Source organism: Henckelia pumila, chromosome 3 (genome assembly GCF_033568475.1).
Source record: "Henckelia pumila isolate YLH828 chromosome 3, ASM3356847v2, whole genome shotgun sequence".
NCBI lineage: Eukaryota > Viridiplantae > Streptophyta > Magnoliopsida > Lamiales > Gesneriaceae > Henckelia > Henckelia pumila.
Window position 1 is genome coordinate 109,221,264 of NC_133122.1, and position 72,089 is coordinate 109,293,352.

The window sequence follows — 72,089 nt, forward strand, 5'->3', positions numbered from 1 at the left end:
ATGCCTATATCTCATACGAGCAGTGTGAACATGGCGATTGCCATTATGTTGTATGCCTTGAGTTTGGAGTGGCCGATCAATGTCGGTCGGCTTATTCATAGTGAAATTCGTCGCTCCATCTATACGTCATCTCCCTTGGTCCTTTTCTTTCCCAGCATTATTTCAGAGTTATGCATTCAGGCTGGGGTCCAGGTTCGAGCTGACGAGGAATAACAGCAGCCACGACAGCCCATTGATGCCACACTTGTTACGAAGAAGAAAGCGAAGAGGAAGAAGGACTTTCCTCAGGCAGGACGAGCCAGTTCTAGTTCTGTTCCTGCACCTTGATAAGTGCATTTTGTGCACGTAATTTGTGTTGATATTATTGGATAATTGCTTGGTTTCGAGCTGTATTATGTGGAAGATGTTGTTGTTTTTGTGGATGTCAGGAATTACAGGAAATAATGAAAGTATGATAGAAGAAATCATAGAAGTCAAGTAAAGAGCGAAGTAAGCGAAGATGGTTCGTAGTTTGAAGAAATTTGGACAGACGACTATGCGCGCCCGCGCCTGTCATATAGCGCCCGCGCGTCAACAGAAGTGACTCAACAATTTATCCACAGGAGGCTATGCGCGCCCGCGCCTGTCGTGGTGCGCCCGCGCGTCGGAGTCTGTATTACGAAGTGCTGTGTTTAATTTTGGGAAATTTTGGATACTTTTGGAAGGTGTTTGGACGAATCTTAAGGGTATATTTAAGGATTTTTTCAGACCTAATGAGGGAGGAGGCGGCTACTACACAAAAAGTATCTTGAGAGAAAAGTTGTAAAAGTTTCGATCGAGATTTGGAGTTGCTTGGAACGAAGACGAAGACTTTTCAACCGGATACGGAAGAAAGACTTCGGATTTGTTATCTTTACTTTATTTTTTTTCTTTTGAGATTGAATTATGTTTGAATTTTTTAATATGATTTATATTTTTATGAATTTTATTATGAACTAAACTTTTTAAGTCTAGAGGTCGATGTAGCCTGGTCAAGACATATTTATGAATGGTTGATTTTTATGAATGAATTCTTCTAAATTAATTGTAATTTTAGGTTTGATAGTCTTTTCAATTTACTGGCCATAAATTGATTTGTCATATTTATTCAGAATCCGGCACTCGGGAGAGGGGATTTAGAATAGGATCAATAGAATTCACACTGTTAATTGTTTATTTGACTCGGGAGAGCTTATAACTTTAATAGAACTTAAAAAGAACATTGTTTCACACATATCATTACAAGTAGATTTTGTATAGGGATATTGAAATCGATATGTAATTGATACATTCTATTTGATACTCGGGAGAGGGAAATAGTATAATCTATGTGTTCTTGGTTATTAATTTACATGAATTCATGAAAATAGATTGATTGAGATTAAATATAGTTGAGACCAGGTGAAATCAAACCTCTAGACTATTTTCCTTAGATTGATAATCTTTACAGGATAGTGTTTGTGTGCGCTTTTCAATTTTCTATATTTATTTACTTTGTCATTAAACCTCTAAAGTGTAATTTTCTAAATAAAATTAAGACTATTATAATTGCAAGTATTGAATATTTTCAAATTATTCCCTGTGGGATCGACACTCTATTTTCACTTTACTAAAACTTGACACTCGTACGCTTGCGAGTAATTTTTCACAACACACCTCCACCACGGCATCCCCATCGTAGGCCATTTACTGAGGCCATTCGTGAACGCACTGCTTTTGCTCATGTTCATAATGATTTTATGGTAGCTGCGACCGCAAATTTTCAGCGGATGGATGCTCTTCTCTATGGCATTACTACACATTTGAGGCTCGACACCTCGTCTATTCCTGATGTTGTGCCATACCCACCTCCGTTCCATTTTTAGTACGCTTCTCCAGCCCCATAATTTCATGATCAACCATTCCAGTACCCACATGCAACTCAGGATTATTATGTTTCACAGCCTCCTCCAGAACATGAGGAGGATCACGACGCTTTTGCACCGCAGTAGACAAGGGGAGTTCCTTTTTATGTTTTGTGCATTATGTTTTCAATTTTGTACTTTGAATTTGTTTGTGTGTTTGTTCTATGTTTCTGAAGCATTGAGGGCAATGCTTTAGATAAGTATGGGGGGTGTTTAGTTATCGTGTTTTGTGTTCATTCTGTTTGCATTCATTTTGTTTCGTTAGTTGCATCGAGTTCATATTCATAGCATGTCATTGTGTTGCTTTTGTGTTGAGTCAAGAAAGAATTGGATAGCATGACCAATGATGAGACTTTCTTTGCTTTGTTTTGAAACGGTAGTCCATGACCGTCTGCCTGTCTGACCAATTTTAACTGGTGAAACCAATTAGATGAATGATCTCTGATATACTCTGTGATTTGTGCTAGAATCTGAGTTTGAAAAGTGCAAACATAGAGATGATTGAGGCGTTGTTTGGAATTTTTGGGCCTATTTTTTTTTTGAATTAATTATCTCTAGATGTCCTTTTTGAGCTTACACTTATATGAGTACATGAGGTACATATTCTGAAATTAGTTGATAATCATCGTTCACTGTTGATGATTGTTTGTTTCTGCAATGATTTAATTTGTATGATTTGATTGTGAATTTAAACTTGTCTAGAACTAGTTCAAACACTCTTCGAGGCGCAATACGGGCATAACTGTGATTAGGAATGATTTAGGCAATTTTTCTGTGAATCGTTTGAGCCTTTCAAGCTACCCATTGATACATTCTATCCCTAGTACCTTGTTTGAGCTTTAATGAAATCGAATGGCATGCGTGAAAACGTGTGATAAACCCCCATTCGGCATCTTTTCAAGGTCCTACACTCACTACCTAATAATAGCTTAAACACTAATTCCCATCTTAAAAGGAGTAAGTTGATTATGTGAATTGTATATCCTCCTAAATTTGAATTTGAAGAGTGGAATGGTGTGAAAAAAGAAAAAAAAAATAGAGAAAAAAGTAGTGGTGAAAAAGAAAAAAGAAAATTGATAGAATGGGTTGAAAAGGAAAATTTAAAAAACAAAGTGAATCAATGGTTTGATGAGGTGAATAATAATTGTTAGTCATCATTTACTCCTTTCTTTGAACTGTTATCTTTCATTTGTAGCCATAAGCCAGGCCTAACATTACAAGCTTATTAAGAATTCTTGACCGAGTCACAGTTGCCCAATATACTAGTGGAGAAGAGTTGTGAGAATTTAACATATGGACTGTTGATAGACACTATTGATGAGTATGATTTTTTAATCGAAACACGCACGCACTATTTTTATTTGTATTAAACTGATTGTGAGTGTTTGATCCTATGTTACCTTGAAAACTCCTCCTGATCTATGAATGTATGGATTGAACTTGGATGAAGGTACTTTGAAGCATGAGTTGACGAGGTTGTAAGTTTATGCGGGGAACCAGTTTCTTTTTTTAAACTTTCAAGTGTTGGTAGGTTTGATGTGATTGGTTTTGAATTTTTTGAAAAAATTTAATGCTGAGGCCATTGCTCCATAGTATTTCTTGATTCTTGTTTGTGTGTTTGTTTAGTCTTGCTCGAGGGTGAGCAAGGCCTAAGTATGGGGGAGTTGTTAACTGTGTTTCATATGCATATTTTTGGTGTTAGTTTTGCATGCATTCGTATGTTTTTGTTGTTGTTTTATTTAGTTTTATCATGTTTAATTCATTTATTTGAATAATACTCTTCCTGGTCCGTTTTGTAGGGAAACTTGGCAAAATTTTGGTTTTTGGACAGAGCTTCACTCGCTCGAGCGAAGGGTTATTCTCGCTCGAGCGAGATTGAGATAGCAAGTTTTTTCCAAAAGATTTCTCGCTCGAGCGAGAGGCAATGCCCGATCGAGCGAGCTAGAGGTGCCACAAAAGTTATCAAGACAGAATATTGCTCGCTCGAGCGAGAGGCTATGCCCGCTCGAGCGAGCGAGGTGTGGAAATCTACCTTCAGGGCAGAAGATGGCTCGCTCGAGCGAGACCCTATGCTCGCTCGAGCGAGCTACGCGCACAGAGTTTTTTAAAAAAGAAATTCTTGCTCGGGAAGGATACTATCTTTTGAAGACCCTTGAGAATATAAATAGGAATTTATTCATCAGAATAAGGGTTACACACATCTTTGAAGGCAAGAAGGAGGCCAACATCATCTACCATTCTTCTCTTCTTGTTTTTATTTTTTTTGTGATTTTTGATTGATGTTTTGGAGTAAAAATTTTTGTTCTTGAATTATGTTGAACTTTGAGTAGTTTTTCTCTTTCGATCAAGGCAACGTGATTGTGCCAGACAATTTATGTAGAAACGCGTTTTTTTATTTATGATTTTCAGACTTTATTTGATTATATTGTTTATCGAATTTATATTTGTCTTGTGAATTTCCTGGCCAGTTATTTTCTTGCATGTTAATTGATTCCAATTCGACAGAGGACGTTTCGATTTTGATCACTTCGATATTCGACATAGTTTAAAACTGACTAGAAATAGAATTCGGTTTCATTATGCGGTTTGGGTGTAAACTAAATTTTCACAGTTATTCATGCATTCAAATTTGATTAGAATTACGAAAAATTAGTTAATCAATATTTGAATAGGTTTGATTGTTCTAGAAATAGTCCTTCGAACAAATTAGGAAAATTCCCGTGAATTAAGATTAAGTCTGATGTCTTAGATCGACTGCTTGTTACATGAATGGTCTGGTACCTACGTGAGTCCTTGATCGAACTTTTTCTATATTTGAATTAATCCAAATTTTCCAGCTGTGTTTTACTTAATTTAATTTTAATTTCAATTTTAATTATTAGTTTAAAAATCTGAATCACTTCTATTCATTAGTCTAGATTAAGTAGGAATAAATATATTTTGGTATTAATATTTATACAGTCCTTGTGGGTTCGACATTCGAATTTTATTCACTATATTATAACTTGACCTGGTACGCTTTCCAGTTGATTTTTTATCATACCGATTTAGTCGGTCACTCACATCAAGTACTCTTCAATATTCGGTTTATCACCCTCTGAAGCAGATATCAATAACAAAAGTTACATAAACTTGAAAAACAAAGTCTGCCAGTTATAATTTTCCCATTTACTCAAAGATCCAATGCCTGTACCAGGACAATTAACGAATCCATTAGTGAGTTCTTTCTCTCCCTCATAATGGGTAGACATACATGTAAGGAAGAGGCAAACTACCTGCATATTCGAAGTCCACAAAGTGAGGTTGTCCTGGAGAAGCTGCATTATCAAAGTTCTATCCGTGTATGACTCCCTCCAAGTGTGATCAACTCACTCACCAATAGCATCATCAAACCCCTTCAAGAAACAAGCAAGAATCACACAATACCACAGTCATCATAGAAACACGCAAAATGAGACTCTTTAGATGTGGAGATTTACAAATGTAAACTGATATTAATCATTTGTGCTTACATTTATGCTAACAAATCTTTTGTTTCGTTGTTACTAAATAGTTCATTAAATGCATATGGAATGAACTACTGGCATACCTGTTTTGCAAGAGCACAAGCTTTTTCAGGAGAATTCAAAATCTCATAGTAAAAGACAGAGAAGTTGAGCGCCAGCCCGAGCCTGATAGGATGAGTTGGGGCAAGTTCAGCGGTAGCAATCTCCAGCAAAAAAACATGAAACAAATAGAAGTAGTAGATAAAGAAATGAAACTGAAGCTCGTCCAAAAAGAGTTTACACACGTCATTGAACAAATCAGGAAACGTGAAACATGGTGCAACATATGCATGAGATTCAATAGCTCAATCACACTCAAGTGATTTAATTGCTAAAATCAACCAGATAGATAGAGTTTCACTCCCAAACCTCAAACCCTCCTCTAACATAAAAAAAAAACAAGCAAAACGAACATAATTCCCCCTCAAGGTTAATACTGTTTTCTCAAATGCACAAAAATATAAACACTAACAGAGAGAAACGAAAGAGTCAGATTATCATTAGGAAGCAGCGGGAGCACAAGAAAACAATGGAATACAAAATAAAAAATCCCATCTGACCTTTTGATTTGAGTTTAACTAAAATAGTTTCCTTTTTCTACCAAATAGGATCTTACTTATACATAACAGCTCAGAGGTAATTGTTTATGGCATAATTTCTAACCCCCAAACTTCTTCGCAAGATAGCATGGATTAATCTTCATCGTCTTCATCATCATCCTAGAAATTTGGAAGAATTTTACCTGAATGAACTGATAAATCCCAATAAAATTCTTGATAATTGAAAATTAGGGGGAGGGAAAGAATCAGAAAACAACTCATCGTACCTCTGGGCTGCTGTCATCTTCGTCGTCGTGCACTTCAGACTTCGACTTGTCGCTCTCTTCTTCAGCATCAGTTCCTTCAGCCTGCTGAGCGATGATTTTGAAACACTTTAGTGGATGCAAACATAGATGCAATCGATAGCTAAATTGAGGTTAAAAATCAATAAATTATGATTTTTTAGTTGTAGGATTGGATGGGCTTTTCGTATTCAGCTTCCTCTTCTCAGCCTTGGAGACAAAGGGATCTTTATCCTGGAACAATTACAAATAATGATGATACATACTACTAAGCAAAAGCAGATGAAACCACTGAAATTTTTAGATTTGAAGCGTAAGCATACCTCATCGGACATCGACTTCCACTTGTCGCCACCAGCTTTACCAACCTACGCAAATTTCCCATAACATAGAACAATCAAATATTGTTGTGGGTCCTCGTGTTGCTAATTTCATTTCTAGGGCAATTAGTAATTTGCCCCCCCCCCCAACCCAACTCTCGGGTTGGGGAAAAATGGGATGCGCTCGGTCTGCTAAAAAGAGCAGACCGAGCACAACTCTGGGCAGTCTTTTGCACTTTTTTTTGAAAGAAAAATTTGATACTTTCAACCCCTCCAATCCAACATAATGATTTCCCAAAACATGTAGAAATACATAGAACAAGATCTAAACATGTTTATAACAATTTGATACATCGATCTATAAGTTTGGAATCTCACAAAACCATAAACTTATACAAGTGTACAACAACATCTCAAGAACAACATTCTTAAGTACTTTCTAACTTGCTTGCTAGTCTTCTAAATTCATCAGCTACACAACCCGAGTCCACATATATATACTCTCTAATGAGCTACCCTCGGCGACTTTGGCCAGCTCCTGCCCTATCTGTTGTCATGCATACATACAAAACAAGACAACAGCTCATAACGTTCGGTGAGAATACAATCTCAGTATAATCAACATATATGCGCGTTAAATAAAAACATATCAACTATAAAAATTTCAACTCGAGAATAGAGTAAACGCATATATAAAGCATTGATTCCTATTACACTCTTTGCCATTAAGATTCGTATATGATATTGACATGGATGTCCATCTATCGTTGTCTCATCAGACTCGAAAATAAGGTCACGTCAGACCTTGGCATAAGAATCAACTCATATCTCATATCGTATCATAATCATATAGAAACAATGATCCACTACCTAATATTGATCGACAACATCATAACAAAATCAAAACAATAAACAAGTATGTGACTTTGGCGGGACAACTCAAGACGCTTCATTCTCGAGTTTCAAATTCCTGACTTGATGTAGTAGCCCGTACCCTAATTGAGTAATTAAAGGATTAATGCTAATTAATTGAATTGGGTATTGGACGGATCGGAAGCTCCGAAGGCACGATCGGAAGCTCCGAACAGGATCGGAAGCTCCGATGAGCGATCGGAGGCACCGATGTTATTACGTCAAGCATGACGTGTGGTTGGATCGGAAGCTCCGATCAGGACCGGAGGCTCCGATCACCCCTATCCGGATTCAACAAGTGATATTTTGACACGTGGCAGATCAGGATATTCGAAAGCTCCGATGGCAGGATCGGACGTTCCGATCGAGGTTCGGACGTTCCGATCAAGGATCGGAAGTTCCGATCATTGTCTATAAATAGAAGGCCGAGACTTCACTTTCATTTGCCAATTCCGAGTTCTCCTTTCCTTTCTAGTCCTTTTGGAACTGTTCTAGTCTTCTTAGGCTTGGTCCGGAGGTCGGCGAGGCGTTCGGTAGTCGTAGCAGAGTTGTGCCCAAGTTCTGGAGACATCGACATCAAAGGGATAACGACGGACGAAGGTATAGCTTTTGCTTCCTATAAATATTTAGGAGTATGCAATAGCTTAGTTAAGGCTTTTAGAGCACTTTAATGATAGTAGTATCATTTGGCAGTGTAGAGCAGACTATAGGCGTGGACCTAGAGTTGGTAGAGCTTGCACTGTTTTGAGGTACGAAAGTACTGTTCGAGATATCCTGACTGAGTATACATGTATTATGTGACCGCATGATTTATATGCCATGATATTATGCTGCATTCATTTGCATCTTGCTGTATCTCCTTCGAGATGTCTGTTAGTAGGGTTGTACCCTATCCTGTTAGTGGATGGACTTCCATCGATTTGGGTCCGGCGTTTCCACGGTTATCTCGGTATGGGAGCCACCTCCTGAACCGACGGCACAGCGTGCTACATACCAGGGCCCGGTCTGTCTCTGTTATCTGATCCTTGACCTCGAGTCTATAGGGAGTTCACTTTGTATGCATGTATACTCATACTCTCGCACTGAGCGTTTTATGCTCACGTCTCGTACTCTGTATTTTCTAGACACCTTATTCCATGGGGCATGTTTGAGATTGGACGAGGAGGGTGGATCCAGGAGGGGCTAGTCAGTGGTTGGCCAGCTGGAGCTTCGCTTAGGTTTTATTACTGTTGTTTGGGTTTATACAGCTATTCGATTTGGTTGTATATTATTGGATGAATTACAGATTCCTTTACTTGGGATTGTATAATGTTTATGGTTTCCGCAGTTTTATTCTGATATCTGTTTTATTAAGTTAATTTCATGCCTAAGTTCTGTTTAGTAGGTGATCCGGGTATGGGTCACTACATTTATGGTATCAGAGCATGCAAAAGATTTCTTGGGATTTAGTCTCAACTTGAGGTATTTTTGTAGATGTCAAATCGTGACGACCAGAGTTCTCATGGCAGTGTTGGTGGGCGTTGGGGAGATGCCGACCGGGAGCCTCGTCGAGAACGGCGTCATCGTCACCATGACGACGAGCGTTTCACTGTGCGTCGATTCTTAGCTATGGGTCCTAAGCCCTTAGTTGGAGGTGAGTCTCCGGAGGATGCGGAGAACTGGTTAGACCGCATGGAGATGACTTTTCAGACTTTCCAATGCACCGATGAGCAGAAGGTGGAGACCCTTGGCTATCTTCTAGATGGGCGTTCGCGCAGGTGGTGGAGGTTTACTTCTGCACCTTTTGTTACGGCGAGAGGAGTGGCCACCTAGGCCGAGTTCCGCACAGCTTTCCAAAAGCGGTATTTTCCTCCTACACTCCGTCAGTCGAAGGAAGGCGAGCTACTGAGTCTGCGACAGGGAGCCATGTCTATCGATGAGTATCAGCAGAGGTTCTTTGATCTGTTATCCTATTGTCCCGAGATTGCTGATAGCTCAGAGATGAAGTATAATCTGTTCCTTCAGGGCCTTAACCCTGAGATCCATGACCGTGTGGCGGTTGGCGACGACATGTCCTACGAGAGTTTGGTGAGCCGTTGTCACCAGGCGGAGGACAGCATTCGGCGGAACAGGTCTTTCCCTCAGTCGAGGCCTGCTAGTTCTTTGGGTCCCCGTGCCCAAACTTTCAAGAAGTCTGGATCTTCTTCTTCCTCTGGTTCTGGAGGTGTTGTTCGTTTCGGTAATAAGGACAAGTGTGATCACTGTGGGAAGAACCATCCATCCGACAAGTGCCGCAGAGCTTCTGGAGCTTGTTTCCGTTGTGGAGAGACTGGTCATATCCGGAGGGATTGTCCACTGTCTGGGGGAGGCGGTTCTGGATCTGGTTCTGGATCGGGTTCTCAGGCCACCGTTCAGCAGAGGTCGCAGGGACAGTCTGCTGGGAGTTCTCATTTGAGGCCACGAGCTTATGGCCAGGTGTTTGCCCTTAGACATGATCAGGCTGTGGAGGAGAATGAGAAAGTCATCGCAGGTACATTTCTGCTTTATGGTATACCTGATCTTGTACTTATTGACACTGGTGCATCTCATTCCTTCATTTCTGCACGTTTTGTTAAGAGGCATAAGTTACCATGCATTGCACTAGACGTAGTGATGTCTGTTTCTACTCCGACGGGCCAATCTGCTTTGGCTAAGCGTCTAGTGATGGGTTGCCCTTTAGAGTTCGAAGGGAACATTCTGTTAGCGAATCTCATGGTCCTGGCGATGGACGACTTTGATTGCATTCTGGGAATAGATGTGTTGACTACCTATCGAGCTTCAGTGGACTGCTATCAGAGATTAGTACGCTTTCATCCAGAAGGGAGTGAGAGTTGGTTTTTCTATGGTGAGGGAGCGCGACCCCCGATGCCTTTGGTATCAGCTTTGAGAGCCTGTCGAGCTCTAGAGTCTGGCGGGGAAGGCTACCTTATCTATGCAGTTGATTTGTCCGCTGAGAGTATTGGGATAGAGAGCATTCCTGTTGTGGATGAATTTCCAGATGTATTTCCTGATGAGATTCCGGGTTTTCCTCCTGCTAGGGACGTCGAGTTTGGCATAGAGTTGATGCCGAGTACTTCGCCTATTTCTAGAGCACCGTATCGTCTGGCTCCGTCAGAGATGCGTGAGTTGAAGAATCAGCTACAGGATCTTTTGGACAAGGGGTAAATTCGTCCTAGTGTGTCTCCTTGGGGAGCTCCTGTTCTCTTCGTAAAGAAGAAGGATGGGTCGATGCGGCTGTGCATTGACTATCGACAGCTGAATCGAGTCACTATGAAGAACAAGTATCCGTTGCCTCGTATTGATGACTTGTTCGATCAGCTGCAGGGCACGTCAGTTTACTCCAAGATTGACTTGAGATCTGGGTATCATCAGTTGAGAGTCCGTGATCAGGATGTAGCCAAGACTGCATTCCGTACTCGCTATGGGCATTACGAGTTTCTAGTGATGCCATTTGGTTTGACTAATGCGTCGGCTATATCCATGGATTTGATGAACCGTGTCTTCAGGGAGTATTTGGACAAGTTTGTCGTGGTCTTCATTGACGACATCTTGGTGTATTCGCGTAATACGGAAGAGCATGTTTCTCACTTACGGTTGGTATTATAGACTGTTCGAGATGAGCAGTTGTACGCCAAGCTGAGCAAGTGTGAGTTCTGGATGGATAGAGTGGTCTTTCTTGGCCATATCATATCCAGGGAAGGGATTTCTGTTGATCCAAGCAAGATTGAAGCGGTACTTAATTGGTCGCGTCCGACGACAGTTTCTGAGATCCGTAGTTTTCTGGGTCTAGCAGGGTATTATCGTCGCTTCATTCTGAACTTCTCTCAGTTAGCTCGACCGTTGACGCAGCTTACCCGCAAGGGTGTGGATTTTGAGTGGTCCTCCGAGTGCGAGGAGAATTTCCGTGAGCTTCGACGGCGGTTAACTTCTGCGCCGGTGTTGGCATTACTGTCAGGATCTGGAGGGTATGTAGTTTACACGGATGCTTCTCTTCAGGGGTTAGGTTGTGTCCTGACTCATAATGGGCATGTGATCGCATACGCTTCTAGACAGCTGAAGCTTCACGAGGACAACTACCCAGTCCATGATTTGGAGTTAGCAGCTGTAGTGACCCTTACCCGGATCACCTACTAAACAGAACTTATGCATGCAAATAACTTAATTAAACAGATATCAAAATAAAACTGCGGAATCCAATAACATTATACAATCCCAAGTAAAGGAATCTATAATTATCCAATAATATACAACCAAATCGAATAGCTGTATAAAACCCAAACAACAGTAATAAAACCTAGACGAAGCTCCAGCTGGCCAACCACTGACTAGCCCCTCCTGGATCCACCCTCCTCGTCCAATCGCAAACCTGCCCCATGGAATAGGGTGTCCAGAAAATACAGAGTACGAGACGTGAGCATAAAACGCTCAGTGCGAGAGTATGAGTAAACATGCATGCAAAGTGAACTCCCTATAGACTCGAGGTCAAGGATCAGATAACAGAGACAGACCGGGCCCTGGTATGTAGCACGCTGTGCCGTCGCTTCAGGAGGTGGCTCCCATACCGAGATAATCGTGGATACGCCGGACCCAAATCGATGGAAGTCCATCCACTAACAGGATAGGGTACAACCCTACTACAGACATCTCGAAGGAGATACAGCAAGATGTAAATGAATGCAGCATAATATCATGGCATATAAATCATGCAGTCATATAATACATGCATACTCAGTCAGGATATCTCGAACAGTACTTCCGTACCTCAAAACAGTGCAAGCTCTACCAACTCTAGGTCCACGCCTATAGTCTGCTCTACACTGCCAAATGATACTACTATCATTAAAGTGCTCTAAAAGCCTTAACTAAGCTATTGCATACTCCTAAATATTTATAGGAAGCAAAAGCTATACCTTCGTCCATCGTTAGCCCTTTGATGTCGATGCCTCCAGAACTTGGGCACAACTTCGCTACGACTACCGAACGCATCTCCGACCTCCGGACCAAGCCTAAGAAGACTAGAACAGCTCCAAAAGGACTAGAAAGGAAAGGAGAACTCGGAATTGGCAAATGAAAGTGAAGTCTCGGCCTTCTATTTATAGACAATGATCGGAACTTCCGATCCTTGATCGGAACGTCCGAACCTCGATCGGAACGTCCGATCCTGTCATCGGAGCTTCCGAAGATCCTGATCTGCCACGTGTCAAAATATCACTTGATGACTCCGGATAGGGGTGATCGGAGCTTCCGGTCCCGATCGGAGCTTCCGATCTAACCACACGTCATGCCTGACGTAATATGATCGGAGCTTCCGATCCTGCATCGGAGCTTCCGATCCTGTTCGGAACTTCCGAACCTACCTTCGGAGCTTCCGAACTCTACCCAAGTAATTATGATTAATTCCTTAATTACTCAATTCGGGTACGGGCTACTACATTCTCCCCCACTTAAGATATTTCGTCCTCGAAATAAGATCTTAAGTACCGAATGCAAATACAGAAATCAAAAACATTCTTTATTCAAATCAAACGTTTACAAAGTTTGCAACTGAATACAACTATAAAGAATGAAATCAAAACAACTCAGGATGGTCTTTACGCATCCTGTCCTCAAGCTCCCAAGTAGCTTCCTCAGTGCCTCGGCGCTGCCACTGAACTAAAACCAAAGGAATGACTTTGTTCCGTAAAACCTTATCCTTATAATCAAGGTTGCGAAGAGGTTTCTCAACATAAGTCAAATCCTTGTCTACCTGAACCTCAGATCGCTGCAGAATATGAGATTCATCCGCCACATATCGTCGCAACAGAGATACGTGGAACACGTCGTGAATGCTGGATAGATGCGGTGGCAATGCTAGTCGATAAGCCAAATCGCCAATACTCTCCAAGATCTCAAACGGACCGATTAATCTGGGAGATAACTTGCCCTTAAGGCCAAATCTGAGAATCTTGCGGAAAGGTGACACTCTCAGAAACACTTTCTCCCCGACCTCGAACTGCAAAGGCCTACGCTTGATATTAGCATAACTGGCCTGACGATCCTGTGCAGTCTTAATCCGTTTCTTGATCTGATCAACAATGTCTATCGCTTGCTGGATAAACTCCGGTCCCTCAGCTTGTCTCTCCCCCACTTCTTCCCAGAAGAGTGGAGTACGACAACGTCGCCCAAAAAATGCCTCAAAAGGTGCCATCCCAATACTAGTGTGATAGTTGTTGTTGTAAGCGAACTCGATCAACGGCAAATGATCCTGCCAGGCTGAACCAAAATCCATGACGCACGCTCTAAGCATATCCTCTAACGTACGGATAGTGCGCTCTGACTGACCATCAGTCTCCGGATGATAGGCTGTACTCAAACTGAGAGTAGTACCCATCGCACGCTGAACACTCCCCCAGAATCTAGAAGTAAACCTGGGGTCCCGATCGCTGACAATGCTCACAGGCACTCCATGAAGTCGGACGATCTCCTGAATGTACATCCGTGCCATGCGATCCACAGAGTACTCTCGGCTATAGGCAATGAAATGCGCTGACTTGGTGAGTCGGTCCACCACCACCCAGATAGCATCACAGTTCCTCGGGGATACCGGCAAATGGGTCACAAAGTCCATAGTGATAAACTCCCATTTTCATTCAGGAATAGGCAGACATCTGGATACTCTGCATACCTTTCTGCTTTGAAGATCTGACGTCATTATCTGTATGGCGAGAAATTTGAGATCTTCACCGACCATAAGAGTCTCAAGTATTTGTTCACTCAGGCAGAATTGAACATGAGGCAGAGACGTTGGATGGACTTGCTTAAGGATTATGATTGCGAGATTAAGTACCATCCGGGAGCTGCTAATCTCACCGCTGATGCTTTGAGTCGCAAGGTGCGATTATCCACACTTCAGACTTGTTCGATGTCTAGTGCGATCAGTGACTGTTGTACTTCAGGTTATACCTTCAAGCATAAGAAAGGTATGCAGAGTATCCAGATGTTTGCGATATTATCTGAGCCAGCCTTGTATTAGCGGATCCGAGATGCTCAGATGTCTGATTCGAAGACCCAGCGTTTAGCTCGTCTAGCTAACGAGGGTAGCTCGTCTGGATTTCATTATCAGTCAGACGGCTTTCTGTGTTTGTCTGGTAGGCTTGTGATTCCGCAGGATGAAGAGTTGCGAGAGGAGATTTTGTCTCAGGCACATCGCACTAAGTTGAGTATTCATCCTGGAAGCAACAAGATGTACAAGGATCTACGTACTTGTTTCTGGTGGAAGGGAATAAAACACAGTGTTTATCAGTTTGTTTCGAGATGTTTGGTGTGTCAACAGGTCAAGGCAGAGCACCGACGACCTGGAGGATTGCTTCACAGTCTGCCTATTCCTGAATGGAAATGGGAGTTTATCACAATGGACTTTGTGACCCATTTGCCGGTATCCCCAAAGAACTGTGATGCTATCTGGGTTGTGGTGGACCGACTCACCAAGTCAGCGCATTTCATTGCCTATAGCCGAGAGTACTCTGTGGATCGCATGGCACGGATGTACATTCAGGAGATCGTCCGACTTCATGGAGTGCTTGTGAGCATTGTCAGCGATCGGGACCCCAGGTTTACTTCTACATTTTGGGGGAGTGTTCAGCGTGCGATGGGTACTACTCTCAGTTTGAGTACAGCCTATCATCCGGATACTGATGGTCAGTCAGAGCGCACTATCCGTACGCTAGAGGATATGCTTAGAGCGTGCGTCTTGGATTTTGGTCCAGCCTGGCAGGATCATTTGCCGTTGATCGAGTTCGCTTACAACAACAGCTATCACACTAGTATTGGGATGGCACCTTTTGAGGCATTTTTTGGGCGACGTTGTCGTACTCCACTCTTCTGTGAAGAACTGGGGGAGAGACAGGCTGAGGGACCGGAATTTATCCAGCAGGCGATAGACATTGTTGATCAGATCAAGAAATGGATTAAGACTGCACAGGATCGTCAGGCCAGCTATGCTAATATCAAGCGTAGGCCTTTGCAGTTCGAGGTCGGGGAGAAAGTGTTTCTGAGAGTGTCACCTTTCCGCAAGATTCTCAGATTTGGCCTTAAGGGCAAGTTGTCTCCCAGATTTATCGGTCCGTTTGAGATCTTGGAGAGCATTGGCGATTTGGCTTATCGACTAGCTTTGCCACCGCATCTATCCAGTATTCACGACGTGTTCCACGTATCTCTGTTACGACGGTATGTGGCAGATGAATCTCATATTCTGCAGCGGTCTGAGGTTCAGGTAGACAAGGATTTGACTTATGTTGAGAAACCCCTTCGTATCCTGGATTATAAGGATAAGGTTTTATGGAACAAAGTCATTCCTTTGGTTTTAGTTCAGTGGCAGCGCAGAGGCACTGAAGAAGCTACTTGGGAGCTTGAGGACAGGATGCGTAAAGACCATCCTGAGTTGTTTTGATTTCATTCTTTAAGTTGTATTCAGTTTCAAACTCTGTAAACGTTTGATTTGAATAAAGAATTTTTTGATTTCTGTATTTGCATTCGGTACTTAAGATCTGTTTTCGAGGACGAAATATCTTAAGTGGGAGAGAATGTAGTAGCCCGTACCCTAATTGAGTAATTAAAGGATTAATGCTAATTAATTGAATTGGGTATTGGACGGATCGGAAGCTCCGAAGGCACGATCGGAAGCTCCGAACAGGATCGGAAGCTCCGATGAGCGATCGGAGGCACCGATGTTATTACGTCAGGCATGATGTGTGGTTGGATCAGAATCTCCGATCAGGACCGGAGGCTCCAATCACCCCTATCCGGATTCAACAAGTGATATTTTGACACGTGGCAAATCAGGATCTTCGGAAGCTCCGATGGCAGGATCGGACGTTCCGATCGAGGTTCGGACGTTCCGATCAAGGATCGGAAGTTCCGATCATTGTCTATAAATAGAAGGCCGAGACTTCACTTTCATTTGCCAATTCCGAGTTCTCCTTTCCTTTCTAGTCCTTTTGGAACTGTTCTAGTCTTCTTAGGCTTGGTCCGGAGGTCGGCGAGGCGTTCGGTAGTCGTAGCAGAGTTGTGCCCAAGTTCTGGAGACATCGACATCAAAGGGCTAACGACGGACGAAGGTATAGCTTTTGCTTCCTATAAATATTTAGGAGTATGCAATAGCTTAGTTAAGGCTTTTAGAGCACTTTAATGATAGTAGTATCATTTGGCAGTGTAGAGCAGACTATAGGCGTGGACCTAGAGTTGGTAGAGCTTGCACTGTTTTGAGGTACGAAAGTACTGTTCGAGATATCCTGACTGAGTATACATGTATTATGTGACCGCATGATTTATATGCCATGATATTATGCTGCATTCATTTGCATCTTGCTGTATCTCCTTCGAGATGTCTGTTAGTAGGGTTGTACCCTATCCTGTTAGTGGATGGACTTCCATCGATTTGGGTCCGGCGTTTCCACGATTATCTCGGTATGGGAGCCACCTCCTGAAGCGACGGCACAGCGTGCTACATACCAGGGCCCGGTCTGTCTCTGTTATCTGATCCTTGACCTCGAGTCTATAGCGAGTTCACTTTGCATGCATGTATACTCATACTCTCGCACTGAGCGTTTTATGCTCACGTCTCGTACTCTGTATTTTCTGGACACCCTATTCCATGGGGCGGGTGTGCGATTGGACGAGGAGGGTGGATCCAGGAGGGGCTAGTCAGTGGTTGGCCAGCTGGAGCTTCGCTTAGGTTTTATTACTGTTGTTTGGGTTTATACAGCTATTCGATTTGGTTGTATATTATTGGATGAATTACAGATTCCTTTACTTGGGATTGTATAATGTTTATGGTTTCCGCAGTTTTATTCTGATATCTGTTTTATTAAGTTAATTGCATGCCTAAGTTCTGTTTAGTAGGTGATCCGGGTATGGGTCACTACACTTGAGATGTCGTCTTATACCTTCTCGTTTTGTCTTGGTTCTTGAAGCTTCAAATCTGAAACATAACAACAAGAACTCATATATCATAATCTATTCAACTTCACATACAAATCTCTCAATCCTCGCACTCCTCTCTGCATTATCATCTCAAATATTACATTATCAAACACTTCCAATCCTACACCAAAGTAAGTGTTCACAAAAGCAAACTGTACGTTGTAAGAATATACAAAATTTCATCAAAATTTTCAATCAGGAAATGGATAATGAAATTGTATGTGTAAAAATGTATGCACCATAAGATTTTGCGTTCAGAAACAACTCTTGGCTGGCTTGAGATGAATCAAGGTAGACAAACTTCGCCCCTCGAAGCTGGCCATTGTTGAATCTATCGACCAAGTTCTTAAGACCAACGTCAAAGAGTTCAATAGCCCTGTTGATTTCTTCATTGCACTTGCTGTCATTGCCATTGTATCGCGCTAGATGGTACGGTATGCATCCTATTTGTCCAACTGATGCCACCACCACTTTTCGCGCGCCCAAGGTATATAATTCCTAAAGACACACACACATATACACTTGTCAAAATCAAGATCAATACAAATGATGAATAAATGTACAGAGTACCATCAATTGTTTGGAGTAATCTTTGATGAGAGCAGCTGCATAGTGTAGTCGGAACTCGTGGAATAGTAGTCCGCCATGTAATAACTGTTGAGATAGTCGTTGCTCCCCAATCCCGAGTAAAATATGCACTTGTTAAGATAGTTCCCTACCGCATCAACGTCTCCTCGAAAGAACCTACTAATCTGCTGCACACTCCTAGCAAAGCTACCGATTTGCTGGTTCATGGACATGTGATCACCCTGCATCACATCGGATATATACTCGAGATAAAGACCAAGTTATTTCCAGTTTCGTCGCGTATCCCAAATCTATTTAATGAACTATAGAACAAGGCAATCAAGGATCGTAAATAGAAAAAAAAAATGAAATCAGTACATATATATATATATATTCTAGCCTGAAATTACAAAAGAAAAAAGGGACAAGAAGACGTACGGAGTTTTTAGAAGCTGCCGGATCGGCGAAAAAGACTGGAATTAAACGTACGGAGCTACAGAAGCTGCCGGATCGGCGGTGTTGGGGAGCGTCGGTGTTGAAAGAGAGAAAAAGGAGAAAGGGATCGGATGGGAGAAGTAATCGAGAAGAAATGGGAGAAGGGGTCTGATTTGGGGATTTGGAGATTATTATTTATTTTATTTTAAATAAAAATAATATTTTTTTTACAACACTTTTTAAAAAGTGTTGTGCTACATGGGAAAAAAGACGGTCAAAGACAACACTTTTAAAAGCGTTGTCTTTGACAAAAAAAAACGTTGATTGACAACGCTTTTTAAAAAAAGCGTTGTCTTTGAGTAATAAAAAACATATAACCACAACGCTTTTCAATAAAAGCGTTGTCTTTTAAAAAAGGACAACACTTTTCACTAAAAACGTTGTCTTTTAAGTGTTGTGTTTGTGCATTTTTCTTGTAGTGATTTCTTCTTCAAAGTACAACTTCAAACCTCAAGCAAATATTCTTCGGTTCGAAGGCGGATGTTTCGAGTTTATCACGCTCTTACTAATCTAAAATATAAAGAATATCACCAAAAACATCAGTTATGAAGTTAAGAGATCCACAACTCAAGCATAAGACACCGAAACAACCTCAAATCATAAACCGATGGCGTAGCGACTGAAAATCGATAACTGAAACAATATCGAAATCATTCTATCATTCATACAACTTCATATACATCATATACCATCAATATAACACCATAAATTAGCATACCAGCAGCTATAAAACTCAAACATACTTCTGAAAATCATCATAACTTTATACAACATTCAATCTTCGATTCGGTTTCGATATCGAAATGTATAAAAGCTCAAGAACAAATATTTATACTCAAAAACTGATTTATTCAACATACAACATCTCAAAACAGATGTAATCCTGTATATACTTACACGAAATTGGATCTTGTCTCAAGAGGATCGCAGCGCTTGTTGGAAAACTGGCGAGTTCCCAGACCAATTACGATTGATACCCGGTGCAGCGGAAGTTTAAAAATTTTCTCATGGAACGATTCCATGGTGTGGGTATCAACCATACAACGATTGAATTATTGTGTGTAAAATTTAAATAACAGTTAAATAAATTTTACCTCAAATCTCGCAACGAGATTAATGGACACCAACAGAACAATTCTGCTCTTGTTGTCTCTCCCTGGAACCGATGAACGCCTTCAATCAGGTCCACGAACAGAGGTTTAATCCCTCTGATAGATTGCACTAGAAAATCTATCAGAAGTTTTCTGCGAAGAGAATACACGAATTTGATTCGTTATTCCTTACTGCGATACAAAATCACAGACCGGAATTTTCTCGGCAGAGCAAAGGGAGGGGACGGCCGATCGGTTTTTAAGAGGCTAGGGTTCGAAATTCAGCTCTCAAAAATAATGACCTGTTCTGTCTAATTTCTGTACTGAAATAACTTATTTATAATGCAGGCCACTAACACCTTAGGGCCCATTAGTCATAAGCTGGGGCCCGACAAGCAAAAGCCCGCTCGTTCAGAAATTAATATAAAATTCATCGTGACTCCGATTGATGAACTGATTTCACCAATGTGCACAGAAACCATTTCTGCATATTTTAAAGTCAAAATAAATTTTCTTGAATCCGAATTCAGTGGTTTCCAAAAATGTCCATCCCTATGTCATTTTAGGAAATCCTACTCCCTTACTCTTATTTAAGAAGTCCAACTCCTTAGTTCATTAAATTTAACTCTTTAAATTTAACTATCTCAACGGGGATTAAAACTCCATTACACTGTGTGACCCTCAATGGTTCAGGGATACAGCTAGCCGTGGGCTCACAACTCCTTGTGACTCGGAACAACACTTTCCGACTTGCCCAACGAATCATGGTAAAGCGCCTAGCAACATCGCCCCATGATTCCCTAGGTATCACTGATAGTGCCTACAAGAACCAGTAGATTTTGGTTAGCGTACAGTACGGTCCCTTCATCCATATATCCCGATCGAATCAACAACCATTGGTATATCGAGAGTCGCTCAAGATTCGATAACTATGCAATACATCTTGAAGATCAAATTAGTGACATCGCATGTGCTACTAAGAAACCATTTCTTAAATCACATCAAGTACTCTGGCCAGAGATTTGTCACACTAATATCTCCTCAGATCGCATAGGATATCCACACTCGCAAGTATGTGGTGAATCCTTGACAACAATGCATTGACTCCTATATGTGTCGTAACTGTACCCAATCTCGACACCTGATGACCCCCTCAGAGTCGGTAAACGAGTCAAAGCACAGTACTAGCATATAGAGTCTCCATGATGTTTCAAGTCGTAAGGACTAATGGTGTACAACCAAAACCGCGGACTTTATCCACTCGATAAGTGATAACCACTTGGAAAGTCCGGATAGGGTAGTTCGACTATTCATCCTATGAATATCCATTTGCATGCTTCGAACATCTCCATGTTCCCTACCAATGAAACGCGGTACTCCGCATCGCAAATGCTAGTCTCAAACTCGAGCGATCCTTATCCTTATTATCGGACGGCTCAATCGACTAGGAACGGTTTTAGAATATACAGTGACTATAAGATGTATTTCATGATAGACATCTCCATGTTCTACCACATCTTACATACACTATAGTATATTCAAGGTCTTTATCAAAACAACAATAGTATATCACAATATAACAATATGAAGTAATATAAAGTCATTGCCATAAAAGTGTAAATAATATTAAACAAAAGATTGTTTATACAAAGAGTCAACAAAGCCCATAGCCACACAGTTGGCTCACTGGGCACCCACTCTTACAATCTCCCACTTGCCCTATAGCCAACTAGTCATACTACGTAGACCCATTGCTTCGCGATGTTTGTCAAACAATGGTCCTGGCAAAGGCTTAGTAAGTGGATCAGCGATATTGTCTGCAGAGGCCACTCGTTCGACACTGATGTCTCCTCTTTCCACAATCTCCCGGATTATGTGGTATTTCCTCAGTACGTGTTTGGATCTTTGATGAGACCTTGGTTCCTTTGCTTGAGCAACGGCACCCGTGTTGTCGCAGTACACCGGGACTGGACCAACAAATTCAGGAATGACGCCCAACTCTTGGACGAAATTCCTCATCCAAACGGCCTCTTTAGCAGCAGCTGATGCTGCAATGTATTCAGCCTCAGTGGTGGAATCCGCTGTGGTGTCCTGCTTGGAACTCTTCCAAGAGACAGCACCACCATTGAGCATGAACACAAATCCAGAGGTTGACTTCGAGTCATCCACATCACTTTGGAAGCTAGAGTCGGTATAGCCTTCCAGTTTGAGTTCTCGTCCTCCATAAACCATGAACATATTCTTAGTCCTTCGCAAGTACTTAAGAATGTCCTTCACGGCTTTCCAATGCATCTGACCAGGATTAGACTGATATCTGCTCGTGACACTCAGAGCAAATGCTACATCCGGTCTGGTAGATATCATCCCATACATGATACTACCTATAGCTGACGCATATGGTACATGTGTCATATTCTCTATCTCTGCATCAGTCTTGGGACACATAGACTTGGATAGAGAAACTCCATGACACATGGGTAGATGTCCTCTCTTGGACCCATCCATTGAAAACCGTTTCAATATGGTATCGATGTAGGTTGATTGAGTGAGTCCTATCATTCTCTTAGATCTATCCCTATAGATCTGTATCCCAAGAATGTAGGATGCCTCACCCAAATCCTTCATCGAAAATCTACCTGATAACCATATCTTTGTTGACTGCAACATCCCTACATCATTCCCAATGAGTAGGATGTCATCAACATAAAGTACTAAGAATGTTACCGCATCCTTAACTACTTTCTTGTACACGCAAGGTTCCTCCGGGTTCTTGATGAAACCAAAATCTTTTATTGTTTCATCAAATTTCTGGTTCCAACTTCTAGATGCTTGTTTTAGACCATAAATTGATCTCTGAAGCTTGCATACCTTATGCTCGCTTCCCATGGATGTGTACCCCTCAGGCTGCTTCATATAGATTTCTTCCTTAATGTCTCCATTAAGAAAAGCAGTCTTCACATCCATTTGCCATATCTCATAGTCATACCATGCAGCTATGGCAATAAGGATTCTTATGGACTTGAACATTGCAACTGGTGAAAAGGTTTCGTCATAGTCAACTCCTTGCCTTTGAGTATAACCTTTAGCCACCAATCGCGCCTTGTAGGTCAATACCTTACCATCAGGCCCAAGCTTTCTTTTGTAGATCCATTTACATCCTATTGGAACAATTCCATCGGGAGGATCCACTAAAGTCCAGACTTGGTTAGTATGCATCGAATCCAATTCTGACTGCATAGCTTCAAGCCATAAATTCGAATCCGCATCAGAAATTGCTTCCTTGAAGCTTCTTGGATCACATCCAATGTCGGGTTCATTTTGACCCTCTTCAAGAAGAAGACCATATCGAACTGGAGGTCTAGAAGTCCTCTCGGATCTTCTAGGTGCAGGCGTGTCCAGCAATGGTTCCTGAGGTGTGGGATCGTTATTTTGTATTTCGGGTTCTTCTCGAACTTCTTCGAGTTCCATCATCACGCCTTTCTTATCCAATAAGAACTCCTTCTCCAAGAAGGTGGCATTCCGTGAAACAAACACCTTTGTTTCAGCAGGATAATAGAAATAATATCCGATTGAATTCTTCGGATACCCCACAAAATAACACAAGCTGGATCGACTATCCAACTTATCTCCCACTGTCCGCTTCACGTAAGCAGGACATCCCCAAATCCTCAAGTACGAATACTTAGGAGCTTTGCCATTCCATAACTCGTATGGTGTTTTGTCCACTGCTTTAGTGTGGACGTTGTTCAACAACAATACCGCCGTTTCAAGCGCATAGCCCAAAACGAAGGTGGAAGCTCAGTGAAGCTCATCATGGATCGAACCATGTCCAACAAAGTTCGATTACGACGCTCCGATACACCATTAAGCTGTGGTGTCATAGGAGGAGTCCACTGAGAGAGAATCCCATTCTCTTTCAGATAGTCCAAAAACTCGGTACTCAAGTATTCTCCACCTCGATCCGATCGAAGTGCTTTAATACTTTTACCTAGCTTGTTTTCTACTTCAGCCCTGAATTCTTTGAACTTTTCAAATGCTTCAGACTTATATTTCATTAAATATAAATACCCATACCTTGAATAATCATCAGTAAAGGTAATGAAGTAGGTGTGGCCATGTTGAGTCCCTACTCTAAATGTACCACAAACATCTGTATGGATCAAATCCAACAGATTCTGACTACGCTCAGGTTTCCCCTTAAAAGGAGATTTAGTCATTTTTCCTTTTAGACAAGATTCACAAGTAGGTAGAGAGTTAATATCCGACATATCAAACATGCCCTCTCCCACTAGCTTGTTCATCCTTCTTGAGAAAATATGACCTAGTCTAGCGTGCCATAGGTTTGCCGGGTTTTGACTATCGTTTTTCCTTTTGTTTGTTGTAGCCGGTTTATCAACATAATTCATTGGAACGTCTTTTAGTTTTAAGTTGTATAGATCGTTTTCAAATTGTCCATTTCCAATTAAACATTCATTCTTGTAAATATTGCAAATCTCATTCACAAAATTGCAAGAATAACCATCTCTATCTAGCATAGAAACAGAAATAATGTTTTAATTAAATCTGGAACAAATAAAACATCTATCAAAAGTAACTTAAAACCGTTCTGCAAAAATAAATATTTCCCATAGCTATGGATTTAACTCTGGAACCATTCCCTAGCCTTGACTGGGTCTCACCCATCCTTATCCTATTACTTCTTGTTATCATTTGCAACTCATTGCAAATATGAGATCTACATCTGGTATCCAATACCCAAGAAGTAATATTAAGAAAAACATTTATTTCAATGTAAAACATACCCTTTGCAGTTCGCAACTGCTTGGGGTATTCCTTGCAGTTACGTTTCCAATTACCGGGTTTCTTGCAGTGATGGCAAACTTGTTTAGACTTGTCCAATTTTGCATGTAACATTTGGCCTTGAGATCATGGTCCAACCATTTCTCTAATTCGGCCAACCTTTTGGCAGTTACATCAGCCGGGGCTGTTTTCGGAGAAGCCTTTTCTAACACTTAGAAAATCTTTTTCCGAACTTAGGACAATCTTAACTTATGGAATCATTCTGTATTGTTTGCGTCAATAAGTTTGTTTTGTTGGAGAACAGAAACATGTGGATTACTGAGATAAAACAGACAATTATCGATGATTGTTTAAATAATTTACTAAGACATAAAATAGGCGAATTTAATTTTATGAATCTCACTCCCACTATTTTAACGATTTCACCACCCTCTAGTGAAAACGGGAAACTTTTTCCTTAGTGAGAACATGGAGTCCAATTGACAAACTTATGGTCCCGAATAATATCAGCCAACCATAATTCTCAAAAGGTAGAGCCCAATTGCTTCCAAAGCAACCCCCATGTATTTACCTCATGTCCAATAAGGGCCCAATAATATGACGCCGTTTAAAGTGACATGTCAAGATGACCCATCAATATTAAGTTGTGATGGACGGTCGCCATGTGGATCCCCAATAATATGAGCCGATCCCATGGGAGTTCCACCCAACTTACAACATTTGTCGATCCAATGTACAGCTTTCCGACGGACGGGCCCCCCCAATAATATGAGCCGGACCGTATCCGCGGGTAGCATCACATACATTGACCGTTGATGGAAGGTAGGAACATTTAAACAATATTTAAATTTCCTTTATTTATCTTGATATAAATTTTAAATCATATTTAAAATGAGGGATTTTATTTATAAAAATATTTGTCTCATCATATTTAATTTATTGCATGCATTGCCGGATTCACGCAATTTATGTCTAAACATGCATACAATCATAATATCACATATTATATAGGATGATCGATTCCATTTCTAATTGACCCGTGGTTGCCAATCACGGGTCTTAGTCCAATCCTAGGTAATATGCAGTATGCAAATGCAATCCTATTACATATGCTTCCAATTTACATTTCTTCAGTCTTCATTGTCTGCTGGGCCCACCATCTTCAAATCTTGATCTCCCACTAAATCTAATGTATTTACAATTAAATAACAATGACAAGTAGGGGATACATTTTTAGGGGGTGGAACGGGCTATAAACCAAGCCCACTTTTATTACATATGACATTCATATCGGGCCATAAACCAGGCCCATTAATAAAACCAACAACAATAAAGACAAAATGTAAATTCCTAACATACACCTACAAAATTGGTCATGGCAATCGATCATCCTTATCCAATAACATTTAATTCAAAATTAATTTATTGGATAACATGCTGTGGCAATTCAAATTTAAACAAGATAAAATCATATTTTATATATAAAATCACATTTCACATATAAAATCATATTTTATCTCCATATCAAATAAAATCATTTTATCTATAAAATCCAATTTTACAAATAAAATCATATTTTATCTAATATATCATAAGATCATATCTTATCATCAATTGTACCAAAATAATTGATTTCAAAATTCAATTTACGGATAAAATATTAAAATTTTCCAAAAATTCAAATTTATCCAAAATCAATTTTAAAATTTACGGACTCGAACAATTCGATCCGAAATCTCGTGAACCAATCAAAAACAATTTTTGACCGGACCAAAAATAAAATTTTAAATATTAAAATTAATAAAAATATTAAAAAATTAATTTTTCCCGCGGGCCACCCGGTACAATCCAGGGTTGGCCCGCACCAGGGGCGCGGTCCGGTGCAGCCATTCTGCCCCCTTAGGGCAGCAACGTTTGCTGCCCTGGCGGCGCCTGGCGCCGCCGCTGGGCGGCGCCGTGCGTCGCCCTGGGCGGCGCCGAGCGCCGCCCTGGGCGGCGCTGTGCGCCGCCCTGGGCAGCGCCGAGCGCTGCCCTGCGCAGCGCCCAGCGCTGCGCTGGGCAGCGCACAGCGCTGCCCTGGGCAGCGCCGTGCGCCGCCCTGGGCGGCGACGGTCGCTGCCCTGGGCGGCGCCGTGCGCCGCCCTGGGCGGCGACGGTCGCTGCCCTGGGCGGCGCCGTGCGCCCTTTGGGCGGCGCCGTGCGCCGCCCCTGGGGGCAGCGACCATCGCTGCCCCCTCCGGGCAGCGATCCAATCGCTGCCCGGGTTTCGCCCCCCGGAAAAAAAATTTTTTTTTTTTATTTAAAATATTTATTTTGTTTCAAAAACCGAGACTCAAAAATTTTGTACAATTGATTAATTCAATCGATTGATCTGAGCAACCTGGCTCTGATACCACTGTTGGAAAACTGGCGAGTTCCCAGACCAATTACGATTGATACCCGGTGCAGCGGAAGTTTAAAAATTTTCTCATGGAACGATTCCATGGTGTGGGTATCAACCATACAACGATTGAATTATTGTGTGTAAAATTTAAATAACAGTTAAATAAATTTTACCTCAAATCTCGCAACGAGATTAATGGACACCAACAGAACAATTCTGCTCTTGTTGTCTCTCCCTGGAACCGATGAACGCCTTCAATCAGGTCCACGAACAGAGGTTTAATCCCTCTGATAGATTGCACTAGAAAATCTATCAGAAGTTTTCTGCGAAGAGAATACACGAATTTGATTCGTTATTCCTTACTGCGATACAAAATCACAGACCGGAATTTTCTCGGGCAGAGCAAAGGGAGGGGACGGCCGATCGGTTTTTAAGAGGCTAGGGTTCGAAATTCAGCTCTCAAAAATAATGACCTGTTCTGTCTAATTTCTGTACTGAAATAACTTATTTATAATGCAGGCCACTAACACCTTAGGGCCCATTAGTCATAAGCTGGGGCCCGACAAGCAAAAGCCCGCTCGTTCAGAAATTAATATAAAATTCATCGTGACTCCGATTGATGAACTGATTTCACCAATGTGCACAGAAACCATTTCTGCATATTTTAAAGTCAAAATAAATTTTCTTGAATCCGAATTCAGTGGTTTCCAAAAATGTCCATCCCTATGTCATTTTAGGAAATCCTACTCCCTTACTCTTATTTAAGAAGTCCAACTCCTTAGTTCATTAAATTTAACTCTTTAAATTTAACTATCTCAACGGGGATTAAAACTCCATTACACTGTGTGACCCTCAATGGTTCAGGGATACAGCTAGCCGTGGGCTCACAACTCCTTGTGACTCGGAACAACACTTTCCGACTTGCCCAACGAATCATGGTAAAGCGCCTAGCAACATCGCCCCATGATTCCCTAGGTATCACTGATAGTGCCTACAAGAACCAGTAGATTTTGGTTAGCGTACAGTACGGTCCCTTCATCCATATATCCCGATCGAATCAACAACCATTGGTATATCGAGAGTCGCTCAAGATTCGATAACTATGCAATACATCTTGAAGATCAAATTAGTGACATCGCATGTGCTACTAAGAAACCATTTCTTAAATCACATCAAGTACTCTGGCCAGAGATTTGTCACACTAATATCTCCTCAGATCGCATAGGATATCCACACTCGCAAGTATGTGGTGAATCCTTGACAACAATGCATTGACTCCTATATGTGTCGTAACTGTACCCAATCTCGACACCTGATGACCCCCTCAGAGTCGGTAAACGAGTCAAAGCACAGTACTAGCATATAGAGTCTCCATGATGTTTCAAGTCGTAAGGACTAATGGTGTACAACCAAAACCGCGGACTTTATCCACTCGATAAGTGATAACCACTTGGAAAGTCCGGATAGGGTAGTTCGACTATTATCCTATGAATATCCATTTGCATGCTTCGAACATCTCCATGTTCCCTACCAATGAAACGCGGTACTCCGCATCGCAAATGCTAGTCTCAAACTCGAGCGATCCTTATCCTTATTATCGGACGGCTCAATCGACTAGGAACGGTTTTAGAATATACAGTGACTATAAGATGTATTTCATGATAGACATCTCCATGTTCTACCACATCTTACATACACTATAGTATATTCAAGGTCTTTATCAAAACAACAATAGTATATCACAATATAACAATATGAAGTAATATAAAGTCATTGTCATAAAAGTGTAAATAATATTAAACAAAAGATTGTTTATACAAAGAGTCAACAAAGCCCATAGCCACACAGTTGGCTCACTGGGCACCCACTCTTACAGCGCTATGTCCGGAATTAAAATCGGACAACCGGATCAAAAGTTACGAAGGTTTGAAAGTGAAATTCCAAGAAGAAAAATGAGGTCTCGGTCTTCACTCTTGCCATTTCTGAATAAATTTCCATATCACACGTATAAACTAATGACTAAGCAAATAAATGAGATATCTTCTAGCCAAATTGCATTTTAGCCCCTCAATTCTTCATTATTTGCAATTCGGTCCTCGACCCTTATGTAATTTCAATTTCAATCCTAAATAATTTAAGAATATTAGAATTTAAATCAAAACTCTAAATATTCCCAATTTAAATAATCTCGGATTAAAATTAAATAATCTCGGATTAAATCAAATAATCCCGGACCTTACAATTGTTCTCATGAATTTTATGAAATCGAACAAATGAATTAAATACTAACATCAGCGACAGATTTGTTGTGGGGATGCTTTTCCTTGAATTACTTCCTGAAGTCCTCCCTGTCTTTGAATTACGAGTATCTCAAAATCAACAAAACCACCAAAAATCATGCAACCTAATCATCTAAAAATCCCAAAAACGATGAATTACATGAAAACGAAGAAAGCGCTGGCAGGCCTCTTAGTCTTGTTTGGATCCTTAGTGATGTCCGACCTTTCTTCATCGGCTTTTTCCCTGCCAATGCATCTCCTTTCTTCACCTACAGCCTTCTCAAAACACAAAATTAAAAACAAATCAAAAATAAAACACAACAAAAATCACAGATCTCAAAAAACTCTCTTTGGATCAGCCTTTTTGGACTCCGGATTCGAATTTCGGCCTTTCATATCTAGCCTGACAAGAAAAATAACAAGAAAATTGGTAAAAACATCCAAAAATTGGTGCGACTCAATGGAGTCAACGGCGATCGAACCTCCAACTCACCTTTCACTCGAGTATACAAAGATAGCGACAAAAACAAAAGAGATATCCAATGTAGTGGTTGCGCGTGGGGGATTTATGAAGAGTATGCAATGAATGAAAGGGAGTGTGCGCTTTTTTATATAACATAAAAAAAAGAATCCTAAATCACGTAAAAACATAAAAACCAAAATAAATGAGAAAAGAGGATTAACTTGTGCCGCTTGATAAGCAGAAAGTGTGTTCTCCGCGGCTTCTTTTCGGCCGACTCCAATCTTAAACTCTGCCTCGTAACGATGATAATCTCCTTTCATCTCCAAGTAAAAGACCTTGGAATCTCTGTTAGCAGCGGATCCGATGAGTTTGGAGTCAAGTAGCTTCAGAATTCCATGGCAGATAGATGCGAGCTCGGATTCGATCTTAGATCTGTAGGTTTTAATGGCAGAGACATGGTTTTCGTTGCCGTAGCTCTCCTCTTTCTGCAACCGCTCTCGATTTGAAGTCGGCTAGAGTGCTGTGGTGGCTAGGGTTTGGTAATTGATGGTGAAAGCGATGAGGAGATAAACGAGAAATCAAAAGAGAATGAAAGTGTGTTTTCTGTTTAAGTTATAAGTATTATAACATATTTAAAAAAATTAATTTTATTAATATATAAAATAATAATACAACAAAGGTTTTGTAGAATCCGTTGTCGTAGGCCCTAAAAAACGCACTCAAAGACAACGAATTTTAAAATCTATTGTCGTAGGCCATAAAAAAAAGCTAATAGACAACGAATTTTAAAATCCGTTGTCGTAGGCGATAATCCGTTGTCGTATGACCATAAAAAAAATGCTAATCTACAACGAATTTTAATATCCATTATCATAGGTCATAATCTGTTGTCGTTCTTTAACAAAATAAGGCAAACAACAATGGATTTTAATAAATCCGTTGTGAAAGCTCATGAGACAATGGTTTTTTCACAAAACTGTTGTCGCTTAGACGTTGTTGTACATCAGATTTGTTGCAGTGGGGGGAAAATTCAAGGGACGCCGGTGAATGCCAGGGAGGTAGTGGGCGGCGATGGGTGGCTGATATTTCAGCTCGGGTAAGGGGCGGAGGTGGGTCGAGGAAATGGAAGGAGCAGGGCGGAGAAGAGGGCAATGACTTGTGAGGAGAAGCTAGGGTTGGGTTTCGGAGCGGGGAGGCGAAGAGGTGAGTAAGTGTGAGAGTGAGAGTAAGAGTGCTGAGAGTGAGAGAAAAGAAGTGTATTTAATTTTTAATATTAAAACCAAACCACAACGGATTATTAATGTGTGGGACAGCCGTCGTCGTATAACACAAAATACACTTTTATAGACAAAGGTTAATAAAAACCGTTGTCATAGGTTAAAAAAACCCACTCATAGACAACGGTTATTAAAAATCGTTGTCCTAGGCTAAAAAAACCCGCTCAAAGACAACAGTTAATTAACCGTTGTCTTTGACCTATTAAAAACAATGGTTTTCAGAAAAACGTTGTGTATGAGCGTGTTTTTTGGACATATTACAACAGTTTTAAATAAAACTGTTGTTAAAGAGTTAACAACGGTTTTCGCTGAAAACCGTTGTCTTTATAGTGTTGTGTATGACCATATTTGTTGTAGTGCTAACACAAGTCTACGTGTCCAACCAAATATCATTGACCTGACACGAGCTCATGTGTCTAACAAATATTGGTGACAATCTATGTGTCCAACCATCTACTGACAGGATAACATAAGGATATAGTTCATGATGCTCATGTGATTCAACAAACATTCATGACATGTTGTATCATATAAATCATGCAATCACATAACACATACACACACATAATACATGCATACTAAATCTGAATATCTCGAATAATACTTCTGTACCTTACTAAGGCAGATCTTAGAAGATCCCCTCTAGGTCCAAGCCTACCATGCATCACTACAATACATAAATATCATTTATTATCTAGCATGCCAAAACATCAGCTATCATGCTCTAAACGCCTTAATTAAACTATAGCATACTCCCTATTTACTATAAGGAGCCAGAGCTATACCTTCGTCCATCGTCAGCCCGCTGATTTTGCATGCCCTAGAGCCTGGGCATAGCCAAGCTACGACTCCTGGACACCTCGCTAGAGCTCCGCCGCCTGGCTTCTACTACGAACACTGTCCGTTATAGAAAAACTACTACCTACTCCAACTCTTAAAATAAGAGTACCCAAAAGCTATTAGAATCGAGCTACATGGGCCAAGGAGAGGTGAGGAATTAGCATTTAAGAATGAGGAAATCGGACCCCAGTTTATAAGGGACGATCGGACGCTCCGATCCTACGATCGGACGATCCCATCCTGCATGTCCTATCACGTGTAGTGTTCTCATTGACACAAGTACTGCCAACACATCTGATGGTCTGATTCATAGATCGGACGCTCCGATCCTTGCGATGTGTTGACACAAAAATGACACATCAAAGTTGCATGGCCTAACTAGATCGGACACTTCGATCTGTCCATCGGACGCTCCGATTCTGTCTGAGTACAATTTCCAATTAAGTCCCTTAATCAATTCTTTAATAAATTTCTTGAAATCATATCCTAAGTACCAAATGAAATTGAATAAGAACAACAGGTTCTTATTATCTCATAATATTTTACAAGATCCTACTAAAATCCAAAGATTCATCAGTATTTCCTCAATACTGAAACTGGACCACAAAAGGAACATCTTATTCCAAAATATTATTTCTTATGATTCAGTAACAACATGTTCTCTCCACAAATGTCAAATCTGTATCCACTATTCCTTGGATAATTGCAAGATGTAAGACTCATCTACAACAAATCACTACCACAGTGATACATGGAACACATCATGGATATTAGACCTATATAGTAGCAATGCTAATATGTACTATATTTCATTTACTTTCCAAAATTTCAATTGGACCAATAAACTCTAGAGATATCTTTTTTGGTAAATCAACTGTATCTGTAGTACCTAAAACCAATCTACTAAATCAGATGCATTAAATTCAATAAATATAAGGATTATTATTTTTTAAGTTTAATTGATTTAAATTCTTTATTTTGAAATTATGTGCTAATAAAATATTTTATTATTTTTTCAAATGATTTTATTTTACTAACTATTTAATTAATTTTTTTAATTGTTTAAGTTTATCTATCTAAATGATTTTATTGTGCAATTTAATTGTTTTAATATTTTAAAGGTTTAGGGTTGCGTATTTAATTGATTTTAATTGTTTAGTTTATTCTTTTAAATTAATTTAATTGTTTAGTTTATTTGTTTAAATATTTTCGAGTGTCCAACTTATTTATTTTAAAAATATAGCCTAAGTTTAGTGGTTAGTTATTTTAAATTATTTTAAATATCTGGCTTATTTATTTAAATCCTTTTTAATTGTACAAATCATTTTAAAGGTTTTTATTTCCACTTGTGTATTTATTTAAATTTCTTTTAAATGTTAGTCTAAGTTTGTTTAAATTATTTTAATCGTTCTGCCTGTTATTTAAATATTTTACTCGTTGCCGTAACATCAGGATATGTAAAGTGTTTAATTCTTAAAATTTTCAAATTTGAGTATTTGCGTAATCTGAGTCTAACACTTGTAAATACTACATATTATATTCCTTACCCACTTAAACAATTGTCCCAGTCCATTAAGAAATTTCTCTTCCCAAATTCACGGCCCAGTTTATTTCCCCTTCTACAAGCCTTCCAAATCGATGCAGACTCTTTTCTTCCTCATTCTCTCAATTCTATCGGCTCCTTCTCATTTCCCTTAAGTCGATCGATTCTTCTTCTTCCCTTGGAGTTCAGGCCGCCGACTGCCACCATCATCACCCGCCGTCGCCGGAGCTCACCTCTTGGAAACTTTTCCAACTGCTGACAGTTGGTTTCAGCTCATCCTGTGAAGACCGTATTTTTTTTTTCCAGGTTAAGATTTTTAATTTATTATTATTTTGTTTATTAATTTAATTGTGATAATTAGTATTAGATATTGTTGGAGATAGATTATAATTTTGGGTATCTTGATAAAATATTATTGAGATAAGTGATCAAGATTTTGATAGTGTTAAATCTTGAGAGATAGAGTTTTATTCAAACTTTGAATGCCACTATCCTACTCTATCATCAACTCTTTTGAGTGCCTATAAATACAGACCCAAACCTTCACAAATTTCACATTCATAAATCTTCTATTTTTCTTTTGGCTTATTCACGTAGGAGAGGCTGCTTCTTTGAGCCAAAGTTCTGTCAAACTTTATTCCCTTTTATTTTTATTTTCCAACTAAACCACAAAGGGGATTTGTCCTTTAGCTCATATTCACGTGGATTTCAAATTTGGAAGAATTGGTTGGTGATTTGGAATAGAGCACGTGCAGGGTCTAAGGATTAAAGTCCAATCATTCTGCCAATTTGGGAAAAACCAACCAATAGGAATTGCTAGAATTCAATTCTGAATTTTCGGGAATTGCTCTCTGAAGTTTCGGTCGAAGATTTGCTTATTCAAGTATTTTATTCTTAAGCGAATATATTCTGTAAGTGGGCTTATGTTTTAAAATTATATGTATATTTTACAAAATTCGATCGCTCATATTAATTGTTGGAATTTTGTTATTTAATATTGTTCATGATGATGTTTTGCTGAAAATATGTTTTGACACTGTTATGAATCGAATTAGAAGTGGAAAGGGAATTTCCGAACCATGTTATGTTATGGCCCTGATGCGGTGGGTATAATAACCGTTCTATGACCTCACCCCTTAGAGGGATTACATATAGGGGACTGATCAGTTAGCCACGATTAATGAGAGGAATTTCAGTGTCTTATCAAAGATTATGTTATGTCATGTCAAATATGTTATGATGTTATTTATGCTATGCTATGTTGAGACATGATATGAAATGTTTATGATTTAAATTAATTCGTGAGTTTTTGAAATAAATATATATGTATATATTTTGGTATGAGCGATCGGCCCCCACTTGCTGAGTGTTTCCCAAAACACTCACCCTTTATTTTTCCCTCCCAAATTATGAAGATGATGATGTAGAAGTTCGTGAGCAAGATATGTTTTGGGGATGGTAATTGATGACCAATAAAACTAAATTTCGTTATGTTTATTTTTGGTATTTTTAATATTAATGTTTTATTATTAAGTTTTTAGACGCTTCCGCATTGGTTTTGTTATTGTTGGATTTATCGAGTTGTAAAGACAATGTTTTGAAGTTTATTTATGATAATAGACTGGTTTGGTTTATACTGTACTACGAGGCTGGTTTTTTTATAATTTGTGTGAATTTGAAACAACGCCGGTGGCACGTCTCGGTCTCGGGGCGTGACATTTTAGTGGTATCAGAGCCGCCAGGTTCATAAATCCGGATGGGATTTCGTACCGAAAAATTTTACGTTGTCAAAGTTTGACCAAAGCCCTACGTATCCTGACCCGAAACAATCTTCTGAGTTAAACTCATACTTTGTATGACTAATGACGCTTTTAGCCCGAATTCAATCGTTTAAGCCTCCGAAATTGCGTTTTTGCCGTTTTAGGAAAGTTTTCGGATGCCTATAACTTCACCTAGAAAATTCGAAATCCAATTTCGCGAATTGTCCCATGACACCCTCGACTTGTAGTTTCTGGCCATAAAGAAATCTCAAAATTTTCCATTTTTGGAAATATTGCCCGAAAATCTTGTTCTATATAAATTCTGCCTGAAATTCCATCAATTTGAATTCTAACTTGAACCTATCCCTCTTTATTCTAGGAAGATGGCTCGCACCAAAGTCACGGCTCGCAAAAACGTTGTTCGAAGCAAGGAGCAAGTTATCGAGTCATTGAGGACTTCACTATATGTGGAGCAATACGAGAAGGAGGAGATGATGGAAGACATGAAGAAGCTAAAGGCGAACAAGAGTGAGATGGAGGAGCATCGGGACCACCTCGAAGCCGACGTCGAAAGACTCGCATATTATATTGATAAGGAATTGAAAGAGCAACTACAAGAGCTACTAGACAAGAAGCAAATTAGACCGAGTGCATCCCCGTGGGGAGCCCCAGTCTTATTTGTCAAGAAAAAATATGGAAGCATGAGAATGTATATAGATTACAGAGACCTCAACAAGATCACAATCAAGAACAAATATCCTCTTCCAAGGATAGATGACTTATTTGATCAACTTAAAGGAGCTACTGTTTTCTCCAAACTAGATCTGCGATCGGGCTATCACCAGTTGAAGGTCAAGAAAGGAGATGTTCAAAAAACGGCTTTTCGAACAAGATATGGGCACTACGAATTTTTAGTAATGCCGTTCGGCTTGACGAATGCCCCTGCAGCATTTATGGACCTCATGAACCGAGTTTTCAAACAGTTTCTTGATAGGTTCGTGGTGGTTTTTATTGATGATATCCTCGTATACTCACCTAGTGAAGAGGATCACAAAGAACATCTTTGCATTACACTGCAAACCTTAAGGGAGAATAAAATCTATGCCAAATTCAAGAAGTGTGAATTTTGGTTAAGAAGTGTGGCATTCTTGGGACACATTATCTTAGCCGCCGGAGTCTCGTTGGATCCCAAGAAAGTTGAAGCAATAACAGACTGGCCCAGACCAAAGTCAGTGACTGAAATTCGAAGCTTCCTGGGGTTAGCTGGCTATTATCGAAAATTTGTTGAAGGATTTTCTTCAATAGCTATACCTCTTACGAAACTCACCCAAAAGAACGTAAAGTTCAATTGGAACAAGGACTGTGAAAAGAGTTTTGGAGTCCTGAAGGAAAGGTTAGCATCTACACCAGTACTAGTGCTACCCGAGGGAGGAAAAGATTTTGCAATTTATAGTGATGCATCAATGGAAGGTTTGGGATGCGTGCTAATGCAAGAAGGGAGAGTGATTGCCTACGCATCTAGACAGCTGAAACCTCATGAGCAAAACTACCCCACTCATGATCTTGAGTTGGCAGCAGTGGTATTCGCACTGAAAGTTTGGAGACATTATCTCTACGGTGCAAAGTGTGAAATTTTCATTGTGAAAGAGTGGGTGCCCGGTGAGCCAACTTGTGGCTAAGGGCTTTGATGACTCTTTGTATAAACAATCTTTTGTTTAATATTATTTACACTTTTATTAATGGCAATGACTTTGTCTTTCTTCATATTGTGATATTGTGATATACTATTGTTGTTTTGATAAAGAACTTGAATATACTATAGTGTATGTAAGATGTGGTAGAACATGGAGATGTCTATCATGAAACACATCTTATAGTCACTGTATATTCTAAAATGTTCCTAGTCGATTGAGCCGTCCGATAATAAGGATAAGGATCGCTCGAGTTTGAGACTAGCATTTGCGATGCAGAGTACCACGTTTCATTGGTAAGGAACATAGAGATGTTCGAAGCATGCAAATGGATATTCATATGATGAATGATCGAACTACCCTATCCGGACTTTCCAAGTGGTTATCACTTATCGAGTGGATATAGTCCGCGGTTTTGGTTGTACACCATTAGTCCTTACTACTTGAGACATCATTGAGACTCTATATGCTAGTACTGTGCTTTGACTCGTTTACCGACTCTATTGGGGTCATCAGGTGTCGGGATTGGGTACAGTTACAACACATATAGGAGTCGATGCTTTGTTGTCAAGGATTCACCACATACTTGCGAGTGTGGATATCCTATGCGATCTGAGGAGATATTAGTGTGACGAATCTCTGGCCAGAGTACATGATGTGATTTAAGAAATGGTTTCTTAGTAGCTGTTGGAAAACTGGCGTTCAGATCAATCACGATTGATACCCGGTGCAGCGGAAGTTTAAAATTTTATTATGGAACAATTCCATAGTGTGGGTATCAACCGTTCAACGATTAAATTATAAGTGTGTGTAAAATTAAATAACAATTATTAAATTTTACCTTCAATCTCGAAGCGAGATTATTGGACACCACACAGATTTCTCTGCGCTTCTTGTATCTCCCAGGAACTGATGAACTCCTTCTATCAGGTCCACGAATAGAGGTTTAATCCCTCTGATAGATTGCACTAGAAAATCTATCAGAAGTTTTCTGCGAAGAGAATAAACGAATTTGATTCGCTATTCCTGACTGCAATTCAAAATTACAGACCGGAAAATTCTCTGACAGAGAGGGAGGGGTCGGCCGAATAGTTATGAGAGAGAGCTAGGGTTTTTTCGATTTCTGTCTCTCAAATTAATGACCAGTTGTGTGTAATTTCTGTACTGTAATAACTTATTTATAATGCAGGCCACTAACACCTTAGGGCCCATTAGTCATAAGTTGAGGCCCGACAAGCAAAGCCCGCATGTTCAGAAATTAATATAAAATTCATCGTGACTCCGATTGATAAACCGATTTTACCAATGTGCACAGAAACCATTTCTGCACATTTTAAAGTCAAGATAAATTTTCCTGAATCCGAATTCAGTGGTTTCCAAAAATGTACATCCCTATGTCATTTTAGGAAATCCTACTCCCTTACTCTTATTTAAGAAGTCCAACTTCTTTATTCATTAAATTTAACTCTTTAAATTTAACTATCTCAACGGGGATTAAAACTCCATTACACTGTGTGACCCTCAATGGTTCAGGGATACAGCTAGCCGTGGGCTCACAACTCCTTGTGACTCGGAACAACGATTTCCGACTTGCCCAACGAATCATGGTAAAGCGCCTAGCAACATCGCCCCATGATTCCCTAGGTATCACTGATAGTGCCTACAAGAACCAGTAGATTTTGGTTCGCGTACAGTACGGTCCCTTCATCCATATATCCCGATCGAATCAACAACCATTGGTATATCGAGAGTCGCTCAAGATTCGATAACTATGCAATACATCTTGAAGATCAAATTAGTGACATCGCATGTGCTACTAAGAAACCATTTCTTAAATCACATCAAGTACTCTGGCCAGAGATTCGTCACACTAATATCTCCTCAGATCGCATAGGATATCCACACTCGCAAGTATGTGGTGAATCCTTGACAACAATGCATTGACTCCTATATGTGTTGTAACTGTACCCAATCCCGACACCTGATGACCCCCATAGAGTCGGTAAACGAGTCAAAGCACAGTACTAGCATATAGAGTCTCCATGATGTTTCAAGTAGTAAGGACTAATGGTGTACAACCAAAACCGCGGACTTTATCCACTCGATAAGTGATAACCACTTGGAAAGTCCGGATAGGGTAGTTCGATTATTCATCCTATAAATATCCATTTGCATGCTTTGAACATCTCCATGTTCCCTACCAATGAAACGTGGTACTCCGCATCGCAAATGCTAGTCTCAAACTTGAGCGATCCTTATCCTTATTCTCGGACGGCTCAATCGACTAGGAACAGTTTAGAATATACAGTGACTATAAGATGTATTTCATGATAGACATCCCCATGTTCTACCACATCTTACATACACTATAGTATATTCAAGGTCTTTATCAAAACAGCAATAGTATATCACAATATAACAATATGAAGAAAGATAAAGTCATTGCCATTAATAAAAGTGTAAATTGTATTAAACAAAAGATCGTTTGTACAAAGAGTCATCAAAGCCCATAGCCACAAGTTGGCTCACTGGGCACCCACTCTTTCAATCTCCCACTTGCCCTATAGCCAACTAGTCATATTACGTAGACCCATTGCTTCGCGATGTTTGTCAAACAATGGTCCTGGCAAGGGCTTAGTAAGCGGATCAGCGATATTGTCTGCAGAGGCCACTCGTTCGACAGTGATGTCTCCTCTTTCCACAATCTCCCGGATGATGTGGTATTTCCTCAGTACGTGTTTGGATCTTTGATGAGACCTTGGTTCCTTTGCTTGAGCAACGGCACCCGTGTTGTCACAGTACACCGGGACTGGACCAACAAATTCAGGAATGACGCCCAACTCTTGGACGAACTTCCTCATCCAAACGGCCTCTTTAGCAGCAGCTGATGCTGCAATGTATTCAGCCTCAGTGGTGGAATCCGCTGTGGTGTCCTGCTTGGAACTCTTCCAAGAGACAGCACCGCCATTGAGCATGAACACAAATCCAGAAGTTGACTTCGAGTCATCCACGTCACTTTGGAAGCTAGAGTCGGTATAGCCTTCCAATTTCAGATCTCGTCCTCCATATACCATGAACATATTCTTAGTCCTTCGTAAGTACTTAAGAATGTCCTTCACGGCTTTCCAATGCATTTGACCAGGATTAGACTGATATCTGCTCGTGACACTCTGAGCAAATGCTACATCCGGTCTGGTAGATATCATCCCATACATGATACTACCTATAGCTGACGCATATGGTACATGTGTCATATTCTCTATCTCTGCATCAGTCTTGGGACACATAGACTTGGATAAAGAAACTCCATGACACATGGGTAGATGTCCTCTCTTGGACCCATCCATTGAAAACCGTTTCAATATGGTGTCGATGTAGGTTGATTGAGTGAGTCCTATCATTTTCTTAGATCTATCTCTATAGATCTGTATCCCAAGAATGTAGGATGCCTCACCCAAATCCTTCATCGAGAATCTACCTGATAACCATATCTTTGTTGACTGCAACATCCCTACATCAAATGAGTAGGATGTCATCAACATAAAGTACTAAGAATGTCACAGCATCCTTAACTACTTTCTTGTACACGCACGGTTCCTCCGGGTTCTTGATGAAACCAAAATCTTTTATTGTTTCATCAAATTTCTGGTTCCAACTTCTTGATGCTTGTTTTAGACCATAAATTGATCTCTGAAGCTTGCATACCTTATGCTCGCTTCCCATGGATGTGAACCCCTCAGGCTGCTTCATATAGATTTCTTCCTTAATGTCTCCATTAAGAAAGGCAGTCTTCACATCCATTTGCCATATCTCATAGTCATACCATGCAGCTATGGCAATAAGGATTCTTATGGACTTGAACATTGCAACTGGTGAAAAGGTTTCATCATAGTCAACTCCTTGTCTTTGAGTATAACCTTTTGCCACCAATCGTGCCTTGTAGGTCAATACCTTACCATCAGGCCCAAGCTTTCTCTTGTAGATCCATTTACACCCTATTGGAACAATTCCATCAGGAGGATCTACTAAAGACCAAACTTGGTTTGTATGCATCGAATCCAATTCAGACTGCATAGCTTCAAGCCATAAATTTGAATCCGCATCAGAAATTGCTTCCTTGAAGTTTCTTGGATCACATCCAATGTCGGGTTCATCTTGATCCCCTTCAAGAAGAAGACCATATCGAACAGGAGGTCTAGAAGTCCTCTCGGATCTTCTAGGTTCAGGCGTGTCGGTAATGGTTCCTGAGGCATAGGATCGTTATTTTGTATTTCGGGTTCTTCTCGAACTTCTTCGAGTTCCATCATCTCGCCTTTCTTATCCAATAAGAACTCCTTCTCCAAGAAGGTGGCATTCCTAGAAACAAACACCTTTGTTTCAGCAGGATAATAGAAATAATATCCGATTGATTCTTCGGATACCCTACAAAATAACATAAGCTGGATTGACTATCCAACTTATCTCCCACTGTCCGCTTCACGTAAGCAGGACATCCCCAAATCCTCAAGTACGAATACTTAGGAGCTTTGCCATTCCATAACTCGTATGGTGTTTTGTCCACTGCTTTAGTGTGGACGTTGTTCAACAACAATACCGCCGTTTCAAGCGCATAGCCCCAAAACGAAGGTGGAAGTTCAGTGAAGCTCATCATGGATCGAACCATGTCCAACAAAGTTCGATTACGACGCTCCGATACACCATTAAGCTGTGGTGTCATAGGAGGAGTCCACTGAGAGAGAATCCCATTCTCTTTTAGATAGTCCAAAAACTCGGTACTTAAGTATTCTCCACCTCGATCCAATCGAAGTGCTTTAATACTTTTACCTAGCTTGTTTTCTACTTCAGCCTTGAATTCTTTGAACTTTTCAAATGCTTCAGACTTATATTTCATTAAATATAAATACCCATACCTTGAATAATCGTCAGTAAAGGTAATGAAGTAGGTGTGGCCATATTGAGTCCCAACTCTAAATGGTCCACAAACATCTGTATGGATCAAATCCAACAGATTTTGACTACGCTCAGGTTTCCCCTTAAAAGGAGATTTAGTCATTTTTCCTTTTAGGCAGGATTCACAAGTAGGTAGAGAGTTAATATCAGACATATCAAACATGCCCACTCCCACTAGCTTGTTCATCCTCCTTGAGGAAATATGACCTAGTCTAGCGTGCCAAAGGTTTGCTGGGTTTTGACTATCGATTTTCCTTTTGTTTGTTGTCTCCGGTTTATCAATATAATTTATTGGAACGTCTTTTAGTTTTAAGTTGTATAGATCGTTTTCAAGTTGTCCATTTCCAATCAAACATTCATTCTTGTAAATATTGCAAATCCCATTCACAAAATTGCAAGAATAACCATCTCTATCTAGCATAGAAACAGAAATAATGTTTTTAATTAAATCCGGAACAAATAAAACATCGCTTAAAAATAACTTAAAACCATTCTGCAAAGTTAAACAAACATCTCCAATGGCCGTAGCTTCAACTCTGGAACCATTCCCGAGCCTCAGCTGGGTCTCACCCATTCTAAGCCTGCGACTTCTTGTCATCACCTGCAAATCATTGCAAATGTGAGATCCACATCCGGTATCCAATACCCAAGAAGTTGTATTAAGTGAAATGTTTATTTCAATATAGAACATACCCTTTGCAGTTCCCAACTGCTCTAGATATTCCTTGCAGTTGCGCTTCCAATGACCGGGCTTCTTGCAGTAATGGCAAACATCCTTGGATTTTGCATTGTTTGAAGCCTTTGTCTTGTGCTTCTTCTCGGGCTCGACTTTCTTGGGTGGGGAAGAACGTTTCTTGCCCTTCATACTTGGCCCCTTCTTAGCAGAAGATGAGGAGCCCACCAAGAAAGCTGGCTTATCCTTCTTAAGTGTGGATTCATATGTCACAAGCATATTGACCATCTCTTCAAGGGTGGCCTCTATCTTGTTCATATTAAAATTTACCACAAATCCGTCAAACGAAGAAGGAAGAGACAGAAGCAGTAAATCCACGTTGAGTTCATGCTCCAACACCAAATCAAGGGTCGCTAACTTTTGTATGAGCCAAATCACTCGTACCCCATGATCACGGACCGAAGTCCCTTCACGCATGCGACACGTCATTAGCTCCTTAACAGTAGAGAACCTTTCAGCCCTCGATTGAGCCCCAAAAAGTTCCTTGAGTTGAGCGTGAATGTCAGCAGCATTCACAGTGTCCTCAAATCGCCTCTGGAGTTCATCAGACATCGAGGCTTGCATATAGCATTTGGTCTTGATGTCATGGTCCCACCATGCATCAAGTTTGGCCAATTCCTCCGGACTTACGTCAGCTGGTGCTTCCTTCGGAGGTGATTTCTCTAACACGTAGAGCATCTTCTCCGAAGTCAAGACAATCTTCAACTTCCGGAACCATTCCGTATAGTTTGCGCCAGTTAACTTGTTTTGTTCGAGGATCGAGAATAATGGATTACGCGAATTCAATGTATGAAATACTGAAAAGAAAAACAGACATATATCAATGATTGTTTAAGCAATTTACTAAGACATAAAATAGGCGAAATTTAATTTTATGAATCTCACTCCCACTATTTTAACGATTTCACTACCCTCTAGTGAAAACGGGAAACTTTTTCCTTAGTGAGAACATGGAGTCCAATTGACAAACTTATGGTCCCGAATAATATCAGCCAACCATAATTCTCAAAAGGTAGAGCCCAATTGCTTCCAAAGCAACCCCCATGTGTTTACCTCATGTCCAATAAGGGCCCAATAATATGACGCCGTTTAAAGTGACATGTCAAGATGACCCATCAATATTAAGTTGTGATGGACGGTCGCCATGTGGATCCCCCAATAATATGAGCCGATCCCATGGGAGTTCCACCCAACTTACAACATTTGTCGATCCAATGTACAGCTTTCCGACGAACGGGCCCCCAATAATATGAGCCGGACCGTATCCGCGGGTAGCATCTCATACATTGACCGTTGATGGAAGGTAGGAATATTTAAACAAATTTAAATTTCCTTTATTTATCTTGATATCAATTTTAAATCATATTTAAAATGAGGGATTTTTAATTATAAAAATTTGTCTCATCAATTTTTCAAATTATTGCATGCTTGCCGGATTCACGCAATTATGTCTAAAACATGCATACAATCATAATATCATATATTATATAGGATGATCGATTCCATTTCTAATTGACCCGTGGTTGCCAATCACGAGTCTTAGTCCAATCCTAGGTAATATGCAGTATGCAATGCAATCCTATTACATTAGCTTCCAATTTACATTTCTTCGTCTTTATTGTCTGCTGGGCCCACCATCTTCAAATCTTGATCTCCCACTAAATCTAATGTATTTACAATAAATAACAATGACAAGCAGGGGATACATTTTTAGGGGTGGGAACGGCCATAAACCAAGCCCACTTTTATTACATATGACATTCATATCGGGCCATAAACCAGGCCCATTAATAAAACCAACAACAATAAAAACAAATGTAAATTCCTAACATACACCTACAAAATTGGTCATGGCAATCGATCATCCTTATCCAATAATATTTAATTCAAAATTAATTTATTGGATAACATGCAGTGGCATTTCAAATTTAAACAGGATAAAATCATATTTTATATATAAAATCTCATTTTACATATAAAATCATATTTTATCTCTTTATCAAATAAAATCATATTTTATCTACAAAATCCAATTTTATAGATAAAATCATATTTTACTTAATATATATTCATAAGATCAAATCTTATCATCAATTGTACCAAAAATAATTGATTTCAAAATTCAATTTAAGGATAAAATATTAAAATTTTCCAAAAATTCAAATTTATCCAAAAATCAATTTTAAAGTTTACGGACTCGAACAATTCGATCCGAAATCTCGTGAACCAATCAAAACAATTTTTGACCGGACCAAAAATAAAATTTTAACACATTAAAATTAATTTTAAAATAAAAAATTTAATTTTTCCCGCGGGCCGCCCGGAACACTCCCGGGCCGGCCCGCACCCGTGGGCGCGGGCCGGGGCAGCCCGGCTGCCCCTTTAGGGCAGCAACAGTTGCTGCCCTGGCGGCGCCTGGCGCCGCCGCTGGGCGGCGCCGTGCGCTGCCGCTGGGCGGCGCCGTGCGCTGCCCTGGGCGGCGCCGAGCGTCGCCCCTGGGCGGCGCCCAGCGCTGCGCTGGGCAGCGCCCAGCGCTGCCCTGGCGGCGCTGAGCGCCGCCCCCTGGGCGACGCCGTGCGCCGCCGTGTGCGCCCCCTTTGGGCGGCGCCGTGCGCCGCCCGGGGCAGCAACAATTGCTGCCCCACCGGGCAGCGATCCAATCGCTGCCCGGGTTTTGCCCCGAAAAAAAAAATTTTTTTTATTTAAAAATATTTATTTTGTTTCAAAAACCGAGACTCAAAAATTTTTGTACAATAGATTAATTTAATCGTTTGATCTGAGCAACCTGGCTCTGATACCACTGTTGGAAAACTGGCGTTCAGATCAATCACGATTGATACCCGGTGCAGCGGAAGTTTAAAATTTTATTATGGAACAATTCCATAGTGTGGGTATCAACCGTTCAACGATTAAATTATAAGTGTGTGTAAAATTAAATAACAATTATTAAATTTTACCTTCAATCTCGAAGCGAGATTATTGGACACCACACAGATTTCTCTGCGCTTCTTGTATCTCCCAGGAACTGATGAACTCCTTCTATCAGGTCCACGAATAGAGGTTTAATCCCTCTGATAGATTGCACTAGAAAATCTATCAGAAGTTTTCTGCGAAGAGAATAAACGAATTTGATTCGCTATTCCTGACTGCAATTCAAAATTACAGACCGGACAATTTCTCTGACAGAGAGGGAGGGGTCGGCCGAATAGTTATGAGAGAGAGCTAGGGTTTTTTCGATTTCTGTCTCTCAAATTAATGACCAGTTGTGTGTAATTTCTGTACTGTAATAACTTATTTATAATGCAGGCCACTAACACCTTAGGGCCCATTAGTCATAAGTTGAGGCCCGACAAGCAAAGCCCGCATGTTCAGAAATTAATATAAAATTCATCGTGACTCCGATTGATAAACCGATTTTACCAATGTGCACAGAAACCATTTCTGCACATTTTAAAGTCAAGATAAATTTTCCTGAATCCGAATTCAGTGGTTTCCAAAAATGTACATCCCTATGTCATTTTAGGAAATCCTACTCCCTTACTCTTATTTAAGAAGTCCAACTTCTTTATTCATTAAATTTAACTCTTTAAATTTAACTATCTCAACGGGGATTAAAACTCCATTACACTGTGTGACCCTCAATGGTTCAGGGATACAGCTAGCCGTGGGCTCACAACTCCTTGTGACTCGGAACAACGATTTCCGACTTGCCCAACGAATCATGGTAAAGCGCCTAGCAACATCGCCCCATGATTCCCTAGGTATCACTGATAGTGCCTACAAGAACCAGTAGATTTTGGTTCGCGTACAGTACGGTCCCTTCATCCATATATCCCGATCGAATCAACAACCATTGGTATATCGAGAGTCGCTCAAGATTCGATAACTATGCAATACATCTTGAAGATCAAATTAGTGACATCGCATGTGCTACTAAGAAACCATTTCTTAAATCACATCAAGTACTCTGGCCAGAGATTCGTCACACTAATATCTCCTCAGATCGCATAGGATATCCACACTCGCAAGTATGTGGTGAATCCTTGACAACAATGCATGGACTCCTATATGTGTTGTAACTGTACCCAATCCCGACACCTGATGACCCCCATAGAGTCGGTAAACGAGTCAAAGCACAGTACTAGCATATAGAGTCTCCATGATGTTTCAAGTAGTAAGGACTAATGGTGTACAACCAAAACCGCGGACTTTATCCACTCGATAAGTGATAACCACATGGAATGTCCGGATAGGGTAGTTCGATTATTCATCCTATAAATATCCATTTGCATGCTTCGAACATCTCCATGTTCCCTACCAATGAAACGTGGTACTCCGCATCGCAAATGCTAGTCTTAAACTTGAGCGATCCTTATCCTTATTCTCGGACGGCTCAATCGACTAGGAACAGTTTAGAATATACAGTGACTATAAGATGTATTTCATGATAGACATCCCCATGTTCTACCACATCTTACATACACTATAGTATATTCAAGGTCTTTATCAAAACAACAATAGTATATCACAATATAACAATATGAAGAAAGATAAAGTCATTGCCATTAATAAAAGTGTAAATTGTATTAAACAAAAGATCGTTTGTACAAAGAGTCATCAAAGCCCATAGCCACAAGTTGGCTCACTGGGCACCCACTCTTTCAGTAGCATATGCGATGTCACTATTTGATCTTCAAGATGCATTGCATAGTTATCGAATCTCGAGCGACTCTTGATATACCAATGGTTGTTGATTCGATCGGGATATATGGATGAAGGGACCGTACTGTACGCTAACCAAAATCTACTGGTTCTTGTAGGCACTATCAGTGATACCTATGGAATCATGGGGCGATGTTGCTAGGCGCTCATACCATGATTCGATGGGCAAGTCGGAAATTGTTGTTCCGAGTCACAAGGAGTTGTGAGCCCACGGCTAGCTGTATCCCTGAACCATTGAGGGTCACACAGTGTAATGGATTTTTTAATCCCCGTTGAGATAGTTAAATTTAAAGAGTTAAATTTAATGAACGAAGAAGTTGGACTTCTTATTTAAGAGTAGAGGAGTAAGATTTCCTAAAATGACATAGGGATGGCCATTTTTGGAAATCACTGAATTCGGATTCAGAAAAATTTATCTTGACTTTAAAAGGTGCAGAAATGGTTTCTGTGCACATTGGTGAAAGCAGTTTATCAATCGGAGTCACGATGAATTTTATATTAATTTCTGAACATGCGGGCTTTGCTTGTCGGGCTTGAACTTATGACTAATGGGCCCTAAGCTGTTAGTGGCCTACATTATAAATAAGTTATTGCAGTACAGAAATTACACACAACAGGTCACAAGGATTTTTCGAAAACCCTAGTCTAATTTTTAAAGGTGGCCGTCCCCCCCCCCCCCCCTCTCCCTCTACTCGAGAAAAATCCAGCCTGTGATTTTGAATTACAGTCTGGTTTAACGGATCAAATTCGTTAATCTCTTCGTAGAAAACTTCTGATAGATTTTCTAGTGCAATCTATCAGAGGGATTAAATATCCGTTCGTGGACCTGATTGAAGAACAGTTCCTCCATCAGTTCCAGGGATATACAACAAGAGCAGAGAAATCTGTTGGTGTCCAAAATCTCGATTCGAGATTAAAGGTAAAAATTTTATAATCGTAATTTAATTTTTACACACACATAATTTAATCGTAAGGTTGATACCTATTATGGAATCGTTCCATACAAAAATTTTAAACTTCCGCTGCACCGGGTATCAATCCTAATTGATCTGATCGCCGCGTTTTCCAACAGTGGTATCAGAGCCAGGTTGCTCAGATCAAGCGATTAAATTAATCGATTGTACAAAAAAATTTTTAGGCCTCGGTTTTTGGAACAAAATAAATATTTTAAAAATAAAAATATTTTTTTGGGCAAAAACCCGGGCAGCGATTGGATCGCTGCCCCGGGCAGCGCACGGCGCCGCCCTAGGGGAAGCCGGGCTGCCCGGCCCGGGAATGTCCCAGGCGGCCCGCGGGAAAAATTATTTTTAATTTTTTAAATTAAATTTTAATATGTTAAAATTCTATTTTTGGTCCGATCGAAAATTGTTTTGATTGGTCCACGAGGCGTCGGATCGAATTGTTCGAGTCCGAAAATTTTAAAATTGATTTTTGGATAAATTTGAATTTTTGGAAAATTTTAATATTTTATCCTTTAATTGAATTTTGAAATTAATTATTTTTGGTACAATTGATGATAAGATATGATCTTATGGATATATTGAGTAAAATATGATTTTATGTATAAAATTGGATTTTATAGATAAAATATGATTTTATTTGATAAAAAGATAAAATATGATTTTGTATGTAAAATAAGATTTTATGTATGAAATATGATTTTATTCTTTTTAAATTTAAATTGCCATTGCATGTTATCCAATAAATTAATTTTGAATTAAATGTTATTGGATAAGGATGATCGATTGCCATGACCAATTTTGTAGGTGTATGTTAGGAATTTACATTTGTTTTTATTGTTGTTGGTTTTATTAATGGGCCTGGTTTATGGCCCAATATGAATGTCATATGTAATAAAAGTGGGCTTGGTTTATGGCCCGTTCCCACCCCTTAAAAATGTATCCCCTACTTGTCATTGTTATTTATTGTAAATACATTAGATTTAGTGGGAGATCAAGATTTGAAGATGGAGGTGGGCCCAGCAGACAATAAAGACAGAAGAAATGTAAATTGGAAGCAAATGTAATAAGATTGCATTGCATACTGCATATTACCTAGGATTGGACTAAGACTCGTGATTGGCAACCACGAGTCGATTAGAAATGGAATCGATCATCCTATATAATATGTGATATTATAGTTGTATGCATGTTTTAGACATAATTGTGTGAATCCGACAAGCATACAAAATTTTAAAAATGATGAGACAAATTTTTATAATTAAAAATCCCTCATTTTAAATATGATTTAAAATTGATATCAAGATAAATAAAGGAAATTTAAATTTGTTTAAATGTTCCTACCTTCCATCAACGATCAATGTATGAGATGCTACCTGCGGATACGGTCCGGCTCATATTATTGGGGGGGCCCGTTCGTCGGAAAGCTGTACATTGGATCGACACATGTTGTAAGTTGGGTGGAACTCCCATGGGATCGGCTCATATTATTGGGGATCCACATGGCGACCGTCCATCACAACTTAATATTGATGGGTCATCTTAACATGTCACAATAAACGGCGTCATATTATTGGGCCCTTATTGGACATGAGGTAAAAAAAAACATGGAGGTTGCTTTGGAAGCAATTGGGCTCTACCTTTTGAAATTATGGTTGGCTGATATTATTCGGGACCATAGATTGTCAATTGGACTCCATGTTCTCACTAAGGAAAACAGTTTTCCGTTTTCACTAGAGGGTAGTGAAATCGTTAAAATAGTGGGAGTGAGATTCATAAAATAAATTTCGCCTATTTTATGTCTTAGTAAATTAATTAAACAATCATCGATAATTGTCTGTTTCATCTCAGTAATCCACATGTTTCTATTCTCCAACAAAACAAACTTATTGGCGCAAACAATACAGAATGATTCCATAAGTTAAGATTGTCCTAAGTTCGAAAAAGATTTTCTAAGTGTTAGAAAAGGCTTCTCCGAAAACAGCCCCAGCTGATGTAACTGCCGAAAGGTTGGCCGAACTAGAGAAATGGTTGGACCATGATCTCAAGGCCAAATGTTACATGCAAAATTGGACAAGTCTAAACAAGTTTGCCATCACTGCAAGAAACCCGGTCATTGAAAACGTAACTGCAAGGAATACCTCGAGCAGTTGCGAACTGCAAAGGGTATGTTTTACATTGAAATAAATATTTTTCTTAATACTACTTCTTGGGTATTGGATACCAGATGTAGATCTCATATTTGCAATGAGTTGCAAATGATGACAAGAAGTAACAGGCTTAGAATGGGTGAGACCCAGCTGAGGCTCGGAAATGATTCCAGAGTTGAAGCTAAAGCTGTGGGAGATATTTATTTAATTTTGCAGAACGGTTTTAAGTTACTTTTGAGAGATGTTTTATTTGTTCCGGATTTGATTAAAAACATTATTTCTGTTTCTATGCTTGATAGAGATGGTTATTCTTGCAATTTTGTGAATGGGATTTGCAATATTTACAAGAATGAATGTTTGATTGGAAATGGACAACTTGAAAACGATCTATATAACTTAAAACTAAAAGACGTTCCAATAAATTATGTTGATAAACCGGCAACAACAAACAAAAGGAAAATCGATAGCCAAAACCCGGCAAACCTTTGGCACGCTAGGCTAGGTCATATTTCCTCAAGGAGGATGAACAAGCTAGTGGGAGAGGGCATGTTTGATATGTCTGATATTAACTCTCTACCTACTTGTGAATCCTGCCTAAAAGGGAAAATGACTAAATCTCCTTTTAAGGGGAAACCTGAGCGTAGTCAAAATCTGTTGGATTTGATCCATACAGATGTTTGTGGTCCATTTAGAGTTGGGACTCAATATGGCCACACCTACTTCATTACCTTTACTGATGATTATTCAAGGTATGGGTATTTATATTTAATGAAATATAAGTCTGAAGCATTTGAAAAGTTCAAAGAATTCAAGGCTGAAGTAGAAAACAAGCTAGGTAAAAGTATTAAAGCACTTCGATCGGATCGAGGTGGAGAATACTTGAGTACCGAGTTTTTGGACTATCTAAAAGAGAATGGGATTCTCTCTCAGTGGACTCCTCCTATGACACCACAGCTTAATGGTGTATCGGAGCGTCGTAATCGAACTTTGTTAGACATGGTTCGGTCCATGATGAGCTTCACTGAGCTTCCACCTTCGTTTTGGGGCTATGCGCTTGAAACGGCGGTATTGTTGTTGAACAACATCCACACTAAAGCAGTGGACAAAACACCATACGAGTTATGGAATGGCAAAGCTCCTAAGTATTCGTACTTGAGGATTTGGGGATGTCCTGCTTACGTGAAGCGGACAGTGGGAGATAAGTTGGATAGTCGATCCAGCTTATGTTATTTTGTAGGGTATCCGAAGAATTCAATCGGATATTATTTCTATTATCCTGATGAAACAAAGGTGTTTGTTTCAAGGAATGCCACCTTCTTGGAGAAGGAGTTCTTATTGGATAAGAAAGGAGAGATGATGGAACTCGAAGAAATTCGAGAAGAACCCGAAATACAAAATAACGATCCTACACCTCAGGAACCAGCAACCTATACCTAGAAGATCCGAGAGGACTTCTAGACCTCCTATTCGATATGGTCTTCTTCTTGAAGGGGATCAAGATGAACCCGATGTTGGATGTGATCCAAGAAACTTCAAGGAAGCAATTTCTGATGCGGATTCAAATTTATGGCTTGAAGCTATGAAGTCGGAAATAGATTCGATGCATACAAACCAAGTTTGGTCTCTAGTAGATCCTCCCGATGGAATTGTTCCAATAGGGTGTAAATGGATCTACAAGAGAAAGCTTGGGCCTGATGGTAAGGTATTGACCTACAAGGCGCGATTGGTGGCAAAAGGTTATACTCAAAGACAAGGAGTTGACTATGATGAAACCTTTTCACCAGTTGCAATGTTCAAGTCCATAAGAATCCTTATTGCCATAGCTGCATGGTATGACTATGAGATATGGCAAATGGATGTGAAGACTGCTTTTCTTAATGGAGACATTAAGGAAGAAATCTATATGAAGCAGCCTAAGGGGTTCACATCCATGGGAAGCGAGCATAAGGTATGCAAGCTTCAGAGATCAATTTATGGTCTAAAAAAAGCATCAAGAAGTTGGAACCAGAAATTTGATGAAACAATAAAATATTTTGGTTTCATCAAGAATCCGGAGGAACCATGCATGTACAAGAAAGTAGTTAAGGATGCTGTGACATTCTTAGTACTTAATGTTGATGACATCCTACTCATTAGGAATGATGTAGGGATGTTGCAGTCAACAAAGATATGGTTATCAGGTAGATTCTCGATGAAGGATTTGGGTGAGGCATCCTATATTCTAGGGATACAGATCTATAGAGATAGATCTAAGAGAATGATAGGACTCACTCAGTCAACCTACATCGACACCATATTGAAACGGTTTTCAATGAAAGAGTGGGTGCCCAGTGAGCCAACTTGTGGCTATGGGCTTTGATGACTCTTTGTACAAACGATCTTTTGTTTAATGTAATTTACACTTTTATTAATGGCAATGACTTTATCTTTCTTCATATTGTTATATTATGATATACTATTGTTGTTTTGATAAAGACCTTGAATATACTATAGTGTATGTAAGATGTGGTAGAACATGGGGATGTCTATCATGAAATACATCTTATAGTCACTGTATATTCTAAACTGTTCCTAGTCGATTGAGCCGTCCGATAATAAGGATAAGGATCGCTCGAGTTTGAGACTAGCATTTGCGATGCGGAGTACCACGTTTCATTGGTAGGGAACATGGAGATGTTCGAAGCATGCAAATGGATATTCATAGGATGAATAATCGAACTACCCTATCCGGACTTTCCAAGTGGTTATCACTTATCGAGTGGATAAAGTCCGCGGTTTTGGTTGTACACCATTAGTCCTTACTACTTGAAACATCATGGAGACTCTATATGCTAGTACTGTGCTTTGACTCGTTTACCGACTCTATGGGGGTCATCAGGTGTCGGGATTGGGTACAGTTACAACACATATAGGAGTCGATGCATTGTTGTCAAGGATTCACCACATACTTGCGAGTGTGGATATCCTATGCGATCTGAGGAGATATTAGTGTGACAAATCTCTGGCCAGAGTACTTGATGTGATTTAAGAAATGGTTTCTTAGTAGCACATGCGATGTCACTAATTTGATCTTCAAGATGTATTGCATAGTTATCGAATCTTGAGCGACTCTCGATATACCAATGGTTGTTGATTCGATCGGGATATATGGATGAAGGGACCGTACTGTACGCTAACCAAAATCTACTGGTTCTTGTAGGCACTATCAGTGATACCTAGGGAATCATGGGGCGATGTTGCTAGGCGCTTTACCATGATTCGTTGGGCAAGTCGAAAATCGTTGTTCCGAGTCACAAGGAGTTGTGAGCCCACGGCTAGCTGTATCCCTGAACCATTGAGGGTCACACAGTGTAATGGAGTTTTAATCCCCGTTGAGATAGTTAAATTTAAAGAGTTAAATTTAATGAATAAAGAAGTTGGACTTCTTAAATAAGAGTAAGGGAGTAGGATTTCCTAAAATGACATAGGGATGGACATTTTTTGGAAATCACTGAATTCGGATTCAGGAAAATTTATCTTGACTTTAAAATGTGCAGAAATGGTTTCTGTGCACATTGGTAAAATCGGTTTATCAATCGGAGTCACGATGAATTTTATATTAATTTCTGAACATGCGGGCTTTGCTTGTCGGGCCTCAACTTATGACTAATGGGCCCTAAGGTGTTAATGGCCTGCATTATAAATAAGTTATTGCAATACAGAAATCACAACACAACAGGTCATAATTTGAGACAGGTTTTTCGAAAACCCTAGCCTCCTCTCTCTCAAAGTGGCCGTACACCATCCCTCACTCTACCTGAGATTTTCCGGTCTGTGATTTTGAATTGCAGTCTGGAATAGCGAATCAAATTCGTTTATTCTCTTCGTAGAAAACTTCTGATAGATTTTCTAGTGCAATCTATCAGAGGGATTAAACCTCTATTCGTGGACCTGATTGAAGGAAAGCTTGTTCATCAGTTCCAGGGAGATACAAGAAGCGCAGAGAAATCTGTGTGGTGTCCAATAATCTCGCTTCGAGATTGAAGGTAAAATTAATAATTGTTATTTAATTTTACACACACTTATAATTTAATCGTTAAACGGTTGATACCCACACTATGGAATTGTTCCATAATAATAAAATTTTTAAACTTCCGCTGCACCGGGTATCAATCGTGATTGATCTGAACGCCAGTTTTCCAACAGTGGTATCAAAGCCAGGTTGCTCAGATCAAACGATTAAATTAATCGATTGTACAAAAATTTTTGAGTCTTGGTTTTTTAAAACAAAATAAATATTTTAAATAAAAAAAATTTTTTTTCGGGCAAAACCCGGCTAGCGATTGGATCGCTGCCCGGTGGGGCAGCGACGGTCGCTGCCCCGGGCGGCGCACGGCGCCGCCCAAAGGGGGCGCACAGCGCCACCCATGGCGGCGCACGTCGCCGCCCAGGGCGGCGCTCAGCGCCGCCAGGGCAGCGCTCGGCGAGGGCAGCGCTCGGCGCTGCCCAGGGTGGCGCACGGCGCCGCCCAGGGGCAACGCTCGGCGCCGCCCAGGGGCAGCGCCGTGCGCCAACCTGGGCAGCGCCGAGCGCTGCCCTGGCGGCGCTGAGCGCCGCCCCTGGGCGGCGACGTGCGCCGCCGTGGGCGGCGACGTGCGCCGCCGTGGGCAGCGCTGTGGGCCACTACGGCGCTGCCCCTGGGCAGCGATTGTCGCTGCCCTAAAGGGGCAGCCGGGCTGCCCCGGCCCGCGCATACGAGTGCGGGCCGGCCCGGGAGTGTCGCGGCCGGCCCGCGGGAAATTTTTTTTTTATTTAAATTAATTTTAATGTGTTAAAATTTTATTTTTGGTCCGGTCAAAAATTGTTTTTGATTGGTTCACGAGGCATCGGATCGAATTGTTCGAGTCCGAAAATTTTAAAATTGATTTTTGGATAAATTTGAATTTTTGGAAAATTTTAATATTTTATCCTTAAATTGAATTTTGAAATCAATTATTTTTGGTACAATTGATGATAAGATTTGATCTTATGTATATATTAAGTAAAATATGATTTTATCTATAAAATTAGATTCTGTAGATAAAATATGATTTTATTTAATAAAAGGTAAAATATGATTTTATATGTAAAATATGATTTTATATATAAAATATGATTTTATCCTGTTTAAATTTAAATTGCCATATGCATGATATCCAATAAATTAATTTTGAATTAAATGTTATTGGATAAGGATGATCGATTGCCATGACCAATTTTGTAGGTGTATGTTAGGAATTTACATTTGTTTTATTGTTGTTGGTCTTATTAATGGGCCTGGTTTATGGCCCAATATGAATGTCATATGTAATAAAAGTGGGCTTGGTTTATGGCCCGTTCCCACCCCTAAAATGTATCCCCTACTTGTCATTGCTATTTATTGTAAATACATTAGATTTAGTGGGAGATCAAGATTTGAAGATGGTGGGCCCAGCAGACAATAAAGACGAAGAAATGTAAATTGGAAGCTAATGTAATAGGATTGCATTGCATACTGCATATTACCTAGGATTGGACTAAGACTCGTGATTGGCAACCACGAGTCAATTAGAAATTGAATCGATCATCCTATATATAATATATGATATTATGATTGTATGCATGTTTTAGACATAATTGTATGAATCCGGCAAGCATACAATAAATTAAAAAATGATGAGACAAATTTTCATAATTAAAAATCCCTCATTTTAAATATGATTTAAAATTGATATCAAGATAAATAAAGGAAATTTAAATTTGTTTAAATGTTCCTACCTTCCATCAACGGTCAATGTATGTGATGCTACCCGCGGATACGGTCCGGCTCATATTATTGGGGGGGCCCGTCCGTCGGAAAGCTGTACATTGGATCGACACATGTTGTAAGTTGGGTGGAACTCCCATGGGATCGGCTCATATTATTGGGGGATCCACATGGCGACCGTCCATCACAACTTAATATTGATGGGTCATCTTGACATGTCACTATAAACGGCGTCATATTATTGGGCCCTTATTGGACATGAGGTAAATACATGGGGGTTGCTTTGGAAGCAATTGGGCTCTACTTTTTGAGAATTATGGTTGGCTGATATTATTCGGGACCATAAGTTTGTCAATTGGACTCCATGTTCTCACTAAGGAAAAAAGTTTCCCGCTTTCACTAGAGGGTAGTGACATTGTTAAAATAGTGGGAGTGAGATTCATAAAATTAAGATCGCCTATTTTATGTCTTAGTAAATTGCTTAAACAATCATTGATATATGTCTGTTTTTCTTTTCAGTATTTCATACAATGAATTCGCGTAATCCATTATTCTCGATCCTCGAACAAAACAAGTTAACTGGCGCAAACTATACGGAATGGTTCCGGAAGTTGAAGATTGTCTTGACTTCGGAGAAGATGCTCTACGTGTTAGAGAAATCACCTCCGAAGGAAGCACTAGCTGACGTAAGTCCGGAGGAATTGGCCAAACTTGATGCATGGTGGGACCATGACATCAAGACCAAATGCTATATGCAAGCCTCGATGTCTGATGAACTCCAGAGGCGATTTGAGGACACCGTGAATGCTGCTGACATTCACGCTCAACTCAAGGAACTTTTTGGGGCTCAATCGAGGGCTGAAAGGTTTGCTACTGTTAAGGAGCTAATGACGTGTCGCATGCGTGAAGGGACTTCGGTCCGTGATCATGGGGTACGAGTGATTTGGCTCATACAAAAGTTAGCGACCCTTGATTTGGTGTTGGAGCATGAACTCAACGTGGATTTACTGCTTCTGTCTCTTCCTTCTTCGTTTGACGGATTTGTGGTAAATTTTAATATGAACAAGATAGAGGCCACCCTTGAAGAGATGGTCAATATGCTTGTGACATATGAATCCACACTTAAGAAGGATAAGCCAGCTTTCTTGGTGGGCTCCTCATCTTCTGCTAAGAAGGGGCCAAGTATGAAGGGCAAGAAACGTTCTGCCCCACCCAAGAAAGTCGAGCCCGAGAAGAAGCACAAGACAAAGGCTTCAAACAATGGAAAATCCAAGGATGTTTGCCATTACTGCAAGAAGCCCGGTCATTGGAAGCGCAACTGCAAGGAATATCTAGAGCAGTTGGGAACTGCAAAGGGTATGTTCTATATTGAAATAAACATTTCACTTAATACTACTTCTTGGGTATTGGATACCGGATGTGGATCTCACATTTGCAATGATTTGCAGGTGATGACAAGAAGTCGCAGGCTTAGAATGGGTGAGACCCAGCTGAGGCTCGGGAATGGTTCCAGAGTTGAAGCTACAGCCATTGTAGATGTTTGTTTAATTTTGCAGAACGGTTTTAATTTATTTTTAAGAGATGTTTTATTTGTTCCGGATTTAATTAAAAACATTATTTCTGTTTCTATGCTAGATAGAGATGGTTATTCTTGCAATTTTGTGAATGGGATTTGCAATATTTACAAGAATGAATGTTTGATTGGAAATGGACAACTTGAAAACGATCTATACAACTTAAAACTGAAAGACGTTCCAATAAATTATATTGATAAACCGGCAACAACAAACAAAAGGAAAATCGATAGTCAAAACCCGGCAAACCTTTGGCACGCTAGACTAGGTCATATTTCCTCAAGGAAGATGAACAAGCTAGTGGGAGAGGGCATGTTTGATATGTCTGATATTAACTCTCTACCTACTTGTGAATCCTGCCTAAAAGGGAAAATGACTAAATCTCCTTTTAAGGGGAAGCCTGAGCGTAGTCAAAATCTGTTGGATTTGATCCATACAGATGTTTGTGGACCATTTAGAGTTGGGACTCAATATGGCCACACCTACTTCATTACCTTTACTGACGATTATTCAAGGTATGGGTATTTATATTTAATAAAATATAAGTCTGAAGCATTTGAAAAGTTCAAAGAATTCAAGGCTGAAGTAGAAAACAAGCTAGGTAAAAGTATTAAAGCACTTCGATCGGATCGAGGTGGAGAATACTTAAGTACCGAGTTTTTGGACTATCTAAAAGAGAATGGGATTCTCTCTCAGTGGACTCCTCCTATGACACCACAGCTGAATGGTGTATCGGAGCGTCGTAATCGAACTTTGTTGGACATGGTTCGATCCATGATGAGCTTCACTGAGCTTCCACCTTCGTTTTGGGGCTATGCGCTTGAAACGGCGGTATTGTTGTTGAACAACGTCCACTAAAGCAGTGGACAAAACACCATACGAGTTATGGAATGGCAAAGCTCCTAAGTATTCGTACTTGAGGATTTGGGGATGTCCAGCTTACGTGAAGCGGACAGTGGGAGATAAGTTGGATAGTCGATCCAGCTTATGTTATTTTGTAGGGTATCCGAAGAATTCAATCGGATATTATTTCTATTATCCTGCTGAAACAAAGGTGTTTGTTTCTAGGAATGCCACCTTCTTGGAGAAGGAGTTCTTATTGGATAAGAAAGGCGAGATGATGGAACTCGAAGAAGTTCGAGAAGAACCCGAAATACAAAATAACGATCCTACGCCTCAGGAACCATTACTGGACACGCCTGTACCTAGAAGATCCGAGAGGACTTCTAGACCTCCTATTCGATATGGTCTTCTTCTTGAAGGGGATCAAGATGAACCCGACATTGGATGTGATCCAAGAAACTTCAAGGAAGCAATTTCTGATGCAGATTCAAATTTATGGCTTGAAGCTATGCAGTCGGAAATTGATTCGATGCATACAAACCAAGTTTGGTCTTTAGTAGATCCTCCCGATGGAATTGTTCCAATAGGGTGTAAATGGATCTACAAGAGAAAGCTTGGGCCTGATGGTAAGGTATTGACCTACAAGGCGCGGTTGGTGGCGAAAGGTTACACTCAAAGACAAGGAGTTGACTATGATGAAACCTTTTCACCAGTTGCAATGTTCAAGTCCATAAGAATCCTTATTGCCATAGCTGCATGGTATGACTATGAGATATGGCAAATGGATGTGAAGACTGCTTTTCTTAATGGAGACATTAAGGAAGAAATCTATATGAGGCAGCCTGAGGGGTTCACATCCATGGAAAGCGAGCATAAGGTATGCAAGCTTCAGAGATCAATTTATGGTCTAAAACAAGCATCAAGAAGTTGGAACCAGAAATTTGATGAAACAATAAAAGATTTTGGTTTCATCAAGAACCCGGAGGAACCGTGCGTGTACAAGAAAGTAGTTAAGGATGCTGTGACATTCTTAGTACTTTATGTTGATGACATCCTACTCATTGGGAATGATGTAGGGATGTTGCAGTCAACAAAGATATGGTTATCAGGTAGATTCTCGATGAAGGATTTGGGTGAGGCATCCTACATTCTTGGGATACAGATCTATAGAGATAGATCTAAGAGAATGATAGGACTCACTCAATCAACCTACATCGACACCATATTGAAACGGTTTTCAATGGATGGGTCCAAGAGAGGACATCTACCCATGTGTCATGGAGTTTCTTTATCCAAGTCTATGTGTCCCAAGACTGATGCAGAGATAGAGAATATGACACATGTACCATATGCGTCAGCTATAGGTAGTATCATGTATGGGATGATATCAACCAGACCGGATGTAGCATTTGCTCTGAGTGTCACGAGCAGATATCAGGCTAATCCTGGTCAAATGCATTGGAAAGCCGTGAAGGACATTCTTAAGTACTTACGAAGGACTAAGAATATGTTCATGGTATATGGAGGACGAGATCTGAAATTGGAAGGCTATACCGACTCTAGCTTCCAAAGTGACGTGGATGACTCGAAGTCAACCTCTGGATTTGTGTTCATGCTCAATGGCGGTGCTGTCTCTTGGAAGAGTTCCAAGCAGGACACCACAGCGGATTCCACCACTGAGGCTGAATACATTGCAGCATCAGCTGCTGCTAAAGAGGCCGTTTGGATGAGGAAGTTCGTCCAAGAGTTGGGCGTCATTCCTGAATTTGTTGGTCCAGTCCCGGTGTACTGTGACAACACGGGTGCCGTTGCTAAAGCAAAGGAACCAAGGTCTCATCAAAGATCCAAACACGTACTGAGGAAATACCACATCATCCGGGAGATTGTGGAAAGAGGAGACATCACTGTCGAACGAGTGGCCTCTGCAGACAATATCGCTGATCCGCTTACTAAGCCCTTGCCAGGACCATTGTTTGACAAACATCGCGAAGCAATGGGTCTACGTAGTATGACTAGTTGGTTATAGGGCAAGTGCGAGATTGAAAGAGTGGGTGCCCAGTGAGCCAACTTGTGGCTATGGGCTTTGATGACTCTTTGTACAAACGATCTTTTGTTTAATGTAATTTACACTTTTATTAATGGCAATGACTTTATCTTTCTTCATATTGTTATATTATGATATACTATTGTTGTTTTGATAAAGACCTTGAATATACTATAGTGTATGTAAGATGTGGTAGAACATGGGGATGTCTATCATGAAATACATCTTATAGTCACTGTATATTCTAAACTGTTCCTAGTCGATTGAGCCGTCCGATAATAAGGATAAGGATCGCTCGAGTTTGAGACTAGCATTTGCGATGCGGAGTACCACGTTTCATTGGTAGGGAACATGGAGATGTTCGAAGCATGCAAATGGATATTCATAGGATGAATAATCGAACTACCCTATCCGGACTTTTCAAGTGGTTATCACTTATCGAGTGGATAAAGTCCGCGGTTTTGGTTGTACACCATTAGTCCTTACTACTTGAAACATCATGGAGACTCTATATGCTAGTACTGTGCTTTGACTCGTTTACCGACTCTATGGGGGTCATCAGGTGTCGGGATTGGGTACAGTTACAACACATATAGGAGTCGATGCATTGTTGTCAAGGATTCACCACATACTTGCGAGTGTGGATATCCTATGCGATCTGAGGAGATATTAGTGTGACAAATCTCTGGCCAGAGTACTTGATGTGATTTAAGAAATGGTTTCTTAGTAGCACATGCGATGTCACTAATTTGATCTTCAAGATGTATTGCATAGTTATCGAATCTTGAGCGACTCTCGATATACCAATGGTTGTTGATTCGATCGGGATATATGGATGAAGGGACCGTACTGTACGCTAACCAAAATCTACTGGTTCTTGTAGGCACTATCAGTGATACCTAGGGAATCATGGGGCGATGTTGCTAGGCGCTTTACCATGATTCGTTGGGCAAGTCGGAAATCGTTGTTCCGAGTCACAAGGAGTTGTGAGCCCACGGCTAGCTGTATCCCTGAACCATTGAGGGTCACACAGTGTAATGGAGTTTTAATCCCCGTTGAGATAGTTAAATTTAAAGAGTTAAATTTAATGAATAAAGAAGTTGGACTTCTTAAATAAGAGTAAGAGAGTAGGATTTCCTAAAATGACATAGGGATGGACATTTTTTGGAAATCACTGAATTCGGATTCAGGAAAATTTATCTTGACTTTAAAATGTGCAGAAATGGTTTCTGTGCACATTGGTAAAATCGGTTTATCAATCGGAGTCACGATGAATTTTATATTAATTTCTGAACATGCGGGCTTTGCTTGTCGGGCCTCAACTTATGACTAATGGGCCCTAAGGTGTTAGTGGCCTGCATTATAAATAAGTTATTGCAGTACAGAAATCACAACACAACAGGTCATAATTTGAGACAGGTTTTTCGAAAACCCTAGCCTCCTCTCTCTCAAAGTGGCCGTACACCCTCCCTCACTCTACCTGAGATTTTCCGGTCTGTGATTTTGAATTGCAGTCTGGAATAGCGAATCAAATTCGTTTATTCTCTTCGTAGAAAACTTCTGATAGATTTTCTAGTGCAATCTATCAGAGGGATTAAACCTCTATTCGTGGACCTGATTGAAGGAAAGCTTGTTCATCAGTTCCAGGGAGATACAAGAAGCGCAGAGAAATCTGTGTGGTGTCCAATAATCTCGCTTCGAGATTGAAGGTAAAATTAATAATTGTTATTTAATTTTACACACACTTATAATTTAATCGTTAAACGGTTGATACCCACACTATGGAATTGTTCCATAATAATAAAATTTTTAAACTTCCGCTGCACCGGGTATCAATCGTGATTGATCTGAACGCCAGTTTTCCAACATTCAATGGATGGGTCCAAGAGAGGACATCTACCCATGTGTCATGGAGTTTCTCTATCCAAGTCTATGTGTCCCAAGACTGATGAAGAGATAGAGAAAATGACACATGTACCATATGCGTCAGCCATAGGTAGTATCATGTATGGGATGATATCTACCAGACCGGATGTAGCATTTGCTCTGAGTGTCACGAGCAGATATCAAGCTAATCCCGGTCAAATGCATTGGAAAGCCGTGAAGGACATTCTTAAGTACTTACGAAGGACTAAGAATATGTTCATGGTATATGGAGGAAGAGAACTAAAATTGGAAGGCTATACCGACTCTAGCTTCCAAAGTGATGTGGATGACTCGAAGTCAACCTCTGGATTTGTGTTCATGCTCAATGGTGGTGCTGTCTCTTGGAAGAGTTCCAAGCAGGACACCACAGCGGATTCCACAACTGAAGCAGAATACATTGCAGCATCAGCTGCTGCTAAAGAGGCTGTTTGGATGAGGAATTTCGTCCAAGAGTTGGGCGTCATTCCTGAAGTTGTTGGTCCAGTCCCGGTGTACTGTGACAACACGGGTGCCGTTGCTCAGGCAAAGGAACCAATGTCTCATCAAAGATCCAAACACGTACTGAGGAAATACCACATCATCCGGGAGATCGTGGAAAGAGGAGACATCACTGTCGAAAGAGTGGCCTCTGCAGACAATATCGTTGATCCACTTACTAAGCCCTTACCAGGACCATTATTTGACAAACATCGCGAAGCAATGGGTCTACGTAGTATGACTAGTTGGCTATAGGGCAAGTGGGAGATTGAAAGAGTGGGTGCCCGGTGAGCCAACTTGTGGCTAAGGGCTTTGATGACTCTTTGTATAAACAATCTTTTGTTTAATATTATTTACACTTTTATTAATGGCAATGACTTTGTCTTTCTTCATATTGTGATATTGTGATATACTATTGTTATTTTGATAAAGACCTTGAATATACTATAGTGTATGTAAGATGTGGTAGAACATGGAGATGTCTATCATGAAACACATCTTATAGTCACTGTATATTCTAAAATGTTCCTAGTCGATTGAGCCGTCCGATAATAAGGATAAGGATCGCTCGAGTTTGAGACTAGCATTTGCGATGCAGAGTACCACGTTTCATTGGTAAGGAACATAGAGATGTTCGAAGCATGCAAATGGATATTCATATGATGAATGATCGAACTACCCTATCCGGACTTTCCAAGTGGTTATCACTTATCGAGTGGATATAGTCCGCGGTTTTGGTTGTACACCATTAGTCCTTACTACTTGAGACATCATTGAGACTCTATATGCTAGTACTGTGCTTTGACTCGTTTACCGACTCTATTGGGGTCATCAGGTGTCGGGATTGGGTACAGTTACAACACATATAGGAGTCGATGCTTTGTTGTCAAGGATTCACCACATACTTGCGAGTGTGGATATCCTATGCGATCTGAGGAGATATTAGTGTGACGAATCTCTGGCCAGAGTACATGATGTGATTTAAGAAATGGTTTCTTAGTAGCATATGTGATGTCAATATTTGATCTTCAAGATGCATTGCATAGTTATCGAATCTCGAGCGACTCTCGATATACCAATGGTTGTTGATTCGATCGGGATATATGGATGAAGGGACCGTACTGTACGCTAACCAAAATCTACTGGTTCTTGTAGGCACTATCAGTGATACCTAGGAAATCATGGGGCGATGTTGCTAGGCACTCATACCATGATTCGATGGGCAAGTCGGAAATTGTTGTTTCGAGTCACAAGGAGTTGTGAGCCCACGGCTAGCTGTATCCCTGAACCATTGAGGGTCACACAGTGTAATGGATTTTTTAATCCCCGTTGAGATAGTTAAATTTAAAGAGTTAAATTTAATGAACGAAGAAGTTGGACTTCTTATTTAAGAGTAGAGGAGTAAGATTTCCTAAAATGACATAGGGATGGCCATTTTTGGAAATCACTGAATTCGGATTCAGAAAAATTTATCTTGACTTTAAAAGGTGCAGAAATGGTTTCTGTGCACATTGGTGAAATCAGTTTATCAATCGGAGTCACGATGAATTTTATATTAATTTCTGAACATGCGGGCTTTGCTTGTCGGGCTTGAACTTATGACTAATGGGCCCTAAGCTGTTAGTGGCCTACATTATAAATAAGTTATTGCAGTACAGAAATTACACACAACAGGTCACAAGGATTTTTCGAAAACCCTAGTCTAATTTTTAAAGGTGGCCATCCCCCCCCCTCTCCCTCTACTCGAGAAAAATCCAGCCTGTGATTTTGAATTACAGTCTGGTTTAACGGATCAAATTCGTTAATCTCTTTGTAGAAAACTTCTGATAGATTTTCTAGTGCAATCTATCAGAGGGATTAAATATCCGTTCGTGGACCTGATTGAATAACAGTTCCTCCATCAGTTCCAGGGATATACAACAAGAGCAGAGAAATCTGTTGGTGTCCAAAATCTCGATTCAAGATTAAAGGTAAAAATTTTATAATCGTTATTTAATTTTTACACACACATAATTTAATCGTAAGGTTGATACCTATTATGGAATCGTTCCATACAAAAATTTTAAACTTCCGCTGCACCGGGTATCAATCCTAATTGATCTGATCGCCGCGTTTTCCAATACACTGATCACCAAAGTCTCAAGTATTTATTCACGCAAAAAGAGCTGAATATGAGACAAAGAAGATGGATCGAACTCTTAAAAGATTACGATCTAATCATAAGCTACCATCCAGGTAAGGCCAATAAAGTGGCCGACGCCTTGAGTCGAAAGAACATGAGCAAGAATATTCTAGCTTCATTAACGGCACAACCTTGTCTTCGTGAAACAGTCAAGTTGAGCCAAGACCTAGATCCGTCGTTGGCTAAGTTCAAGGAGCAAATCAAGGAGGGTAAGTTACCAGACTTTCAAGTGGATGATAAGGGAATCCTGTGGATGAAAGGACGTTTATGGGTACCGGACGTCAATGATCTTCGAAATGAAGTCATGTCGGAAGCACACAAGTAAAAGTTTTCAGTACATCCGGGGAGTACAAAGATGTATAGAGATCTAAAAGGTAATTTTTGGTGGAATGGAATGAAGAAGGATGTCGCAGAATTCGTCTCTCAGTGTCAAGTATGCCAACAGGTTAAAGCAGAACATCAGCGACCTGGAGGGCTACTCCAACCATTAAAAATTCCGGAATGGAAATGGGAGCACATTTCCATGGATTTTGTAGTGGGACTCCCTGAATCAAAGCAGAGGCATGATGGTATTTGGGTGATCGTCGACAGACTCACAAAATCTGCGCATTTCCTACCGGTAAGCATGAAATATAGTTTGGACAAATTAGCTACGCTATATATGGATAATATAGTACGGCTACATGGAGTTCCAGTCAGTATCTTGTCTGACCGAGATCCAAGATTTGTATCACGCTTTTGGAAGAGCTTTCAGCAAGCTATGGGGAGTAAAGTCACACTCAGTACGGCTTATCACCCCCAAACTGATGGCCAAACTAAGAGGACAATCCAAACCCTTGAAGATATGCTGCGGGCATGTGCCCTGGATTTCAGCAGCAATTGGAGCGAACATTTACCTTTAATTGAGTTTGCTTACAACAACAGCTACCATAGCAGCATTGGAATGGCTCCGTATGAAGCACTGTATGGGAGAAAATGTCGTTCTCCTCTTTATTGGGATGAAGTCGGAGAGAAGGCTGTCATTGGACCCGAAATTATTCAAGAGACAGTGGGAAAGGTTGCAATAATCAAGAAGAAACTTAAAGCTGCTCAAGATCGCCAGAAAAGTTGGGCAGACTTGAAAAGAAGACCTGTCGCATTTGAAGTGGGTGAAAAAGCTTATGTCAAACTTTCACCTATGAAGGGTGTAGTACGTTTTTGCAGAGCTGGAAAATTAAATCCGAAATATGTGGGACCATTTAAAATTCTCGACAAAGTGGGAACATTGGCATATCGACTAGCTTTACCACCTTCTATGTCAAGGGTTCACAATGTATTTCATGTTTCTCAACTAAGAAAATACATTCCCAACCCAAGTCATATTTTGGAAGCCGAACCATTAGTGACTGCTGGTAATCTGAATGAGGAGCTGAAGTACAATGAAGTTCCTATACGAATCGTGGATACCATGGACCAAGTTCTTAGGCGAAGGACTATCCCTTATGTCAAAGTTCAATGGTCAAATCACACTGAAAGAGAAGCTACATGGGAGTTGGAGGAGAAGATGCGGGAAAAATATCCATACTTATTCGGCGAGCAAGCTGATTCAAGTTTCGAGGACGAAACTTCCAATAAGGAGGGAAGGATATGAAGACCGTATTTTTTTTTCCAGGTTAAGATTTTTAATTTATTATTATTTGGTTTATTAATTTAATTGTGATAATTAGTATTAGATATTGTTGGAGATAGATTATAATTTTGGGTATCTTGATCAAATATTATTGAGATAAGTGATCAAAATTTTGATAGAGTTAAATCTTGAGAGATAGAGTTTTATTCAAACTTTGAATGCCACTATCCTAGTCTATCATCAACTCTTTTGAGTGCCTATAAATACAGACCCAAACCTTCACAAATTTCACATTCATAAATCTGCTATTTTTCTTTTGGCTTATTCACGTAGGAGAGGCTGCTTCTTTGAGCCAAAGTTCTGTCAAACTTTATTCCCTTTTATTTTTATTTTCCAACTAAACCACAAAGGGGATTTGTCCTTTAGCTCATATTCACGTGGATTTCAAATTTGGAAGAATTGGTTGGTGATTTGGAATAGAGCACGTGCAGGGTCTAAGGATTAAAGTCCAATCATTCTGCCAATTTGGGAAAAACCAACCAATAGGAATTGCTAGAATTCAATTCTGAATTTTCGGAAATTGCTCTCTGAAGTTTCGGTCGAAGATTTGCTTATTCAAGTATTTTATTCTCAAGAGAATATATTCTGTAAGTGGGCTTATGTTTTAAAATTATATGTATGTTTTACAAAATTCGATCGCTCATATTAATTGTTGGAATTTTGTTATTTAATATTGTTCATGATGATGTTTTGCTGAAAATATGTTTTGACACTGTTATGAATCGAATTAGAAGTGGAAAGGGAATTTCCGAACCATGTTATGTTATGGCCCTGATGCGGTGGGTATAATAACCGTTCTATGACCTCACCCCTTAGAGGGATTACATATAGGGGACTGATCAGTTAGCCACGATTAATGAGAGAAATTTCAGTGTCTTGTCAAAGATTATGTTATGTCATGTCAAATATGTTATGATGTTATTTATGCTATGCTATGTTGAGACATGATATGAAATATTTATGATTTAAATTAATTCGTGAGTTTTTGAAATAAATATATATGTATATATTTTGGTATGAGCGATCGGCCCCTACTTGCTGAGTGTTTCCCAAAACACTCACCCCTTACTTTTCCCTCCCAAATTATGAAGATGATGATGTAGAAGTTCGTGAGCAAGATATGTTTTGGGGATGGTAATTGATGACCAATAAAACTAAATGTCGTTATGTTAATTTTTGGGATTTTTAATATTAATGTATTATTATTAAGTTTTTAGACGCTTCCGCATTGGTTTTGTTATTGTTGGATTTATCGAGTTGTAAAGACAATGTTTTGAAGTTTATTTATGATAATAGACTGGTTTGGTTTATACTGTACTACGAGGCTGGTTTTTTTATAATTTGTGTGAATTTGAAACAACTCCGGTGGCACGTCTCGGTCTCGGGGCGTGACATTTTATTGGTATCAGAGCCGCCAGGTTCATAAATCCGGATGGAATTCCGTACCGAAAAATTTTACGTTGTCAAAGTTTGACCAAAGCCCTACGTATCCTGACTCGAAACGATCTTGTGAGTTAAACTCATACTACGTATGACTAATGACGCTTTTAGCCCGAATTCAATCGTTTAAGCCTCCGAAATTGCGTTTTTGCCGTTTTAGGAAAGTTTTCGGACGCCTATAACTTCACCTAGAAAATTCGAAATCCAATTTCGCGAATTGTCCCATGACACCCTCGACTTGTAGTTTCTGGCCATAAAGAAATCTCAAAATTTTCCATTCTTGGAAATATTGCCCGAAATCTTGTTCTATATAAATTCTGCCTGAAATTTCATCAATTTGAATTCTAACTTGAACCTATCCCTCTTTATTCTAGGAAGATGGCTCGCACCAAAGTCACGGCTCGCAAAAACGTTGTTCGAAGCAAGGAGCAAGTTATCGAGTCATTGAGGACTTCACTATATGTGGAGCAATACGAGAAGGAGGAGATGATGGAAGACATGAAGAAGCTAAAGGCGAACAAGAGTGAGATGGAGGAGCATCGGGACCACCTCGAAGCCGACGTCGAAAGACTCGCATATTATCTTGATAAGGAATTGAAAGAGCAACTACAAGAGCTGCTAGACAAGAAGCAAATTAGACCGAGTGCATCCCCGTGGGGAGCCCCAGTCTTATTTGTCAAGAAAAAAGATGGAAGCATGAGAATGTGTATAGATTACAGAGAGCTCAACAAGATCACAATCAAGAACAAATATCCTCTTCCAAGGATAGATGACTTATTTGATCAACTTAAAGGAGCTACTGTTTTCTCCAAACTAGATCTGCGATCGGGCTATCACCAGTTGAAGGTCAAGACAGGAGATGTTCAAAAAACGGCTTTCCGAACAAGACGAATGCCCCTGCAGCATTTATGGACCTCATGAACCGAGTTTTCAAACAGTTTCTTGATAGGTTCATGGTGGTTTTTATTGATGATATCCTCGTATACTCACCTAGTGAAGAGGATCACAAAGAACATCTTCGCATTACACTGCAAACCTTAAGGGAGAATAAACTCTATGCCAAATTCAAGAAGTGTGAAGAGAAAGTAATAATTCAATCAATTTTCCAATTCCCGAGGAGACTCAACAGTAGGAAGTTTGAGAAATTAAGGCTGATTATTTCGTGGACCTGTTTCTAAGATTTCGGTCGAAGCTTTTCCCATCTGTTCAAGTTTCTGATTTTTGTTCCCTCACAAGTTATTCGGTAAGTGGGCTTTTGTTTTAAAACCTTATGTATGATTTAAAATTTCGATCGTTCATGATATTCTTTCGAATTTTGCTATGTAATTGATATTCTTGATGAATTTGTTATAAGTATGTTTTGGCACTATTATGACTCAAATTAGGAGTGGAAAGGGAATTTCCGAACCATGATATGTTATGGCCCTGATGCGTTGGGTAATAATAACCGTTCTATGACCTCACCCCTTAGAGGGATTACATATAGGGGACTGATCAGTTAGCCACGAATAATGAGAGGAATTTCAATGTCTGGCCAAAATATGTAAATCATGTTGATTTTGTTATGATGATGATGTTTATGTTATGTTATGATGAGACATGTTATGAGATGATATGTTTTGAAATATTACATGCTTGAAATACAAGTATGAGTTTTCTCAAATGAATATATTTATATATATATATATGTATTTTTGATATGATCGATCGGCCTTCACTTGCTGAGTGTTTTCCAAAACACTCACCCCTTATTTTCCTCCCCAGATAGGAATGAAGATCAAGTCGAAGAAATCGAGAACACGACATGTTTTGGGAGATGGTGATAAAGAGAGTTTTTGAGATTTTATAGTTATTATTCTGATTTTTAAGATGTAAGAAGCTTCCGCAATTTTATTCGATTTTTTTTGGGAATTCTGAGTTGTATTTTATCTATAAAATAGAGTGGTTTTAGTTAAATTCTGTACTAAGATCCTGGTTGTTTTCGAATGATATTTGAAAGCAACGGCGATGTCACCCGGACCCGGGAGCGGGGCGTGACACATCCCATCTCCATTTCTTTGGTCATTTTTGGAGTATTTCCTAAATAGGCAAGGATAATGGCTTTTTCTTCACCCTGTGTATTATATTAGTTTGTGTGTTGCATTTTTGAGAAATTTTTGAAACTCATTACTCGATTCTCTGCCCTGTTCGAGATAGAATCGTTCTTCGTCTGTTTTTGTTTTTCCAGAAAATGGTGCATTTTACTTGGCTTGGTTGCTACTATGAATTATGGGTTTATGTTTTGCATATGATTTTGTCGATGCCCATAAGCAAGATATTGAAATGTCCAGAATTTCATAGCATTTGTTTGAGCAGTGTTTCCAGAACTTTCAGGAGCTTGTGATCGATCATATTTACTGGTTTTCCATAGCAGGTGTTGTTGGTTCGGTCATTACCAGAAATTTTGTAGCCTTGGTTTGATTTTCCCAGCTTTCCCCTTGGCTTATGGTTTTCGAAGTTTTTCTGTGTTTATTTATAACATTGTGTTCGAACCATTTCCAGATTTTAGATTTCATGATATGTGACTGAATTCTCGGATTTTGTTGCTTGTGGTTCGATTCAAATATTTCCAGAATATGCATATGTTTTTGAATTCGAGAACTTGGTGTTTGTTGTGTCGATTCGGATGCTGATTTAGAGCTACCATGGTTGATATGTAGTTCACATGGTAGCGTTAGGATGTTTGAAGTTCGGAATGGGAGTTGGTTTGGAGGAAAATTCGAATGGCCTAGAGATAGAGGGCTCGGTTTGGGTTGGTTCATGGGGCTGTGATTGGGCTGGTCATGTTGAGTTTCAAGGTAAGTTTGGGTGAGCTTAAACATTGTTTTTGGGCTAGGATAGTGGCTGGAGTTTTAGTCATTTACCTATGGGTGTGGGTTGAGTTTGTAAATGAGGCATGGGCAGATTTTTGAGAGTGTGTGGGCTGTCTGGAAGCTGTTTTAAAACAGGGTCTAAACTCGGGTTTTTGGTCAAGGGTTCGGGTTTGGAGACGTTCTAGGAAGTTAGGAATATGTTGTTGCAAGCGGGAAGTAAGTCGGTTAAAGTTTGGTCGGGTTATAAGCTTATTAAGGTTTAGGTGCAGAACTAGGAACTTGAATGAGGTTGCTGTCCGAAAACTAATGACTAAAGCAGGTTTAAAATCATGATTAGACCATGGGCTCGGGTCTGGAATTAGGCCAAGATGTTAGGAAAACGTCGGTTCAAGCGGAAATTAATTCGGTTAAGTTTCGCTCGAGTTCTAGATTTTTGAATGTTAGGTGCATGCAGAATTTTTAAGCTAAGGGGGCTGCTGCCCGGAAATCGTACTTTTGAAAAATGATCGCTTAGGAAATAAATTCCGAGGTTGATTTTCTGGCTTAGTTCTATGTGTCGTGGAGTCGTGGTTTCAAGCAGAATCCTTTTTGGATAGGAATCGAGTATGTTATTAATTTTACGGGTAAACCGCTCAAATTTGTCGTAAGTGCTATTGTAGGGTTATATTTTTCATCCTTTGATTTAGTTCCTAAATCACCATCCCGATCATCCATGTATGAGTCATATGCATGATTATTGATTAACATTTACTTGTACGTCATATTTACATATGCATGCTAAGTCTCATATTCAATAAAGGAAAGAAGTATATTTTGAACGAAGTGAGATGGTTGTGAGTACATATTCATGTGTTCGTGTGGGCCTGAAAGAAGTTTTGGCCTCCCTTACCCAATCATTATGGGTTTCCTTACCTTAGCATGTGTTCGTGTGAGGCCGGAGCTATTCTGGTCTCCTTACCAATATAGGGCAAGATTGGGTTGGGTTTCATCTCGACCTCCTTGCGGCATTGTGCACTATAGCCATGATCATGGTCGAAATTACAGAGTCACAATCAAGGATCTAAGTTCACAGTTACAGATTCAGATACAGTTTATGC

The 72,089-nt window shown here is 40.0% G+C and overlaps 2 pseudogenes; both read right to left on the reverse strand.

Annotated features, from left to right (window-relative positions):
- Positions 1-1,839: 1,839 nt before the first annotated feature.
- Positions 1,840-31,384, reverse strand: LOC140889295 (14-3-3-like protein; annotated as a pseudogene).
- LOC140886501 (HMG1/2-like protein) lies at positions 6,106-29,529 on the reverse strand (annotated as a pseudogene).
- Positions 31,385-72,089: the final 40,705 nt, after the last annotated feature.